At 40.8% G+C, this 72,089-nt stretch overlaps 1 protein-coding gene across 2 annotated transcripts; it reads left to right on the top strand.

Annotated features, from left to right (window-relative positions):
• The first annotated feature begins 15,671 nt into the window (after window positions 1-15,671).
• LOC137290606 (ornithine decarboxylase-like) lies at window positions 15,672-54,901 on the top strand. Of its 2 annotated transcripts, none has more exons than XM_067821660.1 (12): window positions 15,672-15,876; window positions 19,908-20,039; window positions 20,483-20,638; window positions 24,283-24,379; window positions 27,048-27,124; window positions 27,781-27,953; window positions 28,370-28,507; window positions 30,339-30,504; window positions 36,089-36,248; window positions 36,727-36,857; window positions 52,932-53,140; window positions 53,957-54,901. In XM_067821660.1, the coding sequence occupies exons 3-12, from the start codon at window positions 20,537-20,539 to the stop codon at window positions 54,120-54,122; spliced, it is 1,419 nt and encodes a 472-aa protein (XP_067677761.1). In that variant the 5' UTR covers window positions 15,672-15,876; window positions 19,908-20,039; window positions 20,483-20,536; the 3' UTR covers window positions 54,123-54,901. The 2 variants fall into 2 exon arrangements, with proteins under 2 accessions (XP_067677761.1, XP_067677762.1); XM_067821661.1 differs by having other exon boundaries at window positions 15,699-15,876; window positions 24,286-24,379.
• The last annotated feature ends 17,188 nt before the right edge of the window (window positions 54,902-72,089 follow it).

Raw genomic sequence — 72,089 nt, 5'->3', positions numbered from 1 at the left:
GTGAGTTTGAGACTGAAGGGTTTGAAGATTTCGTCTTTCAGCATGTCTTACAACATCGATCCACAACAAGCCTCTCATGAAAGTCATCAAAGAACTGGTGATAGATTGGGGTTACAAATCATATTGCCTCTCAAGGAATGAGTGGAACAACAATAGCATGGCTTTCAACAATAGCAAGGATTACCGCGTTTTGAGGTTTGAGCAGGGACCCATGGCTGATTGGAAAATGTTGATGTTGGACACGATGAAGTGGTTTACACGTCTGGGCCATGCTAGGTGTGCAGGTGCAAACACGTTCCGGTTTCGTGGGTCAAGGGACGACTTGCGACATGCAAAAACAGTTCGTGGCTCATGTCGAGGATGCCATGACCAGAGTGGTGCATTTGCCGAGTGCCATCGGGCGATTCGATGGAGACGTTTGAATAAGCCCTGTCAAAAGTTGACTACATGTTCGGCGTGGGACTGTACATGGCTCCGAGCGACATACGTCTGAGGATGAACAGAGTTGTGGGCCACAACAACAAAATTGTCATCGTGATTGCCTACAAAAGTTGTTAACCCTGACATCAACGCGACTCACCTCCCACCACCGCACACCTGCAAAACAGCCATCAGGGCACCGCTCCCTGACACCCGAAGTAATAGTAGTAGTATGTTGACAACAGCTTAAGCCTCGATATCTCCGCACATGCAGGTGATCAGCCAGCGGCACTTAGATCGTAAATTGGCACCGGTGAGATCAGAATGGAGTTGTGCCTTATTTGGCTAACATTCCTAAGCAGCGACGTACAGCAGTCCGGCCACGGTACAACGAAAGCCCACAGGTTTTCTCCAAGTCACGTGACCATTTACGACAGCATACCAGGCAGCCATGAGATAGGGTGAACCCTAGAGCCTATGATGGTGATGCCTTGCTCTTGGAACATTGATCGGATCCTGTCAGCCAATGTGGTGTTCTCGTTCAGGTTGATGGTTTCACGCATGTGACTAATGTGAGATCGAAAGGCTTCACGGTTCGAAGAAACAGCTTCCAAATGGGTCCTTCTCTCGTCTTCCAGATTACGCATACTTGTTTCAAGGCTTCATCTAGCTCTTGCAGTTCTCTACTGGAAAATTCAAACCCTGGAAAGGGTTTGTCCCAGTTCGTCTGCAATATTTTTTCATGGCCATCTGACGTTTCTTTGACGCGTCGGATCAGATCGTCTCCAGCGTCGAGTCTGGTTCTAACGTTTTACAAATCGCAGAAGGCCTTGGGTGGAAGAAGTTTGGGTCGTGAGCTATCCTAATCTTGGAGGTTTAATTTGTCACGAAGGAATTGTACACCATGCATTACTGCCAGAGACGACAGAGAGAGCGACTTTCTCAAGTGGGCGTTCATGAGATTGATCTTGTGAGATTGAGTGATAATGACGATAATGTGGCACAATCTGTGATAATGACGACAATGTGGCACAGTCTCTGATAATGACGACAATGTGGTACAGACTGTGATAATGACGACAATGTGGTACAGACTGTGATAATGACGACAATGTGGTACGGTCTGTGATAATGAAGACAATGTGGTACAGTCTCTGATAATGATGACAATGTGGTACAGACTGTGATAATGACGACAATGTGGTACAGTCTCTGATAATGACGACAATGTGGCACAGTCTGTGATAATGACGACAATGTGGTACAGTCTGTGATAATGATGACAATGTGGTACAGTCTGTGATAATGACGACAATGTGGTACAGACTGTGATAATGACGACAATGTGGTACAGACTGTGATAATAACAACAATGTGGTACAGTCTGTAATAATGACGACAATGTGGTGCAGACTGTGATCATCAGGACAAGGTTATGCCGACTTTATAATGACCCTGAGGTAGAGGCTACAGCTGGGTCATCAGTATCGAGTCACCCTTATTGTGGACACTCTGTATATACTTTTGTACAAAAGATGTACACGCCTCGTGTTTTCAGAACAAAAGAAACGAAGTGGTTCGACTGTGATTTACAAGTCTGCGTGTTGCCTGCGTCCTTAACACTTTTGGGACATCATGAAAATAATGATTTTGCTGTATCGTATGTGCGGGTTATTCGACAACAGTAGGGAATATTTAAGCAGTTTAGAGCCACTTTGCATGGGTCTAGCTCTCTGACGTTAAATATTCCCGACTGACAACAACATAAAGAGCCACAATTAAAACACTGCATGTGTACTTTCATTTGGACATTGGTTTACAAGCCTTGTACCACGGCGTGAGACACGTGTACGTAGTTGCCTACACAACATGCCGTACGTACTGACAAGGTTGAAATGTCCCTTGAAGATGTCCCAACAATGTCAGTTATACTGGACGGACAACATGCTTTCACATGTTGTTTTTTTTTTTAGTTTAGCTGTTTGTTTGTTGCTCAAAAGCACCAAGCATGGGTATTCGACCTATATGACGCCGCCCAGTGATTGGTATGATTGAAACAAGTATCCAGGACTGACCCACCTCATCGCGTCTTGGGCCCAGGAACACTCACTGGGTAAACTCCAGACAGACAATGATTTAAGCTTATGAAACCTTCACCAGCTGTAGCAGTCACTGTGCCAAACAACCAAGGATTTAAGCTTATAAAACCTGCACCAGCTGGAGTAGTCAATTTAGCAAATTCCCCTTTCATCACCCTGAAATCAAACCAGGTACCGTTGTTCTATTTTTAGTGACGGTGGTTACTGATGGTTACTGATGGTTACAGTGGGTGTTACATATACCCTACTATATCCGTGGACGCCCGCAGTCTTCATTACCACATGCCTTCCAGTCACATAACCGTTCAATACATTTAAGCTGTGATGGACACGGAGAGCTCCTACAGGTATGTTAACTGGTGGGAAGAGTTGCATTACTGTTTCATTTACAGATTATTGTAACCAAAGAAAAACCAAACACGGCATATTCCGCACATGCTGTATGATATATAGAGATTAGTGAAGTCACGATACAGGCTATCTGTGTCCAACGCGTGAGGGAGGAGCGGCCACCTGGACCTTCAAGTCAAAAGATATGATATCCTTTCTAAAGGTGGCACGCGTGGCCTAGTGGTCGAGGACAACGCCGTGCTCTTCCTGACATAACAGCAAGGCCCAACCCAATCACCACTTAAACAGACATGGGGGAACTGCTGGCGTATTACACAGGTGGAATAGCTCAACATTATAATAATGACGTGGCGATAGACAGACGACTGGCGAAGGTGAAGGTTTTATTGATTGAATATTCAATAGAGTAGGCTGTAACAGTCAGTAACATTAGAAAATATTTACACACTGTTCAGAACTATGTAAGAAGACGTAAAAAAAGTTATTCAGAAATATTACAACATAGAGAACACATAGAAAGCAACATATTGTTATTTGTTGGTTTGTTGGTTAATAATGACATTTTTGTGGATACAGTTTGAATTCATACCCCCTCTAGTTTTTGATGTGAAGATGGAGCTTGGTGGAAGGTTTATGTTAGTGGTTAAATGACGCTGCAGCGACGCATCGAGAATGGAAACGCAGTTCCCGTAGATTCCTGTTTTCAAACAAAGTTTCGGTGAAGCTGAGTCATTAAGATGAGTCCAGCCCTGTCTGTACGTGTTTCACTGCATTGTTGTAGGCAGCATGTGGTGAAAGAAGTACATTCACAGTCAGCTTTTTTTCTGCTTCAGTCAGAAGGATGAGCAACAAGAACGTGCCTCAAAGATAGGACTCAGATTCGAACATGCCTCCTTGGCATAACGATCAACCAAGTCCGCTAGCCCACCTCGAGACTACATACATACAAAATACTAACGGCTAAAGCAGAAATACTAAAATTGGTTCTTTCACTGATAAAACATACCTCAACTGAGTGAGTACGAACTTCCCTTATAGCATCAGCTTAGATATGTAGTATCATAGAAAATAATACATTGCACTGCATCATCAACAGGAAGATGTATTTTTGAATATATATGAAGTATTGGGATGTTTGCTACTACATAAACATCAAGTCTTCCCAAACAGATTTGTAACATTATAAAGGATAATATATGAGTGCCCAAGCCCTGCTAGGTTGCCGCCACGAGTGCCTTTAGTGCAGGGGAATTACCAACATTTAAGCACGCATGTCGTCCCAGGCATAGGGTGATATGGGCACGAATATAATAGTCTGTTTATTACAGCCGTCAAATTGAGAAAAATAAAGCCAAGACGTGATTGCAGTGCATGACAAGTGATATTTTGCTGTTGGGCATCGTATGAAAAAAACCCTAAAATGTTTGCCCTCGAAATTCTGGAGATCAGGACTAAATAATCGAAACAAGACCAAAGCCACCAATACTTTTGCTGTGTCCTCTCCTATTCCTTGGACTATCTGATTGGACAAAACAAAACATCCAGAGTCTTGAGCGCCTGACCAGAAGGATCATGTCTGATAACAGAATACCTATGCCTTCGACTCCTTCGCCTGGATGAATTCGGCTGGTCTCAAATGTGAAACTGAGGGCTTTCTTTTTGCTGCTCAGGACATCCCCACTCGAAATCGCCAGAATGTGATTCTCAACCACATTGTTAACATGTAATGTCGATTATGCAATGAATTTACAGAGACTGTCCAACACTTTGTCAGTGGATGCCCTTCCCTTGGTAAAAACAGCATATCTTAAAAGACATGATGGCATGGCTCACTGCTTTCATTATCGTCTCCGCCGTGCCTGTGGCTTTGGCCCGAGGTCCATCCATGGTACGACCCTGAACATGTCCAGGGCGTCCTGGAAAATGATGCTTTTAAACGATTTTAATACTGTTTTCATTTCTTATGGAATTGATGAAACCTTGCTTTGCTATAATATCTGATTTTTTTACGTTGTGGAAATAGTTCAGTTCTTTTATTTAAAAAAACGGATACATGCAGTATTTGATTTGTAAGTTTACATTTATTAACATGAAATTTAGCTCGTAAAATTATGAAGTCAAATATAGCATCACTGTGGAAGGATTCTGAAATACCAAATAACACTAGGTCACAATTGAATATAATTCTGTTAGCATGAGAACATTTGAGCAATAATCCACTGAGAGAGATTCCTCTAATAACACTTTCTCTACATCCCCAAAAAGATGCAGTATTGATTCCTGATCTACCTTACAAGATGTATATGTATTGCTAATAACAACATTCATCTTGATTAATTATGTATAGACTTGTATAATTTTACGAAGTAGCCTGCATTGCATTCATAATGAAAACATTATAAGTTATTCACTAGCCACGACCGGGGCGTGAGTGAGTGAGTGAGTGAGTGAAATTTTACATCGCAACGGCAATATTACAGCTATACTGTGACGAAAACAAAGAAATTAACTTAATATATCTGCCGATTGTAGGAAACATTTAGCCAAACTTTTAAAGAACAAAAACGCTAGGTTTTAAAACTCATGGGTTGGTGTATATTCGATGTTTGTTCATGTTGCCTGAACCCGAAGGGCGTGTGAAACATAGACAAGCATCGAGGGTACATCAACCCATGGACCCCGAGCGACAAATGAACAACGTATTTATCTTACCGAACCGCTTAATGTTAACTGTGAACTGTTTGAAGCATGGGTATGGAATCGTACACTTCAGACCACCTGTGTGAATCAAATGATTCGAATCTTGCACTTTGCTGTTTTCCCCGCAGGGACTGGTGCCGCGATGTAATTCCCCTTTTTAATATTCACAGGGACTACATTTGACCCTATTGTCAAAATTTATTCATTGGAATGCGATAAAAATCTTTTCGTAGTCATAGCTAGATTTTGCAAATGACACAAGAAAAGAGATTTCGAGTTAACGCTCTTCCATCGATTTGCATTCGCAAAACATCGGTAATTTCCGTGCATCATGCGTATTTTCAATGCTATTCGAGATAAAGACGTACTAACACGAAGTACCGAATGCGTTGCAACGGGGAGCATTGAAATGTACCTCACGTGTAAGCGGGGTACATTGAAAATAATACAGGAGCGCTTAGTCAGTCAGAAAACGACATTTATACAAAGTGTTAGTTTGTAAAGACATTTTATTGACTGGGTTAACTGATTAATCCTTTAAATTTTGTTTAAGTTAAATCCTATGGTGGCTGATTCGGGCCATCGCTTTATCGCCCTGTAAAATCAAGGCGACATTGCGACAAAGCGATAGCACGACACGACATTGCGATATTGCGATACGGCCAGAAAACGAAATAGCGAAAACCCGACACGATATAGCGATAACACGACACGAAATGGCGATATCACGACACGAAATGGCGATAACAAGACACGAAATGGCGATAACTAGACACGAAATGGCGATATCACGACACGAAATGGCGATATCACGACACGAAATGGCGATATCACGACACGAAATGGCGATATCACGACACGAAATGGCGATAAAACTGGGCGACATTGCGATATGGCGATAACGCGAAAAGGCGACATTGCGATATAGAGACACGATATGGCGATACAGCGACATTGCGATAAAGCGATACAGCGACATTGCGATATAGAGACACGATATGGCGATACAGCGATATTGCGATAAGGCGACATTGCGATATAGAGACACGATATGGCGATACAGCGATATTGCGATATTGCGATAAAGCGATACAGCGACATTGCGATATAGCGATACAGCGACATTGCGATATGACGATATTGCTCCCTTTCCATTTGTGAAATGTGGAAAAATGGATAAGTTTATTCACTTTTAGAATCTAATATGTGGAGTATGGGATTAAACATCTAGTTAATAAAACATAATTTGCATGATTAATGTTCATGGGTTTCAGTCTATCTCTACTAGTATATCTCAATGTGCTAGGCTCGTTCACAGAACATCATCCTGCCGTCGACTGGTATATACTGGATGAAGAACGTGCTTTACGTGCGCATTCTAGTAATATCTCATGTTTATTTATTTATTTATTTATTTATTTATTTATTTATTTAAAATCAGAACCTTTATCGTATTTCCTTTATATCATTATATATTAATACACTCCTCTTACGTTCCTTGTTTAGATAAATGAATCACTTATTGGTATCAAGCAACATACTTTTATTTGCTGATGATGCCTCCCTTTACATAATCATACGTAACCCCACCGATGCACCGCGAGTATTGAACAGTGATCTTGCTAATCTGTCTGAATGAAGAAATGAATTGCAGGTGTCGTTTAGTCCCCCCAAACCAGTGACTACGTTATTCACTGAAAGGCAATACCTAGAGCGAAAACAGATTTAATGATGGATGACTGTCATAATTCCTGTCTTTGAATACTGTGACTTCATTTGGGACAACTGATCCCAAGAACAAGGATCAGTACTAGAAAGATTACACCTTGATGCTCATCGTACCTTAAGCGAGGCCATCATGGATATCAGTCATGAAACAAATGACGAAGAAACATGTACGCCATCTCTCTTTCAAAGGAGAAAGAATAATAAATTGTTTATTTTTATAAGATGGTACATGTTTAACGCCAGAGTACTTAACAAGATCAGCTCCACAAGAAGTCGGTAAAAATACTCACTATTTCCTTCATAATGCCAAAGATTCTCAAGACAGCCAGAACAAAAACAACTGGACGAGTTTAACACTATAACACTCTCTTCTTCCATTAGTCATACAAGGCTACAATAATCTGGACGAATATGTAAATCGGCAAAGTTATTGTCTAAATTTAAATCATATCTTACTTATTACACTCTCATTTTCAGAGCTATAAATACTTTAATTATTGCCACGCGTTTTTTCCAAATTATCATGTCCAAACTGAGACTGGGTGTAATGTTTTAAACTTACACCATTTCGAAAGACATATAAAAGAAAACAGTTCATACCAATGTGGCTTTTTAACAGAAGATACCCCGTACTTCATTTTTTGCCCTGTATTTCGTCATATCAGACATAATATAACCAGTACTTCTACCGCAATAGATTCTCTTTTGAAGAAATAATCTGTGGCAAAGATAACGTATCCAATATTCATGCAGAATTACTTCTTACATCCATTTGTCATTTCATAATTCAACTCCAAACGTATGGTTAAACAACACATAAACTCGTTTTCTTGGTTTTGAAAATTGCCTCATTGAATTATACATCCTTTTACAATCTCTTAATCGTGTTTAATTCGTTTAAGCTGTTTCCCTTGGGAGAGGCATCAATACAGGCCTTGTTCGATCTGTTTGCCATTCCTTTTTGTGGGTTCTCTGTTGTCTTTCTGATGTCTTTTCTTTTTTTAATAAATACTGTTTAAACCGCATATTTTTAGTTTCGAAAATCTTTATTGGTCATGTGATTGTACTAGCATGAATTTTAAACCATGTGAACTAAAGAAAATAGATTGGTAGGGCACTTGTTCTGGGGATAAACAAACCGAAATGGTGGACCCTGTTGCAGACGCTTTTTCTCGAGTTCCAAACATTAGAGCAAAGCATTCAGAAACATGTTCATTTGATCTCTCCTACAATCACACCTGATTCCTAACTGGCTAGTGGCATTGTTTCAAAAGAAATGAAACAGTAATTTCATGACCTTAAACCATGTGTTCCACTTTCACAATGTATTGCAATACATATCGCAGTACGCCAAAGTATATCACAAAACATCGGTATACGATCATTTTGGTAACACCCAACCCTGCTAATGTCTATTAGGGAAAATCGGTAAATATCTCAAACATTTCTACATTTAGTGTAATATTTTTTGTCCTTATGTATGGAACAATGAGTCGACGTTGTTCCATTATTCTTTAGACATGGTAAGACATAAGAGGTACGTTTTAAATAGTAATAACCACCCCACCATTCAAATACATGGTCAGAAAGCAAGCAAACAAACAAACAAACATGTTTTTAACTGTTTGTTTCCAAATCGTTTACCAGAGGGATCATGCTATAACAACTACAAGACCTACACTTTCTTAATCTATAAATATCTGTAGAGATAGATTGAAACCCATGTGCATTAATCATATACATTGTATTTTGTTAACTAGATGTTTCACCCCAAAAACATTTACATCCCCGTACATGTACCTTTCCAGTAAAATTATATTGCTCTAGCCTCAACAAACCTAAACTAAAGTCAATTCCATCCAATTTTGTATCAAATTGTTTAATCTAATCATGTGTGATATTGTATCTCGGACTGTTCAATTGGGCTGTCTCCTCAAACGCTGCAGGTCATCAGTGAGTCCACAATACTGTATTCGGCATCAAATATATTTTGCTTTAAATTCTTTAAATTCTGAGAGTGACTTACTATACTTACTGAAATTAATTCAGCGTACAATGTAATATTTTCTTATTTATAGATACAAGAATAAAAAGTCTTCTACAACTTTTCTTTATGATCATTTCGTAAAGAAGAAAAAAAAAGGCACGGTATGATGCCAAGTCCTTTCTGGTGAAATCCTATAGAGTACAAAATTAGCATGACCATGGCCTGCACAACTATCACAGTTTGAAATATGTCATCACTCATCGTGCTTTTGGATGAGCTATAGCTTTTTCTGTAAACTGGATGGTTTTACAAATGCGTTTATCTCACATACTCCACCTATCAGATTCTAAAACTGAATCAATGGAAAGGAAGCAATATCGCAATATCGCAATGTCGCTGTATCGCTATGTCGCAATGTCGCTGTATCGCCATATCGTGTCTCTATATCGCAATGTCGCCTTTTCGCGTTATCGCCATATCGCAATGTCGCCCAGTTTTATCGCCATTTCGTGTCGTGATATCGCCATTTCGTGTCGTGATATCGCCATTTCGTGTCGGGTTATCGCCATTTCGTGTCTTGTTATCGCCATTTCGTGTCGTGATATCGCCATTTCGTGTCGTGTTATCGCTATATCGTGTCGGGTTTTCGCTATTTCGTTTTCTGGCGGTATCGCAATATCGCTATATCGTGTCGGCGTATCGCAATGTCGTGTCGTGCTATCGCTTTGTCGCAATGTCGCCTTGATTTTACAGGGCGATAAAGCGATGGCCCGAATCAGCCACCATAAAATCCAGAGTTCGAAGAATTTTAAGCAATCAACTCCAGATGTTATGATTTAAGCAGTGATGGTGACCCTCTGCTGTTGACTGATCGAAAGTTGTTTTTCTGTATAAAGTACAAGCATTTGCTACCTTATCGTTGTAGATGCTACTTTACTAAACGTAGAACTTCTAACCACAGGCTGCTCACTGAAACAGATGATGTAATAGAATCTCCCATACATCATCTGTCTGTCATGAATATTCTATTATACTGTCTGGCACTGAATGCCTTTAGACATCAATTTCATCCCAATATTTCTGTACTCATCCTTATATTGAAAAATAGTTTGTCTAATGAAATGTGATTATTCACCACTTAACTCGCAAATTTATCAGAACTGGACATTGTTCAATGTTTGAATGTGTATCAAAATGATGTATGTTCTCTGTGCCACTTACCCGTGAAGATCCGGGGTAGAAAAGGCCTTCAGCAACCCATGCTTGCCACAAAAGGAGTGAGAGTGTGAGTTTAGTTTTACGCCGCGCTCAGCAATATTCCAGCTATATGGCGGTGGTCTGTAAATAATCGAGTCTGGACCAGACAATCCAGTGATCAACAAAATGAGCATCGATCTGCACAATTGGGAACCGATGACATGAGTCAACCAAGTCAGCGAGCCAGACCACCCGTCCTGATTGCCTCTTACGACAAGCATAGTCACACGCCGGAAAGTGCGAGAAGGTAAGAAGAGAGAAGGAATAAAGCGGGTTAACGAAAGAGCTGACGGAAGAGGAAAATGAGCAGCTGATACAGAAGTCAAACAGAAAGGGGCAGGTAGAAAGAGAAAGGCAGAGCACTAAAAATCCCATGACTCAACATTTTTGTTTAGTGACTCAATACTCCAGCGTTATGACAAGGGTCTGTAAATAATGCTGCCTGAACCAGACATCATCGCTATCGTCCTCCTCCTTCTCCTCCTCCTTCTCGTCGATTTGTGCAAATGGATTATGATGACATGCATGAATCCAGTCAAAACACCTGACCCCAAGATTCCCTCTTACGATAAACATGGGTTGTCGAAGACGAATTCAAGTGACTTCTCCATATTATCTCTATCGCCACCACCATGTTTAATTAGCTTCCAAAGATTTGTTTCGAGGACGGGTGTTCAGGTGTCCTTCGGGTAACTTCTTTGAGTGGCATTTTCGAAGCTGGTGAGTACAATATAGGCTCGCTTCATTGATAAGAACTTTTATTTCGTGAATGCGACGTTTCAAAACAGATTCTTGTTCCGTTGTCAAGCAGTGATTACACTTAGAGGTGACATGAATATGTACTGAAACGCCGCATTCACGAAATAAAAGAGTATCCTAGTAAAATGAAAAATGAAGAAACAAACATCGCCTCGTACACTAAAAGTTTTCGGACGGCAGTTATTTCTGTCTTAAGTGCGTAAATATCTCCCGTGCCGTTTGTGAGATTCGTGTACCGTCTGGCGTCACTGAAAAGGCAATTCAGGGTACTTTTGTATGTGAGCTTACACATGTAACTCTACCACAGGTCATTTCAGTAACATGAGAAATCTCTGTTCCAAAACGGTTATTACCATTCTACATATATTACGACCATGTGTTGATGAATCACCACCAGAAACTGATTAAATCAGGTGTCTGGTATCCTAGCAGATCCTTGGCATCAATCATAAACACCTGCCCGTTCATTTTGGCTGTGTTGTATCGGCTGAAGTCCTGTTTACATATTAATGCACTCAGTGAATATTTAAAAGGTATCAGTTAAAAATTATTGATCAATGGGTATTAAGTGTATAAGGAATGAGTCTATATGAGCACTGTGAAATGACAGACAGACAGACAGACAGACAGACAGGCAGGCAGACAGGCAGGCAGGCATATGCAGATCTCCAAACATGCAGTCAGTGTTGACCTATTTAGTGTTGAATGTGCTTATAAGTTTTAAGCAAGATGAGATGAGATTAGATGCGATATAAGCTTAAGTTATATGTGCCATATCAACATAAACAGTAGCACTTATCTTATTGTTGTAAAACATTCCCTAATTAGTATAAATATAATTAAGCATTAATGCCATTCTCTATGTACTGTCAGTCTGTGAAACAACCCCTAATGAGGGATGAATTGGCCTAGCTTGGAAATGGGATGAAACAGCTCGGGTGAAAATAGTTAGGTTGAAACTAGTTAGGGTGAAACTAGTTAGGTTGAAACTAGTCAGGGTGAAACTAGTTAGGGTGAAACGACCCGGAACTGATGACCATGGTCAGAACTCACGTCTAGCCTCCATTCATGGCTGTGCCAGGAGACACGGTGTTCTTGTCGGTGGTGATTTCTCACATAAAAAAAGCCGGTATTGCTCAACTTTACCCTGGGCCGTCAGGAACCCACATCCCAATCCCATACAGGTTGGGACATCAACGGGCGCTGCAGACACCAGAGAGAACCGGCCTCCAGTACAAAGTTTTCTTGTATTGGAACAAGCCGCCATACCCCAACGTCAAACGTCCGATACAGTCAGTGAGGGTGGATGGGTCGGAGGTTACAGCAGATATCGACACTGTAATAGGTTATTGATACGTATGTGATTTCTTGAGGATTGCATGCCATAATTCTCGCAATGGCCGCACGTGAAATATACCCATAGATATATACACTACATGAGTCGTCTGTGTGATATGCTTTCATCTCTGAATAAAATAGAGGTGTTCTTTCTTTTTGCGCTTAGATTTGCAATTTAATTATTCCTTTGAGAGTCAGTTTATCTACATATCAGGCGGTATTGAGGTTTGGACACGCCCCTTTGCTATGGCTAGCATTAGCATATTGATACTATCAAAGATATGGGGTGCTGCGATATTGTTTTTCATGTGTATAACTGTACATCGCATTATATACAAACAGATTTATCCTGGAGACCATGCAGTTCATCGGAACATGTGGGAAACTCTAATTAAGCTTCCGTTTGTGTTAAACATCACAGGCGAGTTTAGAAATATATTATGGACCAACTGGACAACACTGACGTCAGGCAGACACTTGCACCTAGACGTGTACCCTTACACCGTCTCGTGTCATAGGAATTAATGTTTCGTGTGATATGAATGTTTATTACTCGCCCGAGGAAGATACTTCAGTGTGTATGTTTCGGCATTGCTACCTTCGAAGGCAGACATATCGGAGTTCACATTTTTCACACGATGCCTCAGTTCCAAATAATTTATAACTTTATCACAGTGACGTGACGTCATTAACGTCACGTTCCTTTTATGACGTTGTGTTATACATGCGGCGACATTGAGTAGCCACTCTGTGTTCAAAAGTAGCTTTTGGTTTAGTTTCCTGACGACTTCGGTAATAATTACATATTACATATTATAGACCTTGCTTGACTAGCGGAAAATTGATATGCGAGTCATATTATATGAGTGTATAGAATAAAAGGTACTTTCTATCATTTTATGTTTCTAAAATAATAAACAGAATACTAAATTCGATTCCATGAAATACCATGTTTATTAAACCCGTTAAAGGCTTAGTATCAAACTCACTTTCACTGGTTTGATACCAAATCATTAACTCGTTTTAAAAAATTGGTTTACACGTAAGGCTGTTTAATATCCTCTATGTACGGGCCGAATCAAGGTCTAAATTTCGCAAAACAAAACCAAAAACATTAAATAGTGATGGATGTTGCAAATAGAGAAGAGGGGATTGTTGCAAGTCTTTTCATGCGGCTCAGTCAATGCATGATGTTGTCACTAGTCAATGCATGATGAAGTCATTGGTCAAGTGTACAAACTGAGATTCCGGAAACTAACTGAGAACTAACGAATTCAGTTCCTGTTCTCATAGAAAGCGTGGCTGCACCATACGTGAAGGGTGTGTTCCTGTTCTTCCAGACACAACCTGAGAGAACATAACCTCTGTATGTAAGTATGTCTATAATATGATTAGCGTTTAAACCACGGACGTTATGCATCAACTGATACAAGGGCACAAGAAAATTTTGCTTTTATGTAACTGAAGGAACTGTTGTTAAATCGAAGTGTGCCCATCTAACCATCAGTCATTCTTGCAAATTCCTTCTTAAAAACCATCTCTGTCTGAGACATTTGGTGCAAAAGAAGATGTCAGAATTAAAGTGGGATACCCAAGTCGGCATGATTGAAATTTACAAGTTTATCCAACAAAAGCTGATATATTGGTTTTCAAACATGACATATGTAGGTAGTAATACTTTAAGCAACAGTTCATTTCTGATTTTAGCTTAAATCAAAGATATATATTCCAAATGACATAACCATCTAAAGTGTTACTGGAGTGTTGGATAAGCAGAAGTGCAATTAATTTCTTTGTCGGTAATTTCAACTGAAAACTGATACAATCAATCACTCCCATGGTTTCCCTCGTTTTTCTGGCCATCAATCAGACCAATGTACTGTTAGTGCTGATGAAGAAATCTGCCCGGTTCCCTCTTCAGTCGATTCGACATATATATTAAAACATACACAAACACGCGCGCGCCCGCACACATGCATGTATTTGCAGCTCTAAAAATTCCGTACAGAGAGATATTATGTTAGGTCCAGAAATAAATATCAGAAAATCCGTCTTTTTAATACGACCGTGGAAGGGTTTTCTTATTTAACATAACACAGAAATTATTTTATGCAAATGGAATTACTTACATTGTGATTCTCAAAAAAAGGATTTGCTTGACTTGCTTCCGTTGGAGTCTCAGAAAAAAAAGTTGCTTTTTTCTGACGAAGTATGTGCTTGTTTAGTATTGTACACCGCTATTCTAAGCACTGGTCAACTTTCTGAGACAATCTCATTCCTTGATACACGAGTAATGAAAACATTTAACGCGCTGACCCAACATCAGTGATATATCTATCATCCAGTTGAAGCCCTGTTCTGTTTTTAATATTGAGCATCTCCTGTGGGGTTTAATTCAGGCTCACCTGTCGTTAAATCAACAGTTTAAAAGATAAAACATGTATGTACTAAATGTTAATTACTTCACTCAATTACTTCACTATAATGGGACATCATTACTTCACTCATGGCTATATGTACACCAAGCCTAACAAGGAGTTAATCTGTTCGTGTATTTGTTATAATAGTATCCTATTACGCAATGGAGAGCAGTTTAGACAGCTGATGGCCATGCATAAACCTGCCAAAACATGAATAAGTAGATCTACTTGCTGTTATCATAAAATAGAGCAAGAATTATTTCTTCATTAATAATATATGGTAAGATCCAAAGAAACAGGTTTGTGTGCAAGGAAGGAAACGCCACTGGATGTATTTCGTCACGCTATATTTTTAGACAAGTAATTTCCTCAGCCCATGAAAGATTGCATTACGCATTGTCTCCTTATCGCCATATTTACTCAAATTAAGCAACATCCTTACAGATGTGTAAGCAAAATAGTTCCTGTATCTGTCATTGATATAACGGTGTTCAGGGCATTCTCATGCCGTCTACTAAAAGAATAGAAACACATCTATTTCTGTGATATATTGCCATTCTCGTGAACGCTAAGAGTACCCATAACTGGATTATTTCAATCCTTAGTGTATTCATACGCTTCGCAAGGTATATAAATAACACGTCCGCCATTTGCAACAGTCTCTGACGCATGGCGACGGGATAGCATTGTTAAGTTGTACAGGTCCCGTCTTCTTTTTACACCATTGATGCTTTAATATTTTTCTGACTGATCCCGTAAAGCCGTCAAGATTACGGCCGTAAAAGAAGAAGCAAACGGTCTTGAAGCTTCTGTGCAGGTGAGAAGTATTTCCGAATTAGTTCTACAACAGGGATCGTCCATTCGCAGCCATCCCGTTTTGACATGTGACAACCATGCGTGTTCGTGGTTATATCCACAACAGCTGACTAAGCGTGACTCTTGTTGGGCTTGTTATCCAACGTATCTAACTGATTACTGATGTACTGACGATAGAGGTTGCACAAACATCGCCAGCTTTTAGGACCTATATCAATGTGAATCATGAACGATATGGTAATTCAACACAATTATTCAGAGGAAAGAATTCAACCCTAACAGATCATACATAGTAGAAGCTATAGTGACATGGAGATAGAGGTATTGTGATGGAAGTGATTGTTTCTGCTTCGTCACTAAGAAACATTTACACTCACTACATCATGACGTCCCTTTATTGCCAAATCTTCACGCAGTGATATCTGGTTTCCATCCACCAGGAAGATAGGTCATAAGACGCAATGTAGCCCCTGTGTTTGGGAGTTCTTCTGGTAGAGTGCGAGGGAATTATTTTACGTAGATTTACAAACTTAAGACATCTAGAGGGATGAATGATGGGCACACTCAAAACATGTTTACATGCATTGGACAGACGGCTTGAAGACATTTAGCCAATATTTCTAACTTGAACGTGGCTCTGAACATCAATTTTGGCAGACTTCAGTGCCTTTATCTGGACTGGTAAAGAGATGAGCTCACTCACTTGGACCAACCTTGGCTTGGTCTTCAAACTCGTAGCCTTATCCATGGACTTCTTGACATGGAAAGAGATGACAAAGTAATCAAAACTAGCACTCGGTGGGAAAAATGTCAAAACCAGCACACAATGGGGCAAAAAAGTATCACATTTTCTTCACTTACTTACTTTGTCTGTCCATCAGGTTCTTGCTAGCAACCAGTTATTGCCAAACCTAGCTGTAGCACTTTTGCTGAACTAATACTTAGTTTCTGAATACAACAAACCAACCCCCAAAAATTGAAAAGAAGCCCAAGGGAAACCAGATCCTGAGGAAATCTACACTTGCTTCATTTAAGGCTTTATCATACGTCGTGTTAAAAGAATTAAAGAAGTTGTCATCCATAATAGTGTCTTGTATTTATCATAGCAGCTCTTGAGGGCTTGGCAGTGGGGAAAATAATGTGGTTCTGGGAATGTGTCTGCTCGTGCAGACAGCTTGATTTGTACTTCTGTAGTACTTCACACATGACACATCACAAAAGCAGTAGGCTATGAGAGTTGAAATCAAGTACTTTACATGATATGTGTTACAGATATGAATCTCTTTGAGTGACTAGCCCCAAACAAATACAAATATCTTCGAAAGACTAGACGCAAAAAGGTCGGGAGTATGTCACATGACCGTAAGTGTGTTGGTATCAGATTTAATAAATGATGAGAATTGAATGAAAATCATTCTGGCTTGCTGTGAATCTGACATATTGCATTTCAGTCCATAATTGATATGCTTAAAGGTCACATGCAACCCAAAACTCCAACATAATTAAAACACAGTGATCACTTATTCATGACACATATATTACTGCTTGTAAAAAAACCCCAAATACATGCAAACAAAAATGTAAGTGTACAATTCTTAATGGATAGCAAGTTCTTTTATTGTACATGATGCATCATTTCAGTATGGATTCATATACCATTGTCAAACAAAAGCATATACACTAGATGTTGTTATCCAAAAAGAATGTATATAGAGATGCTGGTATTTGTAAATACATATTCTCTGAATTTGCGCTCGATCCAATCAAAAATCATCTCAGTAGAGATGGTGAACTACTGAGTGGATGGAAACTGTCACTCGTCCAAGTACAAAGCAAGACATGAAACTGACAAGAGTTTGCAGCAGTTTCCGTCAGATCCAGTCATCAGAGAAAAATGGATGTAGTTTGTTTGCAACCCATAGACATAAAAACATGTCATGTGTACAAGTATCACACCTGCCTAATTACATAGTGTGACAGACACAGGATTTGGGTGCACGAGTCATATATCAGTTTATTTTGTTTATGGTGTATAGCCTGATAGGTTCAGTTCAAATTGCATGTGGTCAATGATTGAAGCTGCGTATTGCATATTGTCTTTAGTAAACAGGCAGGCAGACATATAGGTGTCAATAAACCAGACATTGACTTTTCTCTGTGACAGCAGCTGCTTACCACAATCAACAACTTTGTGTAATGAGTAGATAATTTACATGTTTGTGTACACTCTTTATGTAATGAGTAGATAATTTACTTGTGTACACAACCAAGATTAGACGTCTGCTCACGACTCCATACTCCGCGCATGTATACTGTTTCAAGCTCCGCAAAGGGTGGGCTTCGTTTCCGGAGCATAACTAAAAAAGCCAGTTTAATATTTTTCTGCAAAACTTGGTAGATATGTGTGGCAGACCCCAAAGTGGTGCCTTTTGCTATTCACAGGTTTTCATGATTTCTTATTTTCTCTTCTTCCATGGAAACATTTCAGACTTAGTCTCAAAATGGAGATGGGCTTTCTTTTTTTTCTTGGTTTCAATGAACACATTTAGGACTTCGTTTCCTGAGCGACCCAGGGGGATATGTCATCTTCTGATGACTCTTGTTTTTCATATGTATCTGCAATAGCCACCTGGATAGGAAAGTCTGATAAATGACTCGAACGAATTTTTTTCAATGATTGCTAGTTGGTGATCAAGCAATCATCCATTGTGAGATTTCAACGAACTCCCAACACTAGCGGTGATATATGCATTCTCACATCAGTGTATATCTGCATTCTCACATCAGTGTATATCTGCATTCTCACATCAGTTTATATCTGCATTCGTCAACATTTACAATGACTGAATGAGAGCAAATTTTGTTCGGTTAAATTTATTTTTTCTCGCAACAAATTCCAATTATGACATTTCTTCAGTATGTCAAGGTTTGAAACACAATGGTTTTATTACCAAATTTATGTCTCATCAGGAGAATAACATGACAAATTCAGAAATGGCAATAACTGGTCCTATTAGTTGTTGGGAAAGCATAATATACACTATCACGCTTCGTGTTTGCCATTGCCACGCTTCAGAGAAACAAGACTGGCAACTGTTAACAAGCAGGACAACTCGGCGAATAGCTAGTCTATCAAGATCAATTCTTTTTCTTTATGTTAAGAAACAATGGAACAAATTGTTTAAAACCGCTAAAATATCACAATAACTGGTTTCTAGCCAGCATCTTTTCACAGATTAAATTGCTTGTGAATTGAGCACAAAATGACTGTTCATAAATTATGTATATGGTGAGTAATGTGTCTCATATTGCGGTTAGTGTATGAATTGCAGTGAGTTTTTGTGGCAGACAAGTACAGTATGACTGTTTTCAAGTGATGTGGAGAAGGTATGGGACTGTTCTCTCAAATTCAAGTTCCTCTATCTTTGTTTGAATCTAATATTTGGATAAGAGTGTGCTATATGTAAATGATAATACAGCGCATGTGGCTGGTTCATTAATTGTCATGCCACAAATGAAAGTGTTTCTCTTTTTGGCCTATTAAGTTCTTTAGAAGATACTGCTAGTCTCTAATAGTTTAGGGCACACTAAGCTTGTCATCAGATGCATGACAATTCTCTGCTCATTTGGACACATCAGGAAACGTACAACTGTTGGCTTGAATCTTGGTTCACCCTTTTGTTTCTGGTTTTGTCTATGTCATACCCATGCTCATGGCTTTAGGCTGGCAGGTGGTGGAATAGCCTTGTGGCACAAGCGTTAGATTGTGATGCTGACGACCCTGATTTGATTCCCTACACATGGGTACGATGTATGGAGCCCATATCTTGTATCCCCTGCAGTGACATTGCTGGAATATTGCTAAAAGCAGCATAAAACTATACTTTTTTTACTCTGAGACTGTCTTTACTTCAGTCTTTAATCACACAAATTGTTGACATGCCATGTATCTTGATACTGTTGAAAGTGACATTTATCCCAACTGGACACATTCACTTGCACTGTTGTCAACTGTTAATTTGTACTTTGCAGGGAGGCTTGGCTGTCTTCTACACAGAAAGCCCAGAGGGCTTCTGCCGTTCAAAGAAAAAATTTAACTTCAACGCAGAGCCACCGTGGGATCCCAGCTAGTATTTGCTAAAAGCAGGTGTTCCCTCTGGCCAGGTGAGACTCCATACCCTTGTATTATAGTGGTCATTGAGGATGAATACCAGCAACCTCATGTGTCTTTTTTTAAAAATCGACAAAAAATACCACAATGTCTAACAGGGTGCATTATACATGCTGACTTTGGTAGAGAAATTTTAAGGTAGTGTTCTTTCTATACTGGATCAAATTGGGGAAATGTTGATTTTAGTTGTTCCTGTCACAGCTTGGGTACAATGTTCTCATTTCTTGTGACCCTCAAAGCTCTAAACAGCTTCTAAGTTCAACTTGTTTAAAAAATGTGCTCCTTGCCATTTCTGTTATTCATATGAACAAGTTCAGCATAGAACATTTTGCTAGAAATGCTTGTTAACTTTTCATAAGCCTTGACTCTAACTTATAAGAAAAATATTTAGCAAATCCTCTGTCAGTAATATGACATTTTTCTAATACTGTTTCAGATTGTTTGTATACCCTTGAACTGAGACTATCTTTGCGGACTTTTGAGCTAGAAAATGAAGCATTACATTGGAAATGGTTGCACTGTGGAATCGATGCCCTACGAGAAGACTAAGGCCTGCATGGTTGCTGAGAAGGCTGCACTTCTAAACAATGAGGTAGGTCTGTAGGTGATCTCATCTGTGTTTCCATCAAATGTTATCAATTATTTTGATTGTAGATTTTTTGACTGAAATTATTATGATCACTTTGTGATCATCTCTAACACTACTTAGATGCCCGTTGTAGAATATATACTGAGTCAAAAAAGAAACTTCACATACTGTCTTCAGGGCAATATAAAAGAACAAGAGATGGTAAGATGGTTAAAATGTTACTGTATCATTGCTGAGATCTGTGTGATGTACTCAATACACTGACAGTGCCACAATCAGTTCCATTAGGCTACACTGCCCTTCCAAAACATGGTTATACAGAATGTCAAGTCACAAGAATAAAAATTCGAAATTTCTCAGTTCAGTATTGTGTATGGTCGCCCCACACATTCACCACTGCTGAACACCATCTCATCGACTGCCTGATGCTTGTGAACATGTGGTTGGGGATTCTGCCCCATTGCTCTTGCAAGACTGTGCCAAGTTCCTACAAATTCTGAGGTTGGTTCCTTAATACCAGGAAGCCTTCTGCCAAGTTCATCCTAAACATGCTGTATTGGATTAAGGTCAGGGCAGCTCGATGACCAGTCCAAGACGTTGATTCAAGCAATTTTGTGTCAACATCGCGGTATGCGGCCAACCATTATCATGATGGAACTGTAGACCTGGGCCATGAAAGGAACGAGTTCAGGGGTGAGCACCTGGTCACCATACGCAGCAGCTGTGAGGTTTCCATGGATGACCAGAAGTCGGGAACAGTTCCCACAGAAAGCACCCCACATCATGCAACTTCCACCCCCAAATGTGTTGACTTCCTGTACACAACATTTCGCATGCCGTTCACAACGTCGTCTCCAGACTCTATACCTGCAGTCCACAAATCTGAGAGTAAACCTGGATTCACCACAAAAAACAACTAGATTCCAGTCTCTCTGGGTTTGTCAGAGGTGATGTTAGGCCCACAGCTGACTTTGATGTTGATGAAACGCCATCAGTATTAGTTCACAACAATGGACGTTGAGAATGGAAATTGGCAGCCAGCAACCGATTTCGAATGGTCTGTGAGGACAGTCGACCTCTAAGCATCTCAGCCCTGGTTCGTGTAGCCTGCAGAAATCTGTCACGTAGGTGACGTAGGACGATTTGATGGTCTTCTGCTCGTGACGTCACATGTGGACTTCCTGACCTTGGGCGATCAGCAGTAGTGTCAGTTTGTTGTAGACGACCTGGCAATGATATACACATAGTTCTGGTGACGTCAATAACTGATCTTCCTGCTTGCAACATGCCAACAAGCACGTTCATGTTGCATATTTGACAATCGTGGCATTTAAATCATTAAGGCCGAGAACCGCGTATGTGCAGGAAATTAATTAGCTTCTCACAGCGAGACCCGCATATTGGGGGTAATAAAAAGCACCTTTTATTCAGCGAGAGCCACATATTGGGGGTTATGAAAAGCACCTCTCATTCAGCGAGAGACTCCCATATGCATTTCACCTTTTAAATTCGTACTGTACCTATAATTTCGATCAATTTAGCAGTAATAATCAAAGATTAACTTTTCTTACGAGAGAGCTTACTTTCTGTGTTAATCAGAAGAACTATTAATGTGTTTTGATAACAATTGCTTGCAATGTTGGGGGCTTATACAGGCAAATGAACACATGTCTGTGAGAAAGGGGATAATGAGATGTTGTTACAGGAGGTAAGTGTTTGTTAGTCGTCATTGGGAGTGAATACTAAGATACTATGTTTGCACATTGATTGAATTTATGGTGACAAGGTTACAAAACCTTCTTCTAAATTAAAATCATTCATTCATTCTTTGTAATAGTTCATATAATGAATCGTAGACATAAATAGCAATACTTTATTACACCCATATTCGTGTAGATTTGAAATAAACCAAGTTACTAATTTAGGCCTAACTCATTTGCGACTATTGATTTTTAAAGTTGACAATAATACATAATCGAATATGAAGTGATAACTCTTGCATCTACTCATAATATGCACGTATAGTACACATAAACCATACAAAGGTAACTGGGGTATTTTGTTCAAGCTGTTTCATGCTGATTTGAAATGTGAATTTTCATTGCAATTTACTTAAGCATTGTGTAAGAAACGTTTGTATTTGATCTCTGTAATTATCTTATCCTGTGTACTGATCATGTGTATCAGATCCATCGTCAATAAATGGAGGAGAATATATCAGTTACGGAATTGATGCGTATAATCATTCAATCAGACAACACTAAATGAGATATATTAACACCTCTTTCAACCTCCAAATAACAGTCTCTGGCCGAATGCATGTCCAGGTAAAGTTTTGTCCCGTGACAAGGGTAAAACAAACTTATGCGCTGTTACATCATTGGACAACCTGTTTTGTGGAGTCAAGCCCGTTGTCAATCTTCTGAACCTTGTTTGCTTTCAAAACAAATATAAGTATGCCCATCTTCATAATTATTTGGGGAGATTCAACTACAAGTGTATACATCACAATAAATCAGTATTGTGTAACTTTTTTAAATTCAATAATACATGATATTTATGATATTTATTTGTAACAATATGCAGATCATATTGAAATGTTCGGCAAGCTATTATGTTTGATGTACAAGTAATGTGCGCAAAATGTATATGCAAATAAATACTATCTCTACTCAATGGTGGCACGGGGCTCTAGAAGTTGAGCAGTGAAGTGACTCTCGGGCTTAATGAGTTAAAGTACCGTTAGAACCGTGATTTAATAGTATTTTTCAATTCTTGAGGCCAATGCAAACACGTGCAAATGAAGAAAGCTTCGATGCGAAGATCACATGATAGACTACACATGCAAAACCTGATTTGGCACAAACATCATTTGCATGACGAATGGATGAGTTTAAGTGCATTTTGCTAACATTTTCTAGAGTCGAAAGCTAGGGATCCCATTTTGGATACAAAGATGTATCATCAGAGAAAAACTATTCGTTATTTTTAAAAATTACATTTTGTGAGGTTTCTTTTTTTACTCCGTTATCCATGAAAAGGCGGTTTGTTTTTGCAGGAGTCTTGGCAAAAAACATTAGATACATGTAGAAAAGAATCTGATCAAACATGCAGAGAATTAAGAGCTCTGACTTAAGTATTTGTGTTCAAAGCATTTAGGTGGAATGAATGCTTGCATAATGAGAAGGAATGTTAACATTAGCTGGATATCATGACTAATGTATGTTTTGAGTTTTGTCAGATCTTATGTGGAACTGTGGAACACCTGTGTAGTCTGGGTCGTAATTAAGAAACACAGTTCGCAAGTACCAAGAGTTACCTGTCCCAGTCTTAATTTCCTGTTGTTCAAGTTGATGTCAGAACAAGAGAACACCTTATGTCTGTGTGTGCATATCCAGAGGGTATACTTGTTACTGTTTGTACGAGTAATGAAAGTTTGTACTAGTTTGAAGTTTCTATGCATTATCATGACCAGGTCAGTGAACTCCTACCTGTGTTGTAACAATGCAACATTCAAGTTTGTATGGTGTCAGCACAACTACCTTCCAATTTTTTTATACTTGGCTGAGCTATTCTAATGATTAGGAAGGTACGTAAAGTTCCAGAAAAAGATTGAATACTTACCTGTAATACTGTATGTCTTTCAGCAGTGTGAAGATGCCTTCTTCATTGCTGATCTTGGTGACATTGTTGCCAAGTATAAGAAATGGAGAAGACTCTTGCCAAGGGTGGAGCCTTTTTATGGTGAGTACTAAATCCCAACTGTCTTGATCACTTAGTGTGGTTAGGACAGCCCAGTTGTTGAAGTATCCACAGTGCAGTGTATAGCATTACCTCCCTTGGGCACCACAGTTCTAACAAGAAACTAGACAAGGACCTCTTTAACATGTACATGCCATTCACTTTGAGACATTGTACATAAATATCAACTTGGTATGCAGGATGGTGACTGTAGTACTGGCCGAGATAGAAAATACTGGACCGTTACTTTGTATCCCTAAAAATTACACAATTGCACATGGCATTTGTCGAAATAGCCCACCTCAACCTAACTGGGCGTTGCAATAGGATATCCAAAAAAGCATGTTTACTTGTGAATAATGCAAAGCTTATTAAGAATGCAAATTGGTGCTGAAAACAATAGAGCAGGCTGTAGATAACAAGTGGGTCACTCAACCAGGTATGATGACAGTCCCGCGACTCATGAAACATGAAACACGTGCTGGCTACTGATACAAGAGGTCATTTCAGATCTTACTATTTCTTATGTGTGTTGAAAATGTTATGATTGATATCTATCTTTTAAAAGCTTTATGTTGCGATATGTAAAGAGTAAGATACCTGTAGAATAGCTTAAATCAGCCATCATATTAAATGTCTCGAACAAAATAGGTGGCATGACCACCGTAACATTATATTACGAGTGAAACAAATCATAATAGCAAAGCTGATGAGAATGGTAAAAGATCTGAAATTACTTGTCGGTTTACTTGGGATAATAAGTCAGGACAGTTCAAAGAAAATTTGCCATCTGAAAACATTCAGGAATTGCTAGATAATTTTGTTGATTGTGCTTTCACTAGTATAGTTGAGAGTATATCATATATGACAGGTGCAATCTGTTCAGCGGCTTCATGTATGAGACAAAAAGTTGGTCAATCCAAGACACAATTGGAAAGTTTGTTTGACACAGATTGCAAAAAACTAAAATCCAAAAGATGCAGACTTCACAATAAGTTCTGTAAATATAATGACAAGTATTCATTTGATCAATATTGTATCGTGAGAAACCAGAATAATGCACTTTGCACGAAAATACGTCTTGACTATTTTAAAGAAAAATGTTTAACAATAGAAAATACCATATCAAACTCCAAACGTTTCTGGTCCGAACTTGAACATTTAAATAGCCATCAAGTAAGGCAAAACAATATTCAGATAAACGATTGGTTGGCAGAGTTTAGGCATGTTTTTTTGTGGTGTTTATACAGTAGATCATAAAAGTGACCACAATGGTCAAGACAATACCTGAACCAGCAAAAATTCAGAAATTACGGCAGCTGTACTTAATCCACCAATCACTAGAGAAGAGGCGACACCTTGTCTGCCTCTCTGTCCATCTGTAATCATTTTGTTTCCGGTGCATAACTCAAACAACGTTCAGTATTTTTAGACCAAAATTGGTAGATATAACAAACTGAAGCTAAGGTTGTGCCTTTTCCTATTTGCAGATTTTTCGGCACTTGTATTTTTCTTGATTTTGGTGGAAACGTTTTGGACTTAGTCTAATGGGAGGGGTGTTCTTCATTTTTGGAGCATAACTCAAAAACCATTCAATATTTTTCTGCAAAACTTGGTAGATATATCAGTCAGAACCTAAATCAGTGTTCATGAATAGCGTCTGACCCTCTGACAAATCTGGCAGATTCGCAAGTGGTCAGATAGAATTCACCAACCCGCCAGCCCCAGGGTCTGGCTGAATATTTCACAATATCTTTGTGTGAAGTTGTTATTTGCGGCATGTGACACTTGTTTGCTGTTTAGAAATTTTATGTTTGTTATCATATAATGTTAATAATTTCAGTGCCAGTTATAAGAAATGTAATATCTGAATTGTTTTTTTAACTTTATTCTGTGGGTCCTGTGAATTTTCAGTGGGTCAGACAGACATCTGAAACTTAGTGGACCCAATGTCCTGTTACTTTGAAACACCATCATGAACACTGCTAAATTGGTGCCTTTTCATATTTACAGGTGTTTGTGATTTATTATTTTTTTCGGTTTTCATGGAAACATTTCTCAAATGTTCTCAATCTCAAAAGTGAGAGGTGTGTTTCATTTCTGGAGCTCGAAAACTTCTAAATATCTTTCAGCAAAACTTGGTAGATATGTGTGGCAGACCCCAATGTGACTTTTGCTATTTACAGATTTTTGTCATTTTTGTCTTGCCTGGTTTCCGTGGAACTGATTTAGTCTCATAAGGGAAGAATGGGCGGTGTTTCTTGAGCACTTGAAAACCATTTGATATCTTTCAGCAGAACTTGGCAAATATGAGACAGATCTTGTGGTGGTGGTGCCTTTTGCTGTATACTGATATATGGCAATTATATTTTTCATAATTTCCATAAAAACGATTCAGACTTAGTCTAAAATTATCAAGTTACTGTCAGGTGATATGTTCTTTCAAATATATGGGGACCAGGGGGATATGTCATCTTCTGATGACTCTTGTTGAAGGTATAATATATGAGAATTTCAAATGACTGTTTGTAGAAAATAAGCAATGCACACTGAACCGGAGTGACTTTCTTACCAGATTTTCACAGTCAGTTTCAGTCAGATTGAAAGACATCCATTCTTTAGGCACATGTACCATCCATTTTCAGTAAAATCATGATTTCCTTTCTTTCAGCTGTCAAGTGCAATGACGACTATGGTGTTCTTAAACTTCTTGGAGATCTGGGGACATCATTTGACTGTGCCAGCAAGGTGAGTTCCATCAAGAGAACCAATGCTAAATGATATATTTTGGGAAAACATAATAATTTCTCAGATAGAGGAACTAATTGTTGACTTTTGGGCTTTCATAAGTTTAAAGTGGAAAGGAATATAGGACCTGATCTTACATACTCACTGGAAAATGTTTTCAAGTCTTTAGAGTGGTAGTTGAAGGGCAGATTTTATTTTTTACCAAACCCTTTGAGACTATGGACCCTAACATTGTATTTCGTGGGTTGTATTTGTCATTATGGTATCAGGTGATTTGCACATGCTGTGCAACATGTCAAACCAAACTGTATTTTCGGTTTGATGTGAAATATTTATCTGTTAACGACAGGCTTCCTGATAAAGCTTTAATACTCTTTTAACCCAGTACTGTTGTATTGTGTATAGAACATGGATGGCCCAGATTGATTTAACACTTGGGACAACTAATTGGGAATAATTTGTCGGTATCATATGCTCACAGACATGTCCGAAGTGGTAAAGATCAATGACAATTTCAGTATTTTCACCAACAGCCAGATGATACGTTGCTTCGCAAAGCCAATCTATTTGACAGTGCTTCTAGAATCTTGTTCTATATAGTTGAAACAAATTGACACTCTTGTGTCTGTTTCCAATATGGTGAACTTTTATTTTAGATGGAAATTGACAAGGTTCTAAACCTTGGCCTCCCCCCTTCACGCATCATCTACGCCAACCCTTGCAAGCAGACGTCCTTCCTGCGTCATGCTGCCAAACGCAATGTTGACCTCATGACCTTTGACAACGAAGCTGAACTACTCAAGGTCAAAGCTGTCTTCCCTGATGCTAGGTAAGTACTTACAAAGTTTGTCAAATTATTTGTTGGTGCTTGCAGAATCCTTGGTTAGGTACTTGCAGAGTTGGTGGATCCAACGTGTAGACTACAAGGTGGCCATTGAAGTCATGGCCAGTGTTGGTTTGGAATTCATTATCGTCAGAATTCTTTTTTTATTCATTTTACTCTGAATTGTTGTTTTCACCAGTGTGATAAATGTCCAATCTGTCCAATTATTTTCTCCTACATTTTACTTTTAATGCTCTCATGTAAAGGAAAGTCTTGGTTTGCTTGCAGTACTAGCTTTTGTAGCTCAAGACAAAGTCTGTTTAAAGTTGTACTTGCAAATGTCCTCATTTCCCATGATGCATCTCAATAAACAGTATTGTGGTAAGTGTGCTTTGTTTGACTGTCATCATGCTGGTCCACAGACTGGTTCTTCGTATCCTTCCTCCGAGCAATTTCAAGGTACAGTGTGAGTTGGGAATGAAGTTTGGCTGTCATCCATCTAAGTCCAAACAGCTGCTGGAGAAAGCCAAGGAACTGGAACTCAATGTTGTGGGAGTAAGGTAGGTCTGGAAGGAAGGACGGACAACTCATGACATTCAGAGTTTTAACACATTTTGTCTTAACAAATATGAACTAGGTGGATACCCATGCCTTGCTGTGACCTTAGTTTCTAACACTCTGTGGTGTTCTGTTTTATACTGTATTATTGTTTTATGTTGTATAACAGCGATATCAATGTTTAGTAACATGCTAGTTTTAAACATTCTGGTTGTTTTGCTGGCCTTTATCAACACATTTTATTATATCACATTATGTATTTTCAAGGAATGATAATGTAAAGCTGACTTCATCATGAATATGAAGTATAGTATTGAACTGCTAAAAACATAATAAAAACATCAAAAGAAACATGTTATATTGTATTAATAATTTCAGTACCTAAACATACTTGTTGCGGCACAAATTGCTAGATCTAGTACTGGTAGCTCTATGGTCTAGCACTATACAGAAATGCCAGGCACTCCGATTTTGGAGGCGTTGCCCCGTTTTTCAAACACAAAATCCACGCTCCGATTTGTCTGTAAAAAAACGCTGATTTTAGAAAATACAAGTATGTTAATAAATTTAGAATGTTTGAAAGAATTTTAATAAATAACCGTTTGATTATGTTCATTTGAGTTAAGTATTAACACCTAACACTGTCAAAAGGGTCCCAATCCCTTTCTTACGCTCACCCCCAGATTGAGCAAGGCGTGACTCTGCTTTCATATGATTCAGTGTTGGCATCTCAGACTCTATAACTTGCATTATTATGGACCTGTAAAAACTTGCAAATACAAGCAGGATTTTATGGGATGCAGGATTCCTGTGTATTGGACACAGAAATTTTGAAGAAGGCCCCCCAAACTAAAATCCAGTGCGTGTTACAAAAGGTTTCTCAAATAATATGTATGGTTGTCTGTTTCCCATATTCACTTGCTTTCCACTCACTATTGTGATGCAACAACGGAAAATACCTCAGTTTTCGAGGCTTTTAATGAATATCATGAGGCGATTTGGGGTACAATTTCGCTATTCTGAATGTGTTTGGCAAACCATAACCTGTTATATATATGTTATGGAACTTAGTGGACATATCATGCTTGGTTTTGACTTGTGACAAAAATGTTTCATGCATATATTTTAGCGCTGCAATTTGCGTCCGAGGATAAAGTTCAGGGCACAAAAGCCGAGATGTCAAATTACATTACACAATCGCTCAAAAAAGATGGAAATAGAAAGTTATTATGTACGTTTGACACTTTTATGAGTACTGTTGTTGATTTTATTCTTCATTTTATTCACTTTAAGTATTTTCCTGAAACATCGTTACTTTGCTGCTTGACAACTTTGATGTGGACCCATTGCCTAAGCATGTATCCGAGAATTTTTTCGTCAATAACATTGCGAAAAATAGTTTATAATTTTAACACTGTTAATAATATAGTCATTCAAAATTTGATAGGTTTTTACAGACATTGTTAAAAGTGATAGATTTAATTAAAGAATCATAGGCTTGTTAGGTTCTGAAATTTACACATCATTTTGATGCAACTACCGGCCTACAGTGTGTGTTGGACGTCTTGGACATTTTTCCTGCCTGCAGTGTTGAACGGGTTAAGGTATTGTCACTGTGTCAAAATATGCCAAGAGTCCCCAGGACTCAGTTTTGAGGAGCTATGTAAAACCCTATACAAGGCAGTGAATATTCCAGCCTCTGATGTACGTTTCATAATCATCGGTGTTAAAATTTCTCTCATTTGTCTATATATAGACCACTTCTTCATAGATGTGTTAATAGTGAGGATACCAGTGTGTCAATGGGCAAACCGTGATGTTTGGTCATTTCAGCTTCCATGTTGGTAGTGGTGCTGAGGAGGCCGCTGCCTTCGCTGTTGCAGTGGAACAGGCTTATGGCGTCTTCCAGACTGGCTTGGACATGGGATTCCCGTTCACTCTGCTGGATATTGGTGGAGGGTTCCCAGGCCAAGTTACAGCTGCTATATCATTTGAAGAGGTCAGTGGTCGAAGGCTCAGGTTGAGGCCAGTGAACTCTTCTGTATCTCCAGAACTTGCCTGCACTAAACGTTAATGCTTTCCCTTTATACTTTTAATTTCAAATTTCCCACCCTTAGGTTTCATTTTAGCAATCTAATATTTGCCAAGTGGAAAGGGCTATGTAGATAACTTGTTTTACCTAGAAATAGAAGCCATGGCTAGTTTCATTGGATATGAAGGACTCCCTAGGTTTTGAAACTTTGCCTAAAACTCTTAGTAGGAATGGAGCTATCACTTTCATGTAACTATTTGGCCAAAATGCGTACACATTTATCGTAAGAACCGGAACTTGTGTATCAAGAAAAATAGGGGATGTTGAGACATCGTAACGCCATCATGTACATTTAGCTTTCTGGCCACAGTTGGACAGCTAATTTTATCAGTTTTAGAGGGAAACATTGATACACAACATTGTTTTTTAGACCAGGAGTAATCTATCAAGTTTGACACCTTAATGTGACAGATAATCTGTAGTTGTCATTGCAGACTGTTATTTACTGAGGTGAGTCTCTTGCAAGACAAATCATTGATTTACCTGTCTGTGTGAACATCCTTGAAAGTCATGTCCACTGAGCCTTGAACAGTGGCTCTACTATCAAAGTGAATAATGCTAAGAATTGTCAGTGGATCAGATGTCTTCTTACTAAAGTTATTTGCAGACTGCTACTAAACTTTCACCAGTTGCAATGTTTCCTGAATAAAGTGTTGAATATAGCAAGGAAATGACTTTTTGCCAGCTTCCCATATAGACGCATGCAGGAAGTAGAGTTGAAGTAAGAGTGTTCAAACCATGAAATTTAGCTTATCCTGACTCTTGCTAAATTGCTTACTCTCCTTTTCCTGGCGAAGGTAGTGGAACGACTGAAATCCCTTTAAGTTCCCTTCTAAAAGAAGCGGACGTAAAAACACGCTCACCCATGTATTACCTCCTTTTCCCTCCACATGGTCAGGTGACCGCCATGATACTTCACTCTCCCTATCACCTGACGAGAGCGGCTGGAGGCACCAGGAGTCCCGTATACGTATACGGCGATAAGCTTTTCATTCTTTTGGTGTTTCTAACTAAATTTGTGTTATATGCGTTTTTTGACTTGTATATGTTTATTATTATTATGTGAATTTGTGATTTTTGTGCCTTTTTCTGACACATATTTCATCAACTGAGACTTAGTCCCAGTTGAAGAAATTGTGTTTTCAGTGCAGGTTACGGCTGTCGGCAGTTGACAATCATGTACTTTGGCTGGGCCGTAAACCTTTCTGTTCTGCTCATACTCGTTTTAAATTTTGCGTTAAATTGTCTAAAGCCAAATTCATATTATATTTACGGTCGGTTCACAGATGTGCTCAAGATAAGCAACATCGGCTCACATTAGCCATGTCTAATCTAGTGAAATAAAGTCGGGTAACCATTTAATTATTAATGCTCAGATTTATTCCAGCGAGATGCCAGCCATATCTCCGAGGTTGTGTCCAGGGTCATGCGAGTCCCCTCCCAAGACTTAGAAGAAACCATCTGCAGGGCTGTCAAAGGCCAAGGGACCAAAGTCATCGAAGTCGAAGTGTTCATCTGTAAGGTCATCGCAGAATTATCCCTCGTTGATGAAGAACGTCAATTTTTTTACAAGTCTCCATTGATGATACGGAGTGAAGACATCAGTCGCATGTCGACTGCAACCTCGGGCATCGTAAACAACTCTTCAAAACAGTCATCAGTGCATGCACCGCACGCATTTGACGCAGACACTTTCATGCAACATTTCACATCGCAGAGGAAAGATGACGGCACTCGTCAACGATGTCGACTGCGATTCAGCGAGAGCATTCGTCTGGTCCTCCACTCGCGTCTGAGGATGAAGAGGAGGTGCACGCACGCACGCACACACACTCCAGAAGATCCAGGTCCCAGTCATCGGGTCGCAGTACAGAGGAGGATATACCCACACCGAGTGAATGCACTCATACAAGTAGTTATACCTGGGGGAGTGGCATCACATGCTAGCGTGAGTGCATTCGAGAATGGACTCGTCAACGGAGAAGGCCTCCTTCAATCTCCCCTCTTTATAGAGGACGTCGTAGGCAATCCCCCTCCCCGTCGGACTTAGATTCACTGCACTCAACGTAGCTGTTCGACGCAGAGGCCTGCATCCAACATGAGCTTGATTAGGTCATGTTGAAGAAAAACGAAGACTGGTGTCTTCAATTACATCGACTGCTGCTCCAAGATCTACCACGACTGCAACATCACCGCTCCGGGTCGTCAGACAGCTCAGACTTCGTCAGCAGCCTCAGTCATCACAGCAGACACCTCTACGAGTCAGCCGTAACTGCACTCGACGCAGTGATTCGACGCAGATGCCTTCATGCAGCATTGCATGAATCATGTTGAAGAAGATCAAAGACTACAATTTTCAAGTACATTGACTGCTGCGCTGTGTGAGCACTCAACTAGATCTGCACTCACTCCAGAGCACCTACGTTGAAAAAAAAAGGAAGAAGAAAAGAAAAAGAGGACGAAGAAGGAAGACGTGTTAACGTTTCCAGCGATAGTTCTGATTTCTGAGAAGTTATCTACGGCATTCAAACTAGAGACTAGAGAAGTCATGATGATCAAGTCCATGGACACCTTGACAACGGTCCTTTTCATGACCACCAAACAACCCAAAAGAATGCTTGATAACTTGATGTAAATAAAATAAAATATAGTGCCGTTTTAGCTATAACCCAAGGAGACAAGTCAGCATTAAACGAACAAGTCCAAATTCTCCAGAGAACGAGAGATAAGAATTTTAATACTGGAGCGTCCAGGAGGTAAACATTGGAGATCAGGGTTGGAATGACTGGAGTATTTCACCCTCAGCTGTTCCCATACAACCGTCTCCAGTTTCTTCAACAACTCAACTGGAAGAAGCTGGGAATTCTCAATGATGAATACGTTCTGAAGATTCTTCGAGATGACTGCAACATTCCAATGCATTCTACATCTCCGATCACAAGAGATGGCAGTATTATCTTCAATGGAAAACTTTCGACACATCTACCTGGAAGACAGTTTGTTTACATCAGCTTCAAGCAGCGGAAGTTTTTTTCGCGCGCTTTACTCATCTAGACACATGCTCGCCAAACAGTATGGTTACAGACAAGCCTAAAAGCTAGCAAGGGTATCACCATTTGAACAAGATTCCATGATGATCAGTTATCTGCTACACCGGTGACGTCATGTCTACAATCTGATTGGTCTTTGAGAGACAGCGCCCTGTGCAGAATTTGGTGTTACTGTTCCAGTATCAGGAAGTTGTCGGGGACTTTCAATGCTGAAAAGATGTCGATTACACAGTAGATTAACAGTTTACAGCGTCATTTGATTCGTCAGGCAGCATAGAGGTCTTCTAACAGCAGACTCAATGTGGCCTATCACGAGGATTGCAGCAATGAATGACAGCTCCTGATCGGATAGGCAGCCAGCTATAAATAGTCTTCCTGCAAATGTCAACACGCTCATAATAAACAGTATTGACGATGTGGGAACGAAGAATGGCATATCTTCGCGGCATACAAGTTCTTCATGAGAGAAGTCAACTCAGTCTACAGTTGGACTTCACAATCAGGCTACTAACTCAGCTCAGATGGAATGTGAATCTAAATTCCTCGGGATTTCATTCATCACTACATGGAAATACACTGCTGTCCCAGAGAATCAGTGGGTCAAAGTTCAAATTGATGTTAGAACAAGTTCTACTCTCTCCGCTACCATTACGATAATGTCAGTATCTGCTCGGTCTGATCGGGTCTTCTCAGAATATGACCAGAAGACGCCTACAACTATGTCTGTGACAGCAATTCCTGAGTCATGGTTTCATGTCTTGACCGGTTGACCAGACAACTTGAAACCAAGTTGGAAGATCAACAACGTAGATTTAGAGCTCCAGCATGGGATCTAAACATCGTACTCCAACATCTCACAGTTGATGCGTACAAGCCGCTTGATCGGACCTCATTTGAACTGCTAACTCAGAAGTTGTTGTTTTTTACTTGCCTTGGCTACAGCTGCACAAATGTCAGAAATTTGTGTTCTAGACTTCAACCACACAAGCTTTGATGCAAGTCAGCAGACAGCTCATCTGGGTCTACAATGGGATATATTGCAAAAAATCAACCACCATGTCAACAGGATAGACAATTCCACATACCGGCACTATCTTCAATCCCTTGACCCCATGATACTCAAGACTTATCATTATGTCCAGTCAGAACATTGAAGGTGTACATCGCAAGTACCAAGTCTAGAAGGCAAAGTTTCAAGCACCTGTTTATCCCTATATCAACTGAGACACTTACGGAAGTATCCCACAACGCTATCTCGGTGTGGATCAGAGGTGGTATATTGAAAGCTCTTTAAAGCAGCAGGATTGAAAGTCAGAGCCTTGGCCTCTACACTAGTGCTACATAGGAATTGCTAGCTATCAACTATAATGGAGGGCTGCTTTTGGAAGTCAAACAGTGTTTGCCTACCACTACCTACAAGACATAACCTCTGGCATTCATCAGTTATTGGCCGTAATTTACAACAGACAGCAGAAACCAGCGTGGTCTGACCCTCCACCGTTTCTGTCAGATTCTGTAAGCAATTAAGCATGAGTCAGGATGAGGAAAAATATGTAATTTTCTGAATAAAATTGATATTTTATACTTATCCTGACTCGTGACAAAAGCCCTCCCAGCCGCCCCTCACAGACATGCTCAATTCTCGTATTCTCGTGTCGGGCGATTAAAATAGAGAGTGAAGTATCATGGCTGTCACCTGACCATGTGGAGGGAAAGGGAGGTAATACATGGGTGTGTGTGATTTCACGTCTGCTTCTTTTAGAAGGAAACTTCAAGGGATTTCAGGTGTTCCACTGCCTACGACAGGAAGAGGAGAGTAAGCAATTAAGCATGAATCAGGATGAGTATCAACTTTATTCAGAAAATTACATAATTCAGAACCTAGATTTTAGTGCTCTTTTAGTGCTAATACAGTCATAAGGTAATGTTAATGTATGGCACTTATGGCAATCTTAGCGGTAAGAGATCTTCAAAAATCTAGGCCCAGGTCTCAAAAGATGTGCTGGTCTAGAGAGACTACACAAATATTCAGGTGCAGGTTTTTGACATTGTTTTCTGTACCAAGGTGTTACAATTTATATTTACATACAAGGAAATTTCATAAAGAATGATATTCAGAGGTAGAAAAAAAAGGTTAAATAGTTCATGATTTATGTTGATAACTGATATTCTATGTACAAACATTACTTAAACAGAATATATGTGAAATACGGCAATGTAATCAACTTGACAGTAACCAAAAACATATTGAGACAAATATGTTCAAACAATATTAACAATATACTAGACTGTATGTGAATGTAACCACTAGCAAACAATCTTATAATGGTACAGCAAATAATAATGTAATTATGGGCAAGCCATGAGACCTGAACAGGCAGATTACTGTCAATACATTTGATGTTTTCCATGCCACTAGTTTCTTATACTTCATATTGCAGGTTGTGGATGTCCTCAATCCAGCCTTGGACCACTACTTCCCAGCATCCTCTGGTGTGCGAATCATCGCAGAACCAGGCCGATACTTTGTGGCTTCAGCATTCACTCTCACTGCCAACATCATTGCCAAGAGGATGGTTGCTAGAGACAGGTCGAATGATGGTATGTTATGAGTTATGTCCCTTTGTCCACCTGTAACTTGGAGAAATACCTTCACATGAGTTTCACATTCATATCTGATATTCAGTTCAATTATGGTTATGTGAACATTTGAAACCCTCAGTTTCAGTTCAAATTGAACACTATCAGACCTCAAGATAGTGCTTTTTAGCAACTGTTTGCAAGCCTAAGTATTTTCATGAATTGATATGTTGTGAGTTCTGTTGGATAGGTTTAAATCAATTATTTTGATAATTAATTTGAAATTGTCTAATACGTGCCAGTGTACTACAAAATGGGCTGCTGAAGAAATGTAGGGCAAAGGATTCCATATTCTGCTTAAATTGAGGTTCTTGTATTTTTAAAAGGGTGGTAACCAGGCAGTCTTGTGCATTTAGTTATTTGTATATGAAGAGCCTTATGGGTTGATGTGCGTACAGATAAACAGTGGGGACACTGACACGATGCTCCTGTATTTCAGAACACCTCCCTGACCAAGTGGTGACTGGGGACGATGAGCCAGCCTACATGTACTACATCAATGATGGGGTTTATGGCTCTTTCAACTGCTTGCTGTTCGATCATGCCACTGTCACACCATCTGTCTTGCAGGTATGTCTTGTTATTAACCTTTTTTGGTTTGGTTTAGTAGGATAAACATTTGTTCACATGCTTCCATGTATAGGAATCCCTAACTTTGATTACAGCAGTGTGTTCAATACTTGCGTCCTTTAGAGAGCCATGAGTTTGTCAGAATGTTGTGATTGCAGTCGTATCAGAAATACTGGGCAATCCCTTGAAGTTGTTCTGGTTCTAGACGGTCTAGTACACACGAACAAAAGTACCAGGGCTCCACATAATTTTTCAACATGAGTATGTACGCCTTATTTTTTCAATATATGAATACTGGGAAAGGTTAAGAGTACATTTGTAGTATTGAATGGAATATAATGATGTGGAGGTAATCTTGTGTTTCATTTCATATATGCTCCACATTGCTACTCTTGTTTAAATAGGTCAATAAACAATGAAGCAATACTTTCTCAGATAAATACATCCATAAATGATTCTAAGACCATACATCATTGCTGTGGTGCATATCTGATTCTTTTTCTGATTTTTTTCCCTACCTTATCATGCATATTTTTTATCCATACTTATGCCGAAACCACCCTTCTCTGGAGCCCTGAAAGTAGTATCCTAAAGATCTCAAAGGCACATTATGATTTAGAGAAATTTTCCATGCTTACTCCAGCTAGTTACACCGAGGCTGTCTGTATACCGAGGACTTAAGTTGCAGGTGATGCATTGTTCTTGTGTCCATTGATCTTTTTGTGTGAGGGTGTTTATTCATTTGCATTGGCTACCTATTATGACTTGCTCACCTAACACATTGACTGTCCTCATGCGTGTTAACGTGATGTTTCATGAACTGTTGTACCCAGTGTCTTCAGATTTGGTGAGCCTACATTACGTAGACACCAGTTGATTTTGGTTACCGGATCTTATCTTTAAGGTCACACTGACACTATGACCACTTTTCAAACTTATGTAAACATGATATCTCATAAAACATTGGGCTCAGTGTCTTCAACTATATCAACAGCCTACATTGGGTGATTTTGCAGTCACCATTCATTTCAGGCTTTTTTTATGTAACCAAAAAATGTAATGTATGAATTGTTTTATGAATATTAAATTCATTGCCACATTAGTGGCAAACACTTATTCATTTTTGATATTTTGGGAGTAACTCCATTGTTTATTTCATCTCTAATTAATACTCTCTTAACCAGCTGTCAGGTTAATCACTATTCATGTGAATACTAACCTTTAATTACAAATAGTAGAAGGAAAGATATAAATAAAAATGTGTTTAGTGTTGGTCATCTCAAGTTTGGAGTCAAAATGAACAGTGATCCTTGCTAATATTTTCAGGAGTAGTATAGGGAATGACAGTTCTGGACCACTTTCAAGAAAAGTCTCTACAAAGCCTTATTTACTAAATAAGGCTTTGGTTGGGACCTTAGCTCTTGCTACTATTACCCCTACTACAAAAAAGTTGGGTGCCTATGTCATGTTTATATCGACTATTACCGTGTGTTGGTAGGAGGTAACACTGTGCCTATGTCACGTTTACCTCGATGAAACAGTTTAACGTGAACCGCCTACGATATCTTTGGTGTTCATAATAAAGGCTTGCTGGGCTTTTTGTATCCCCTGTTCTATGTACTTTTTTCTCTTGTCCTCGCTGATAGCAGACTTACGAGACTTGGATCGAATATCTTGTTTCATTCCGTTATATTTTTTGAGTTCAGAGAGGATTGAACGAAACTCCTCTTCTGAGATCTTACTATCAGAGAGTGCCATGGAAATACGCTCACTCACTGTGTTCAGCTTTGCTTCGGCCAGAACCCTGATCTCGTTGTGTTTCAATGCCTTACGATGCAGTCTGCGTGATACCAACTTAAGCGCCAACCCTAACACCCCCGCTATCCCAGCTGTTATTTCAAAACCTAGCACTATAGGTGCAGCCACGATGGTGGTTAACAACCCAACACCTGCAGCCCCTAGTCCCATGCTGGTTGCCATAAGGGTAGTGTCAGCCCCGTCCACGATATTGAAAGCTCTATTGTACTTCTTACATAGTGCTTTCCGCGTGTCACGGTCTTGTTCTAGTTGACGTTTCACATCACATAACTGCCTCAAGCGGAACCCATCTACGGTTTCCAGCGTCTTCGCTACTTCCTCTACGACTGGGTACAGACCCATCCTATAATATATGTTATGAAAGATATTTTAATTGGGCTTCAGTTAATAGTCCATAAGTGAATTTGAAGTCTATAAGGTCTATACCACTATTCAGGGTAATAGGTGAGAGGTTAATAGACTTTCCTGTTGTAATAAAAACCCCACTGAGACTTATTAAGCGGTTTATATGACCCGGGGTATCCCGTTGTATAACAATACGACAATGTTGACCTATGTGTTCGTCATACCAGTGTATTGACACCCCGGGTACAATTTGTTGTACTCTTGAGTTGTTTTCAGTGCTTAAATAAAAGAAGACTTCTATGATGAGTGTGGAAGGGGAGTATATATCAAGAATATTTATATTACTCAAACGATTGCTACCCGTGAAGGTCCCGAGGTAGAATAGGCCTTCAGCAACCCATGCTTGCCATAAAAGGTGACTATGCTTGTCGTAAGAGGCGACTAACGGGATCGGGTGGTCAGACTAGCTGACTTGGTTGACACATGTCATCGGTTCCCAATTGCGCAGATTGATGCTCATGTTGTTGATCACTGGATTGTCTGGTCCAGACTCGATTATTTACAGACCATCGCCATATAGCTGGAATATTGCTAAGTGCGACGTAAAACTAAACTCACTCACTCACCCAAACGATTGCTAAATGTTAATTTATTTTTTCCTACAGACATTAACCTATTTCCGGAATTAATAGATATCATGAATCCCCTCTCCGGAATGATGAAATCCCCGATCCAGCTACCGTTGTTACTAATCTTAGAGATCCACTGATTTTCGTCCATTGTGATATAAGGTGAGGTGAGTGTTAAGTTGATCCTCCATTTGGGCTCTTTAAAATCTGATAACGACACCCGTCTGTACACGTTGTCTTTGAAGTGCAGGATATATAAGGCGTCTTCCTCACCAGGCTGATCGAATCCCTCCGTATCTCCTAGGTCGTTAAGCGTAGTGTTGGGATGATGACTGGCCATTATTGTACTATTACGATATAATTTCCAACTGGTTTTTTGATAATAGTTCAGGGGTGAACTTCATACCCATGAAGTGTATGTTGGCAGGCAGGAAGATATTGGTCAGTGATATCGTGTTTTCCACGATCACGTTGACCCCCTGCAGACTGGTGTTGGAGTCGGAACCCACCCGCACGTAAACGTTGCAAACTTGATACTGGTGTCGTTTCCCCCACCCGAGTTTGATCCCCTTCACGATCTGGACATCATTCCCCGATGGTTCCCCTAGGTAGACTTTGATGATCAGTGTTGAGTTTGCCGGTAGACTCTCTAATATAGTGACCACGCCTTCGAATTCAGACACCAACTGCAATTTCACGTTTTGTATGGTCAGTTTACTCGATAGCATGTGGGCTGCCATAGTGTCGAGTGGGCTGACGACTATGCTACGTCTCTGAATTGGGACGTAAGCCACGAGCAGGGTTCCATTGTTTACGACTTTGTTTAGGTGGTTGTCTTTGTTATCCGTGAACACGTAGGGAGAGACGAGTCTAATATTGAGAAACCAGTCGTCGTTATCGGGTAACAACACCCACTTGTCATCTTCGGTGAAGACGAGCATATATGGTTTGTTTTGGACGACGGTAGTGCTCTCAACATCGTCTAAGTCGAACAGTTTACCCCCGAACGATGGGTATATTATCCAGTTATTATCACCGGTGTTGACAAGGGCGTACTTAGTGTTGACTTTTGCTCTTGTGGTATCTATTATATCACTTAGGGCTCCACCGGAGGGGACTTCAACGCGTTTGTAAATGTTGTTTTTCAGTTGAAAGGCGTACGATGTACCATCTACTCCGGGAGCGTCGAAACCGCGCGTGTCTCCGAGGTCGGAGATCCCGATATTGACGCACTTTTTAACTCCGGGCCCTTGTGCGCTGGTCATTTTACATGAAGCGTTAAGCTGAGGTATCCTATATTTACAGGATTATGATTTATATCTAACACCGATATTGTCAGCTCAGGTATGTTGCCCTGGGTTAATCTCTTATACTGCCGTGGTGAAAACGACTCGGTTCTACCGTCGTTGTATTTCTCAGTTTTCACCGGCACTGCTCTCAGTATAGTGGAAGGGTGACCTCCTTGAATGTTATACGTTGTGCTCACCTGATCGAGATGAATGTACAGCTCTCGGTACGGTACTAGGTCGGGTAACTTCGTGCCTGTGATGGTTGTTGTTGGTTTTATCTCGTCAGGAGGTATACCGAGTATCCTCGCTAATGGTCGGCCGAGTCTCAAGGGGTTTCTTCCATTGTTGATTAACACCACTGTACCGTTTGAGTCGTTCATCTTGAGTTCGGCTCCCAGGGGTTTGAAGACCTCGTCGTTTAGAGAGCACATGCTGTAGTAGCCATCAGTTATCTGGCTGCGAGTTCCACTGACGAACAGCTTATTGTTGCTGGCGTTGATGTTAGTCCATTGCGGTAGGTAGGTGATATCGCAGAGTGCGACTTCGAGTTGACCTGACGTGTTATCGATCGCGTGCGTCAGCTGAACGGCCTCACCGCTCGTTATTCCTGGAAGTGTTATGTACATGTTAGAGTATATATGCTCATTATATAATAGTTTTAAAATGTATTCCCCTGGTGTGTTTTACCCTAAACTGGACGTAGATTTCTCCCCCATGAAGATCGTGGTTGCTCCTGAGTTGTATTTCAATGCCCAGCTTTTAGATGTGTTCGATAAGTATAAGCTTTCGGTGACTAACATCAAGGCAGTCCATGCTTGGTTCAACAACCCTATGCAGTTCTGGCAGAATCAATTCAACTTTGCCGTGTGGTGCGCTACAACGGGGTGTGGTGTGACATTGGCCGACACTCGGTGTGGACCGCTGAGTCAGTCTGTGTTCAAGTTCCACGTGTACTACCAGGTCAGACGTATCCTTAAAGAGATCAGCGCCCCCCCTCCCACAGGACAAAGCGTGGGATGCAACAAACAACCCGTACGATAGACGGGCCTACGAACGTATTTGCAATGAATTCGAAATAAACCCGAAGACGGATTGGCGTTTGCCGGGGCCGAACCACGGGTTGGGTATACCTTATGATGGCGCGCGATCAGTGAAAGAAGTCAGTGATGATTTACTGAAACGAGATATACTACGCCAGGACTTTGCTTTGTCAAGTAATGAATGGAGGGATGATCGTATGAACTTTAAAGGTGGTGTTGCTTTCACAGTCCAGAAAGTGGAGCAGTCAACCGCAGACGGGTGGAAAATGTTCATGCTGGACACGTCGAAAGGATTCACTCGTGCCGGGGTAGTCAGGTTGAACGACTCGATTCGAACGTACGTGTGGGCGCTGTTGGGTGCGCAGTCTATGACGCGTTCCAACATCCTCGGTAAGGGAACTGCTTACGACGCTCAGAAACAGTTCGTTTCCAACGTTGAGGATGCTATCAATTCTCCAGTTGATCTCCCGCGGGCCATCGAACGCTACCAAAACGTGTTAGAATACGCCAGATCGAAAGTCAATTACGTGTTCGGCGTGGGGTTGTACATGGCTCCGAGTGATATGCAACTGAGAGTAAAAAAAGTGGTGGGTTATAACAACAAAATAGTCATAGCCACGAAGGATCAAAAGTTGGGTATCAACCCCGATATTAACACCACCTATATCCCACACATCCCACCACGTGAAACGGGTATAGTGGCGCCACCCCCGGAGTCTAAAGTTCAACCAACACCACAGGAGGTGGCCCCCCATATTCATGTGGGGGTACCCCCCACACCCCCCTATCAGCAGCATATTGATAGTAAAACTGCCCTGATGGTTGGTGGGGTAGCTTTGGGACTTATTTGGTTAAAGATTTTTTAGCCGCTACGTACACCAGACCCGCCACGGCGACGATGGCTGCCCACAGGTTTTGACTGAGCCACATGGCAGTTTTAGACAGAGCGCTCAACAACCACGAGACGATGCTACCCAGGATGCCGGGAAGGGCTTCGGCGGCTTTACCAGCCAGTTTAGCTAGGCCTTCCCCGAGTTTTTTTATCCAGTCTTTAACACCCCCACCGCCACTTGGAGTTCCGCCGCCGGCAGGCACCACAGTACCCCCTGTCAGTGACACCACCAGGGTTGATATGATGAAACCAAATGCAGTCAGAATGCTGGCGATGGTGATCCCTTGCTCCCGGAACAATATCCGAATCCTGTCTGCTAACGTGGTGTCTCGGTAGAGGACTTGATTGATGGTTTCCCGCACACGGTTGACCTGGGATCGAAGCTTTTCTTTGTAGCCGGACGCTGTCTCCAACCAGACCTGCCTTTCATCTTCCAAATTACGTATTCGTTCCTCGATGGTGGCTTTCATAGACTCGTCCTCAGTTTCACCGAGTTTTTCCTTTTCACGGGCGATGTGGTCGTCTATCTCACTCACTTTGGCCGTGCTTTTCCAGAGCTGGCCACGAATGGTTTGCATCAACAGGTCCAACCCCTTCAGTTCCCGAAAGGTAATTTCGAGGCCCGGGAAGGGCTTGTTCTCGTAGTCGGCCAACACCTTTTCAATATTATAAGTCATGTTTTGAACCGATGTGGCGTCCCTGATGACTTCCAGATCTTGATTGACCTTCGGGGGAATCTTAGGTCGCGTGCCACCGTACTCTGTGAAACCTAGTTCACAAAACCAGGTCCATGTCGACCGCTCAGTGTTGATAAAGCAAGCGGTTTACTCGTTTTTTGATGCATGAGATCGATCTCCTGGTTATTATATAAAAAACGCAGCTTGCCCTGGTCATCAACGGTAAACTTGGTATAGTCTCGCCACAACGGTTTGATTTTGTCTCTTTTTTCAACTGCTTTGTAATAAGAGTCGACGGTGTCCTTCACGAGTGTGGTCCTTGGTGAGAATGACATCTCCTGCTCGACAGCCGGATTACTGAATGAGGTCTCCTGATCGGCCCCTGTATCATCCATAGTATCATCCCACATCTCCCTCATAGGTATGTCTTCATCCATTATTTAGTATTAAAAATATATTTCGTTTATATATAATAATGTACGGCAGAAAATTAGATCCTTTCAGAAGATTGAGAGAGCCATTAGGAGCCAGAGCCGTGCGTCAGTCGGTGACCATCACCAACAATCCCAGCAAGATAGACCAGAATCAAACTCTGCTGGTTAGATTTCCAAACCTTGGTGAGAATGACCTCATTGTACCAGGCACTGTTCGACTGGCGTTCAATATCACGTTGACCTCCGACAACGACAAACGCGCGCTAGTGCGGAACGTGGGTCGAGCTATCATCAAGAAAACGACCGTCAAGATCAGCGGTAACGAGGTGCTGAGCATCGACGACAGCGACGTGTTTCACTGCTACAGGGATCTCTGGAAAAGCGAGGGAGAACGAGTCAGTGATGTGTACCAGGGTATCAGCAAATCAACCCGGGCGCGCATAGGGTATGTCTTCACGCCAGACCAGCTAGACAAGCTATCGGACGGTGAAAAGGCCATCGCTCGAGCATACGGGAATCGATTCTGCGTGCCGCTCGACTTTGAGTTGCTCACGGGACACGCGCCGTTTTACCAGGCCGCGCTGGGTGATAGGCTCGAATACGAGCTCACGTTTAACGACTATAGCAAAGTAGTGGTTACGTCGAACGGTGATGAGGCCAGTTATGCCATAGACAACATCTCTCTGGAGTTCGACATGGTCACTAGCCCGGAGCTGGCCAGGCAGGTTCGAAGCCAGTACTCTGGGAAGATGGCTATCCTGTACGATCGCGTACTGAGGCATAGATCAATCGTGCGAGATAAGAGCGACACTGTGTGGAATATCAACCTGAACGTGCCGGCGCGATCGATGAAAGGTATCCTGGTCGTCCCCGTGGAGGATTACGAGCCATTCCAGAGGAACAGCGAGAAGTTTTTCAACCCCGAGATTGAAAAGGTGGAAGTGACCATCGAGGGCGTGCCAAACCAGCTGTTCAGCCATGGTATGAGACCACACCAGCAGTGGGATGAGATAAAAAAGCTACCAGTGGGGAATTACATAACAAAGGACCTGGACCTCGGCTCCGTGCAGATCGGTGAATACCTGACCACCAAGTACGCCCTATGGTTGGACATGCGATCCACGGATGATGATAAACTGCACGGTAGTGGGCGCCGTATAGATAACGGCAGCGAAGGGATAACCATCCAGATTACTAAGAAGGCTCAACCCGCTGGTAAGTTGAAATTATATCTGTACGTTATTATGGACGCGCAACTTAATATAGATAATAGGAGATTCGTGCAAGCCATCTACTAGTGGGGGAGACCCCCACACCCCCCTGGGGTACCCACAACTACCCACTGACCCACACTGCGCCATAGTGTGCGGGCAGACTGGCTGTGGGAAGACCGTTTTCATGTTGGATATGTTGGAGGGTTACTACAAGGATGTGTTCGATAACATCGTTATCATGTGCCCTACTCTGAGCATGAATAAAACGTACGCGCGACCTTGGGTGATGACGGACCCGGACGTACACAAAATCGACCCTGGAACACGCCTGCAGGACTGGTTGAAAGCTCTTCACGAGAAATTTAAAGGGGAACCGACGCTGTTCATACTGGACGACTGCAGCGCTAATCGCGAGATAACAAAAAAGAGAGACATGCCATCGTACCTGGCCTTCTCCGGCCGGCATGCAAATCACAGCGTCTGGGTGCTAACGCAGAAGTTCAACTCGGTGTTGAAAGACCTCAGGGAGCAGACGCGATGGGTGGCCTTATTTCACTGCAAGGACAGGGATTCGTTCGAGGAGTGTTTGAGAGAGAACGATGTGATGAGCAAATTAGAACGGGAACGGGTGAAGAAACAGCTCACTGAAACTAAACACGCTAAGCTCGTGCTAAAAACCGACCAACCAGTAGCATATATAGTATGCTAAAGCTAAGCAAAGCTAAGCAAAGCTAAGCATATAGCTATGATATTTGAAGTGTTTGTCGTGTGCAACTTAACCTTCATTTCTCTGTGTTTTGCCTGCATCGGGTATTATATAGTTAAAACTAAATCTTACTTGTTATATTATAAGATGGAGTGTGAGGAATTGCTCGAACAGTTGGGGGTCTCCCCCACGCCGCCGGCAGGCCCCACTGATGACAAGCGAGAGAAACTGGTGGCGTTGGCTGTTGGTGGCAAAGCCAAACATTACTTTGGAGACTACACTCCGGATAAAATTCACAAAATGTCAGCCGAAGAAATCGATAAGCTGTACGCTAGATACGAGTTCCGGCTCGGAGCAGAAATGACAAAGACAATAGGATCGGCTATGACCCAGATATACACCGGTATTGTGTCATACTTCCTTCCCATTCCACCAGAGCGCTGACTTTACCTGTGGGAAGACCTCGAGAAAGACCCTTTTATCGAACACGCCGTGAGCTCAGCTGCGAGCTGTACCACAAATATGGTATGTTGGCTCCAGTGACGGCGGCGATTATCACGGCAAAGCATTGTCAATTTGAGAGAAAGAATAATAATAATAGTATAGATGGATGCTGCACAGGAACCAGTGGAGGTACTGAGGGAGACCCCTCCCGAGGTGAGGGAAACCCCAGTGGTGGTACCCCCCACACCCCCAACAGTGGAGGAGACCCCTTCACAGGAACCAGTGAGGGAAGTGACCCCTTCAGTGGAGGTACCCCCAACAGTAACCAGACAGAAGAATCCTAAGAGAGTAGCTGCCGGTAAAAAACGGTGGTGTAACCAACATAAAGTGGCCAACCCAACCCGACTGTTGTTGGCTGTAGGTGTAACTGCTGCCTTGGCTATCTCGTGGTTATACGTGGGGGTACCCTCCCACAGTGAGCCACCACCCAACAGTGAGCCCCCCACCCCCACGGTAGACCCGCATATCATGTTATAATTTTAATATTTTATATCATATACATAATGTCTGAGGGGAAAACGTTCGTCAACGACGCATACCACGCCACAGTGGTCGCCAGTCTAGCCGTAGGGTACGCTCGGTTGACTAAAATGGTGCTTAAACAACCAACTATCAAGCTAGATTTCAACCTGCAGGATATGGGTATGCTCATAATGAACCTTGGTATGGCGATGGCCACAAAAGACATCCTAGTAAAACAAGGAATAATACCTGATAATATAATGAAATAAATATAGGATGGCCACGATAGCTATGATGGTCGGTGGGGCGTTAGTGAATGCCCTGGCATTTTCCGGGAGTAATTTCCTCTTCTCGAAACTACGAGATGATCACGCGGCTGAAATACAGGAAGAAAGGAAGCGGCACGATCTCGCTACTGAGAAATTACAAAGGGCACAGGCCGAGTACGATAAAAAAACGCCTCCAGAGGATCGATTTTATTAACGAACAACTCACGCGTGAAAACCATGCCGTTCAAACATTCAACGATGTCGATGAAGCAATGAAAGAATACTACCTACTAACTGGTAAACAATTGGAACCGCTCAATAAACCCACACTCGCTCAGTACTACACACCATCCAAGGGGCAAATGAATCGTGAACTGGGCTTCATAGTGTTGGGTATAGCAGCTACTGCGTTGGTTGCGAAGCAATTAAATTAAAATACCTATATAAGTAAACATGAGACCCGCTCCATACCGATGCGAATACATACTTATGGGGAAGACCGACGCCTGTGGTAGGAAATGCAGGAATCAGGGGTTCTGTTGTTTCCATATGGGAAGTCCTAACTACACGTGTTCTGTGTGTGGTATCGGGGTTAAAGGGCACTACTGTCTATGTAAAGCTCACGGAGCGAACGTAGTCAGACATCAACTCATCTACGAGAATAAAAAAGGCTACATAAAAGAACGTAGGCGACTGCTCAAGATAGACTCCAATTAAATGTTACTGTGAACCAATTAGACATTGGTTCTCTTAGGTGTAAACACTATGGCTACTGTACGCGAGCTGAAGCGGGTCGCAAAACAGAGAGGTGTGATCGGGTATTCTCGAATGCGGAAGTCAGCATTGTTGAGATTACTACGTTTAGAAGCCCCTCCTACGGTAACACAATTAAAAGCTCAAGCAAAACAGCTTGGATACACGGGTTATTCAAACCTGGGGAGAGCCGGGTTAACCGCATTGTTATCACATGCCCCCGTAGCAAAACCTCCCACTGTAAAACAACTGAAAGCCGAGGCACACGATTTGGGTTTAGGCGGGTATTCCCGTATGAGAAAACCACAGCTTGTAGAATTATTACGACAGAATAGAGCTATTGACCTACAGTTCGTGCGCACTGAGCGCGCTGTAGGCAACTATTTGAGAGGTTGGCGCATGCACGTTGATAGAAACATAGACATTACAGATATCAAGCCTCTGATAGCTGATAAGGTCAACCAGGAACTAAATAACCTAGGAAGTATCAAGTTTCAGATCACAGTGAAAATGTCGCTCGATAAGCAGGTTGGGAGTACCACTGAGTATGTTCAGCCTTACTTCCGAGGTCAACAAGAGGTCGCCACACATACAGAGACCATTGACGCATCAATCGATACCAGTTTTCAGCAGATACGAGAATACCTAGAACGCTACACACACTTGGGGTCCGGGTGGGCTGTAGATAAAATCGATAATGTCTATCTAGACATAGCTAACTACGTGCCGTTCAGAGGCGGGTCATACCTAGCCTTGCCTCCCTACTATAGGAACAAATATGCCATAGTAAACGTTAAGAATAGAGGAAACGATTGCCTGAGGTTAGCTATCAGGTCAGCCTTATTTCCAGCTGGCACTCATTCAGATAGGCTTTCTAGCTATCCCCAAGACGATGGGCTCAACTGGGATGGTATAGATGAACCCACCCCCATATCCCAGATCACTAAAGTAGAAAAACAGAATAATCTGGCTATAAATGTCTTTGGGCACGAAGGTAACACAACAATAGTACACAGGGTAAGCCCGGTGAAGGATCGCCAAGTTATCAATATATTCATGATCCAACGAGGTGAAAAGTATCACTACACGTGGATAAAACATCTCAGCCGGTTGTTGCACGACCAGTCGAAACACGATGGGGAAAAACACTTTTGTGTACGATGCCTACACGGTTTCAGTCGAGCTGATTTATTAGAATCCCACCGGGATGATTGTCAAGGTGTGGGGAAGACGGCTATACGAGTCGACATGCCTAAGGAAGATAACAAAATCCTAAAATTCAGTAACCACAAGAACCAAATGTCTGTGCCTTATATTATATACGCCGACTTCGAAGCCTTGGTTGTGGGTGGGGATTCCACCAGTGGTGCCGCCGGCGAGGCTCCCTTTACCCACAAGACACAAGAGCATAAAGCCTGTTCGTTTGGATACATTGTCGTCCGTTGTGACGGGGGAAACGAAAGCTCCGGTAGTGTATAGGGGCCCTGACGCGGCTGAAAGGTTTCTAAAGTGTTTGCAGGAGGAAGAAAAAATTATTAGGAATGCATTGTATAGAATCGCTCCCATGCGTCTTGACCCAAGACGACAAGCTAGCTCACGCTAGTAGCACTAACTGTCACGTGTGTGACTCACCACTTAACGGTGATTCGGTGAGAGATCACTGTCACATAACTGGTAAGTATAGAGGCGCCGCTCACAGCGCGTGCAACCTCAAGCTTAAAATCAACCCTAAGACAATAAACATCCCCGTTGTCTTTCACAACTTGAGAGGGTACGACTCACACTTGATCATGCAGGCCATCGCGAAAATCGATGGTAATATAACGTGCATCCCCAACAACATGGAGAGATACATCTCCTTCAGCTTAAACGGACTTAGGTTCATTGACTCGTTTCAGTTCCTCCTGTCGTCACTCGACAGTCTGGTCAAGGCCAACAATACCTTCCCTATCACCGATCGATACACAGACGCCGAGACTAGACCCCTGCTTATGAGGAAGGGTGTGTACCCCTATGAGTACATGGATAGTTGGGCCAAGTTCACCGAGACCAGACTACCCCCTATTGACTGCTTTTATAGCAAGCTGAATGAGGCGTCCGTCTCACGAGATGATTACTCGCACGCGACTAACGTATGGAATAAACTGGGTTGTAAGAACCTGGGTGATTATCACGACCTGTACTTGAGGACAGATGTACTGCTGTTAGCCGACGTGTTTGAGACGTTTAGGCGGACGTGTTTCAAGCAGTATAAACTCGACCCCGCATGGTATTACACCAGCCCAGGTCTGTCGTGGGACGCCTTGCTTAAAAAGACCGGAGTTAATTTGGAATTGCTCACAGATTACGACATGCACCTATTCATTGAGAAAGGCTTGCGAGGTGGGATTTCCATGGCATCCAAACGATACGCGAAAGCAAATAATCAATACGTGAAAGGTTACGATCCTAACAAGCCAACCAATCACATTCTCTACCTCGACGCAAACAACCTGTACGGCTGGGCCATGAGCCAGTATCTACCTACAGGGGGATTCGAATGGGTACCCCACGTTGATGTTATGGGGGTTGCACCAGATTCGAACAAAGGGTATATCCTCGAGGTTGACTTAGAGTATACCAAGGAATTACACACATCACACAACAGCTACCCCCTGGCCCCCGAACGTATGAGGGTTAACCCAGACTGGATGTCTGAGTACCAACATAACTTGTTAGGTGGGCGTGTGACAGACGTTGAAAAACTCGTGCCTAACTTAATGAATAAGACCAAGTACATCGTTCACTATCGCAACCTACAGCTGTACCTGTCGTTGGGTATGAGGCTGACCAAAATACACAGGGTGCTCATGTTCGACCAGAGCCCATGGATGGAGCCCTACATCAGAATGAACACAGACCTACGAAAAAAAGCCACCAGTGATTTTGAGAAAAATCTCTACAAGCTCATGAACAACTCGGTGATTGGTAAGACTATGGAGAACCTGAGGAAACGCGTGACCGTGAAGCTGGTTCGGTCGAGTGAGGAAGACAAGCTCAGGAGATTAATAGCCAATCCGGCATTCAACCGTAGTAAGATATTCACAGACGACCTGGTTGCCCTACACATGAAGAAAAGCCATATAAAATTCAACCGGCCTGTTTACGTGGGGATGAGCATCCTCGATTTATCCAAACACCTGATGTACGACTTTTACTACAACGAGCTCAAGAAACAGTACGGTGACAGGTGTGAAGTGCTGTACACTGACACAGATTCCCTGCTGATGGAGATTCGAACCGAGGACGTGTACGAGGACATGAAAAAACACCTCGATTTATACGACACCAGCGACTACCCTAAGACCCATGCCATACACAGTACGGTAAATAAAAAGGTCCTAGGTAAGATGAAGGACGAGTGTGCTGGCACGCCCATAGCCGAGTACATAGGTTTGAGACCTAAGATGTACTCCATACTGAAAGCCGACAATAGTGAGATCCGGAAGGCTAAGGGGGTTAAGAAGTATGTGGTGAAACAACACATCAAACACGCCAGATTCAAGGAAGCCCTGTTCAAGACCCGTACCTTTAGGCATAAAATGAACACACTTAGAAGTGATGGACATAAGATATACGGACTGACTATAAACAAGACGTCCCTGTCGCCTATGGACACGAAACGTTGGATAGCTATTGATGGGATAAACACATACGCGTATGGACATGAAAAAATTTGAGGCTATTTACTACAGCCCACGTGGGTACTGGAAAGGAGCTAGCGCAGTAGATAAGCTAGCTAAAATAGCGCGAGTACCCCCGGAGGAAGCCAAAGCGTGGCTTGAAAAACAAGCCCTGTGGCAGATCTATTTGCCGGCACCACGCTACGTGCCTAGAAGGAGGTTCGGTATTAACATACCTAATAGCGTTCACCAGGCAGACCTACTGTTCCTACCCCACGACAAGAGGTACAAGTATGCCTTAACCGTAGTGGACGTAGCCAGTCGTTACAAGGAAGCCGAACCCTTGACCACGAAAGATTCGGCCCAGGTAGCCAGAGGATTCGAATGCATATACAAACGCAGCCCTCTGACGTGGCCAACAGAGCTGCAAGTTGACCCCGGACGGGAGTTTATGGGTGCCGTGTCACAACTGCTAGCCAAACACGATACAAAGGTCAGGCGTGGTACGGCCGGAGCCCATCGCAGCCAAGCCATAGTTGAGAGATTTAATAGGACTTTGGCTGAGCGCTTGTTCGGCTATCAGTATGCTAGGGAGATGGCCACCCCTGGAAAACGATCGACTGAATGGGTCACGAGGTTACCCAAGGTGGTGTCGGCAATCAACCATGAAGTCACCCGTCTCACCGGTAAGAAACCGGCAGACGCTATCAAACTAAAATCAATAGTTGCAGAGTCGGCCGCTCCATTGCGTGGGAAGGAGAAACAGATACCAGATAGGGCCCTAGTGAGGTATCTATACCAGCCTGGGGAACACGAGGGTGATAGCCGTAAGCGGGCCACCGATCCTATATGGTCAGTCAAAACTTACAACATAGATAAAGTGGATATGAAAGCCGACGAACCTAACTTGTACTACTTGAGGGATGGGCCGGGTAGGGGGTTTGTAAGAGAAGAATTATTGATCGTACCGTACGGCACAGTGTTACCTCCTACCAACACACGGTAATAGTAGCAAGTAGGCACGCCAACTTTTTTGTAGTAGGGGTAATAGTAGCAAGAGCTAAGGGCCCAACCAAAGCCTTATTTAGTAAATAAGGCTTTGTAGAGACTTTTCTTGAAAGTGGTCCAGAACTGTCATTCCCTATACTACTTCAGGCTTGTTTCACTTTCTTACATGTTTTTTTTTTTTTATTCTGACTGTACCACTTTGTTTTTCATGTCTTAAAAAATAGCAATGAAGTCATTATTTGGTGGTTTTCATGTGATACTGTTGTTTTGGCCTTTCATGAGGTTTCCATACATGTTTTAATGATGTGGTGAACGAACAGAATTTAAGAAACAACAAAAGTGTGAAAAGCCATTGTTCCTCTATTTGTTCAGGATGGCAGCGATATGACCTTTGTGTCAAGTGTGTGGGGACCAACCTGTGATGGCCTCGACTGCATCACAGAAGAGTCTCGACTGCCTGAAATGCAGATAGGGGAGTGGATCTACTTTGAGGATATGGGGGCCTACACTATCTGTGCTTCCTCCACCTTCAACGGGATGCCCAGGCCGAGGATCTTCTATCTCTGTCATGATGTAGTCTGGTGAGGAGAATTTCCAAAAGGAGATGTTCACATGTTTCATAACCCCACTGTAGCACAGCAGTATATCATACATAACCCCACTAGCACAGCAGTATATCATACAAAACCCCATTCAGTAAGAGACCCCTGAAGATCCAGGTTAGAAGTGATCTGCAGCATACAACTAGAACGACTAATGGTATTGAGTGATTTAGACTCGCTGACTTGGTTGCCACATGATCGTATCCCAGTTGTGCAGATCAGTGCTCATGCTGTGGCTCCCAGGATTGTCTGGTCCTGACTTGATAGGATATTGCTGAGCATGGAGTTCAAGAAGAACCAACCAACCATTTAATAAGTTATATGTTAGATTGGGAGTGGCAAAAACATCACCTGGAATGAATTGGAAAAATTGTAATTTTCTATTTATTCTGATGAAGTTCTTGAAACCATATTCAGAAAAGTTTTGATTGTTTTTTGAATGGAAATACATTTGTACGTAAATATGTCCTAGTCCATATTGTTTATGGAAATCATCATCCTTGGTCTGTTCATATGTGTGAGCTGCAGTTCCTGCCTGTTCCATTAACAGGGATATGCCAGGCTGTATTGGGGCAGGAATATTATTTTGTCACATGTTTTGGAGTAAATGAATCCTGCAGGTTTTGTAGACTTGTAAAGAATCATATTTAACTGATCCAATTGTAAGGATGCACTTTGCTAACATCTCATCCTCAAGCTCAATTCTGTGTATACCAGTAGCTTAGCTTCTAAAAGCGCATTTGCAAAAAGTGTTACAGTCGTCTTCTTCATCATAAGCTTGATTTTGGATTTCAGGGCTCAGACCTACTCTAAACAGACCAAGAAGATGGATCAGTCTATCTCCAAGGTGATTCCCTTCATGAAGGCAGGCCATGACCTCTTTGAAACACATGATCAGGTGGAGGAAGTGTTTGGGTCGCCACGACCTGAACTCATCTGTGACCTTGACCCTCTCAACTGAGACGTTTTGCTTGGCATAGTCAGCGGATTGTTAGCTTCATTCCTATTTAGTCAAGATTAGGTGATTTGGCACTTAGATTCAGTATCTTTTATTTGGTTCTATTTCCCACATTTGCTTTCAGTTAAAATAGCTGCTTTGTTTCATCTTTCTCTGTCGCTACCCCAATGATTAGGTGCAGATCAGGGGCCAATTGTGAAATGCTTGTATGCTGATTGTGGCCCAAATGAAATTTGATTTTTGTAACTGGTTTACATTGGAGTATACAAAACCACATTACCAGGGCATCGATGAAACACTTTTTAAAATTGTTTTCTGTAAATTTGTTCAGTTCTCAATTGATACTAAATGTTTTTGTCAATTGTTACAAGGGTTTAGTGTATGCAGTTATCAATTAATTACGCAGGTTTACTTTGTATATGAAAATGACATCAAAATATTGTTGACTTTTTTGTGCAATTTTGTTACCTGTTTGTTCAATTCATTTATTCACCATACAAACAAATTTACAGAAAACATTGTTGCAGATGGTAGGCATATTATGACTATATATCCAATGTGAGTGATTTTCAGACTGTAGTCCTACATGGTAGTACTCAGTGTGACGAGGAACTGTTAAATGTTATAACTAGTCCCAGGTTTTCAGGTCTAGTCTGAATCAGGGGTATACAAACAAAGGGGACACCTGCTACTGTCACCATGGCCAGATGTTTTTTTTTTTGTTTTTTTTTTTCTTTCATATCGGTTACTGTGATGGTGATTGAATAAACTATTTATAGCCAGGCCTGTCTTGTGGTTATTCCTGCAGTGAAGTGGCGCAGGGGATATTGGGGAACAGTTTGCTGATCAATCTGTTTCTCATTGGTGAGACGTTTTTACTCAAACTTTTGGTGAAAGAAAATTGAAATTTTCCTTGGTCAGTTGTACAAACAGTTCATTGTTTTGAAAATGAGTGTCTCAAATTAAATTGTTTTTGCAGGACTATGGGCTTGATCCAAGGTGCATGAAATGAGAGACTAAACTATGGTTTCTGAGAAAGTTGAATGTATATGAAGTTTGCTTGCTTATGGACATACTTATGAAACTGTTCTTACCAAAGAGACCTTCATATGAACAGGTTAGCAGCCTGGTTCTTTGGGTGAGCCTTGCTGGCACTCAAGGAATCAGGCAATAGCTGTTCAATGGGAAAACAAACGTGTGTTGAAAGAAACAATGAATGTGGTAGTTGCACACTTTTTCTTTGGCATGTTCGTCATACTGGAGAAAAGTATACACCGTAATGGCATGGTTACTTTGAGCAGGGATACTCTACAACAGGGATAGGTCACTCGCTTGCTTTCTTTACCATTTGCACTAATTAACGTGTGCCTCATGCTCCAACGCAACTTCAGTTGTGTTTAACAGAACTTCAGCCAGTTTATTGTATTTGTCGGAATTTTACAATAAATAAATGAATGAATTATAGTAAGAATTAAGAGCAAGAGGTATGTGAATGAATGAAAGAAATAATGAAAAAGATTTGAAGTACATACGTGAATGAATGAAAGAATAAATGATACACCGCGGCCTTCCCTCCCAAAACATGTTTAAGAACGCAAAAGCATCGCGAGAATCGTTATCCTTTTAAAAAATCTACTTTGAGACATTTTTGTTTACATTAATAATTAATTCAGATATCTTATTGCATGTGGGGAATGGAATGGAATGGATATTTACAAAATGTTAACTGACACTGTCACGCTGCCCTCAAAAATAAAGTGCAAAACGTTCTGAAACACCTTTCCAGTTTTGTCATAATAATAAGATCAACAAGAAAGAAAGAAGTTATGGAACTATACTTTCAAGTATCAATGGCGCATCAGATCAGATCGGCAATAAGTCATATTTTTCACACACCTCAAATACACCCTAACATTTTGTTTTACATTATAAAAGTATCACTATTACATGGAAACACATTTCACCCGGTAGTATATTCCCCTCGTTTGAATTAGAGGTGTATGTGAAAGATGTTTTTGAGGAAGTAACTAGGAATACTCGAACAACTGCTTGTAATATTTCAATGGCGGATCAGAACGTGAATCGAGAAAAAAAGCCACTGAGCTATAACGTACCGACTTGAAACTTCCCTAAAACTGACACTAATACCAATTATTTGACTTAAACTGAAGTGACAAGATAGTTAACCTATCTTCAGCATGTATGGTTTCAGTTGTTACAACACTCGGCAAACTTAATCAGCTGTTGAAAATAAACCGGGCTCAATCTTAAATACTACGCTCCCACCATATTGGCTACGCTGGTTACGTAACGACCCGAGACATACGTTCAGCGGCTTTTCGAGGAGTCTCTTCTCCCCCTCTATATAGGCTCCCTGCTTTGAGTGAAAGAAAACAAAGTCACACCATATTGATCACTTATAATAATGCATCAAGTGAAATATCCAATGTTTCATAACCCTTTTCCACAGCTTGGACAAAGACACCAGGTCATAATAATGAGGTTTTTGTCATCTTTAATGGCAATAAGTTCATATCACAATTGTGCCTTTTTGGTTAATTTCATTTACATGGAAAGCAACCTGCAATTCAACGTGCATGGGTTGCACGTGCTTTTCAAGACGTGTGAAATGTGTAAATGAGTACACGTCGTTACGCATTGTTTTGTTGCTGTTATCTGGTCAGTTTGATGGTTGAATTTGGTCCTCATTATGAGACGTTTTTTTGACACCTGTTGAAAGAGGTGAAGCTGTAGCGTTCTTGGAAACTGTTCAAACACAGCGAGAGGTGGCTTATCGATTCAATGTGAGTCAAAATATGAGTGCAATTGGTAGACTTCGGCAACGATTTAGAGCTAATGGGACTATGGAATAAGCACGACGTCCAGGTCGTCCCAGAGTCGCCACAGTTCGTCAGGATAGACACTTGGTTAATACTGCGTTTCTTAACAGGTTCCTCAACTTGCAGATCTCCAGACAAAACATTTCAATGTTAACAATGTAAAGAGCACAGTTTTCGAAGATTAAGGGCGTCAGGACTTCAGTGCAGGCGGCCTGCAGTTCGCCCACCATTGACACCACGTCATAGGCAGGTGCATTTGAGATGGGGTAGACGTCATGGGCGGTGGAATCAACGTCAGTGGTCTTCAGTTTTATTCAGTGATCAAAGTCGGTTCAACTTTAGCTTCCATGATGGCAGGCAGACGATTTACCATCGTATTGGAGAAAGAATTACAGATGCAACTGTAGCCACACACAACCGATTTGGCGGGGGTCGGTCATGGTCTGGGCAGGGATTACCTCCACTGGTCGAACACTGCACGTCATTAAAGAGATTTTTGGCTCCTTTTGTGGTACCTTTCTTGCAGGCCATGTATGGTTTCTATGGTGGACCCTCCACACTGCAAGATGACAATGCTGGGCCACACAGGGCAAGACTGGTGACGGAATTCCTTGAGGAGCAGGATTGTATAGCGTCTGGAATGGCGAGCGTGTTCACCAGACCTCAACCCTATTGAGCATGCGTGGGATGAACTGGGTCGTCGTGTTTACAGGCGCCATCCAGCACCAGTGGATCTTGCAGAACTCATGAGAGCTCTTTTGGAGGAATGGGATGCCATTCCACAAGCCTACTTCATGAACTTGATTAGGAGCATGAGGAATAGGTACACATATGTCGTGGAAGCTTGAGGAGGTTACACACGATATTGATGCACTGACTGAGTAATGTTTGTTGTTTTCATTTTTGCGGGGTGGTCTATACAGCTCATGATTGTCGGTACTGAAGGAATTTTTTGTCACTTGTTTTCATGTGGCCCGCTTGCTAACACAATAAACCTTGATATGCGCTGAATTGTTTATAAATATTTGTAAGTGCATCATCTTTCAATGAACTATGTACCATGTGACCCTTCAATAATGACGCTGAGTATGGATGATACACATGAAAAAAGCTCCACATCACTTGCATGTTAGCAGTATCTGTAGTTCTGAGCTGACTGCATGTGTATATTTGCCGTATTTCATTGTCTTTGGGTCATGTTCATCTGCACATTAGAGCTTGAATCTGATGTGTGGTACAGTAACATACATCATTTCCACACAACACCCATGTCTACTGTTTTCCGGGCTGATCACGATGGTGAGTCGTGTTCCCAAGAAACAGAAGATAACCAGAAAACCGAAGGATGTTAGTGATCAACCAGTTGCAAAGAAACCAAAGAAGGAGAAGACTTCAAAGAAGCAGAATATCAAGACAGTAAAGTAAGTATATATTTGTGTTACATGCGACTGTGTTCTACCTATTTAATTTGCAACATCAATTTTTGTTTTATATTCATATCTTTTTCCTTTCTTTTTGTTGGTAGGGTAATGGACAACAATGTTTCGAACTACAACTCAGCTCTACCATCGCTTGATATAGAACCTATTACACCTCCAACTGAAGCTGACTTAGATGTCTCCAGTGAAGTCAACTTGCTAGCGGACGAAGACACCCTCGTAGGTGACTGTCAACCTATTGAATCTACCCAAAACGACTGGTGGCAGGATTGCAATCAGCTCTTGGAAGATATTGAGCAACAAGAGACAAATGCAGTAGAGAATGCTCCTTATGAAGAACACAAACTGACTCCTCTTCAAATGAATTATAGTGTATGCCGTCACAATAATATGTTGCGATATATATGAGTTGCAATAGTGGGCAGGTTCGGTGTCATGTGTGCTGTATGGATCTGATGAACTGTATGTGTTACCATGATCCAGAGGGGATGATGGGTAACATGATATCTGGCTTAAAAGACTTAAAAGACTGATTATAAGACTTTCATGGACATATCCTCACAGTATAAGTTGTTGCATTCCAACAGAAGACATATGACTGAGATGACTGTCATTGGTTCTTATCTTGTTGTGTATGACGATTGCTATGTTCAACTGATGTTATGTGTAGAATGTTCTGTGGTGAAATTGATAAATTCTGTTCGTTTCTTTTTTAGTTGTATAAATCTTGTTCAACACATCCCCTGCCTCAGTTCATTATGAGTTTTCGAAAGAACAGTGATTTAAATAAAGCAGAACAAAGCATTAGAAAAGTAATATTTTAACCCTCAAAAACCAGGCGCTTTCTATGGTCCATCGAAACTGCGTGATGAATTGAAGAAAAACAAGCAACACGATATCAGGTTGAGGAAGGTGAAACGGTTTGTGAATGAGCAAGATGCTTACAGTTTACACAAACCAGTTAGACACAAATTTAAAAGGACGAAAGCAAGTGTTAATGCAATGAATGAAATGTTTGACGCAGATTTAGGAGATATGTCAAGGTATATGAAATGGAATGCCAGTGTCGGATATCTGTTGGTAGTTGTGGACATTTTTTCACTCTATGCTTTTGTCTCGCCTTTAAAGAATAAGAGACCACTTACAGTGGTGAAATCTTTCAAAGAAATACTCAATTCAAGACGACCAAAGAAAGTTCGTACTGATGCAGGATCTGAGTTTCGTGGAGAATTCGAATCATTTTTGAAAAAGGAAACCATCACCTACATCATCACACGTAATGAAAACATTAAAAGCAATTATGTGGAACATTTCAACAGAACTTTAAAGTTGCTCATCACTCGTTATATGACTCACAACAACACCAAAGAATACCTTTCTATATTGCCTGACCTGGTACAGAATTACAATCATACTTTACATTCATCTCTGCCATCATCGCCAGCACAAGTGAATAAAAGCAATGAATTGAAAGTATGGCAACACCTATATGTGAAACGTGAGGAAACACCTCAAGAGTAAATCCAAATATGTAGTGAAGAAATTCAAATATAAGATTGGAGAAACCATTCAGTAAAGAACTTGATTTATGCTGGACTCAAGAATTGTTCAAAATAGCTCATCAATAGCTATCATTTCCGTGTGAAACTGAATCAAAGACTGTTGTTAGAAGGATATTGGGTTGTTTCATTAACAGAGTTGAATTTTGGGAAACTGACCAATGTGGACAAAATCCAAGACCCATATGTAAACATACTGTGCAACTTGTGTGATGGGAGACCACTGCAACACCTTACTTACACCGATATCCATTTGCAAGTTAAGATGGAAGACTATCTTCTCTATGTGCCCCACTATGAAAATTAGAAACATTACTTCAAGAAACTGAGCACAAGTCACCAACAATTCGACAATGGCAAATCATCATCTAAAGTAATACCATCGCATCAGGTTGTTAGAAAAGAAGAAGGACCTTCAATTGAATGGCACATATCATCAGAGACTCAAAGCTCGGTAGAGAAAGCAGATGCTAAAGAGAGACGTCGTAAGTCTTTAAAAAGAGCTGCAGGTGAACAGATCATCACTTCCAAGAGGATTCGTCACACAGACAGCAAAGAATTTGTTGACTAAAGTTTTATGCTAGTTCTTATGTATGCAATATGATGAGCAGTTACGATCATCTGATTCTGATATATGTGGATTGTATTGATTATATTATTTACTCTATAAATTCAAAGCTTTTATGAGTTTAACTTCCATTTCAGCTCAGTTTGATTTGAAAAAATTGACATGGAATGATATGTTCTGGCCAACATAACATATCTGTCATTATTTCAGGTACTGTTACCCTCCGTGTAGGGACTGTACATAATGTGTAATAATGAATGTGTGTGTGTTAAACATTAGACAGAATTATTTATATAAAATAAATAAAATATAACATTAGTTTAGTTGAAATGATGTGTTTCTTGTATGTTCTTCTTTACTTAAGTTGGTATTAGTCTCAGTCAAGTCATTATTGAGAAAAATATTGTGTTGAGAACACTTGTCATCATGGAAGAAACGAAATGTCTCTTATCATTTCACACACCTTCAACCTTCAGCACTGACAGTCCTTGGCGGCTTGAGTTCTTGGGCGGCTTGAGTTCTTGGAAGACTTACTTTGTGGCAAGATTGTTAAAAACTCTAACCAGGATGTATGATACAAAAGCTAACTTGATTGTGTATTGTTATGCTGTGTGGCAAGACATCTATGCTGACTTAGAGAGAAGTGTATACAATATTCAACTTCGAGATACACTGCCTACAGAAGATGAGCTGAAATCCTACTCACAACAATCAGATAAAAAAAATTTGCTTGTGTTGGATGATAAAATGAACGAAATTTGCAAAAGCCAGTTGCTTTTAAATCTTTACACAACTCAGTCACATCATCTTGGAATTTCAGTCATTTCCATACAGCAAAGTGCCTATCCCAAAGGTGAATGCAGCAGAACAATTTCATTAAATACACACTACTTTATACATTTATCAAATCAACGTTGTTTCAATGAATACGAAATTTTAGGATCTCAGATATTTCCTGGTCAAATGAAATATTTCACTGAATCATTCCAAGATGCTGTAGGTAGGAAAAGATATGGCTATTTAGTTAGTGATGTTAGCCCACTTACAATGGAAGATTATGCTCGTTTGATAACTTCAGTATTCAGTGATGAGTCATGTATAGTGTACTTGACTCAATAACACCAAAGTTGAGGCCATACCTTTGATCATTTTTCAACTAGGGTTGGACTTGAAAACATCTACTAACATGGGTGTGTGTGGACATTTTCTTAATGATGAAGTGGTGGCTGACTGCGTTGAAATATCTACCTTTACCAAACAGTTTGGACAAAAGTTTACTGATAGACTGGCTTCGTTCAAGACTTGGCCCATTCAGATGAAGCAGTCACCTAAATCCATGGCTGAAGCAGGATTTATTTACACAGGACAATCTGATAAAGAGTACTGCTTCAAGTGTAAAGTTCGTGCATCACAGTTGATACCAGACGATGATCCCACGAGTGAAGATTTTAGGCTGTCTCCTCATTGTGATTACATTACATTCATTCAAGATAACAAATCAAATTGCAATCAAGATGGAGTTTTATTAATGTTGTTGATTGTTATGTCATATCTTAATATATTTGTTGTTATTCTAAATACTGTTACCCTTTGTGTATGGGTTGTGTATAAAACATAGTGTGTAACCATATGACAAGAAGTATTCATGTGTTTATGTATGTATCAATTATCGTATACACATACAGAAAAGTTTTAAAAAAAGAAATAAAACATTAGTTTAGTTAAAGTCAAGCGTTTGTTTTATGTCTTTCTATAACATTAGTTGCTGAGGGTGTAATTCAATTCATTATTGATAGAAAGAATGAGTTGGGCACACACCCTCTGACACAAGACAAACAAACAAACAAGGAGAGCTTGCATTCAAACTTTATTGAAACCTTTACATGAAGCATATTTATAGATTTCCAAAGACAAAAAATCATTGATTACATGAACATGTACAAGTAGCCATTGTATCATAAAATCTTTCTCTGCGACAAATAAAATGAAAATGTCCAATTTTAAACAACATGTCTGAATGACAAGAACACATCATTTCCTTGTACAAAGTGTCTTATTTGCTATCAGAGATTTTTCTTAATGATGTCACTCCATCAGGTCCCAGCTTTACAAGTCCTCTCACACAGAGTGAAATCTTCTTTTTCCTTTGTCTAACATGACCCCGTTTCTGGCTATGAATGTTTTTCAAAATATGAATCAAGCTGGATCTAGGTTTCGGTTGCGTCTTCCTCCTTCAATGTCATGGATTCAAATGACAAAGAAAATAGCCTGAACACGTATACATTTCATTCTTGCTCACTCTGGTCATTATCACAATCCTCCTGTTCTTCCTGTATAACCATGTCAGATTCAGCATCACTCTCCATGTCCGGCATATCTATACGAGTCATTATCTCTTTTATTTTCGGTTTAAGAAAGAGTTTGATCTTACTTTGGATGATGGTTTGATCTGTAGAGGGATTCATTTCTTCTAGGCTGTCTAGAAGCGTTTGAAACAGAGGTGCCTGTTTAAAGTATTGGGTGTATTCTATAACGCTGTTTAGACTGCTAGTCAATTGATTTTCCCACAGTTGTTTCATCTTTCTGTCAATCCATTCCTCGGTTCGACCATTCTGTTTGTACCTTTTTCATTTGAGATGAATATTGTCATGATACAAGTCATAAACCCACTTCCAGATGTGTTGTAAGCCCACATTTTGCCACTCCTCAGCTTCCATATTGGTGAGCAGTATCTGACCTCGATGACGCTTTGGAACAGGTCCTCCACCCTTTTGAGAGGATGAGTCACTGGCATCTTCTTCTTCTTCTTCTTCATCATCATCATCATCATCATCATCATCATCACTGACATTCTTGATTTCAGACCATTTGGTTCGTTTCCTAATTGTTTTATGGTTATTGACTGGACACCAGGTCTTGATGTGGTTTTGCAGATCTGTTACATTGTCCATCAACACTCCACAGTCAGCACGAGCAATAACCATATGTGAAAGGACCTGTCTCGCTATCCGTGTCTGAATCTGTTTCTGTACAGGGGTAATGATCAGCTCTGCTATGTTCTTCAGTTTTGCTGCTTCTCTGGACAGGTTTATCAAGGGAGGCTCTTGTTTTGCTGGGACTGACAATGATCTGCCTCCTAGGCTGTTTACGTTGACACTGAGCATTTGCTCCCTCATCTGTTTCTTTAATGATGTTCACATGCAGTCGGTCCCTGTCTTTTGTGGTATGTTTTAAATCAATGACAAGCTGACCATATATGGCTTTTCTGTAATCTTTCCATACTTAGACAAAAAATAATCCATATTTTCAGGAAAGATTCAACGAGCAAAAAGTTTAATTTGTTGTTTGTCAATGGGTGAATGAAACAGGATGACATAATGAGCGTTCAGTGCAATGTCTCTGGATTCTCGTCCTCTTGGAAACAGATTTTGAACAAGAAGAAGAATCAGTACATTCTTGTGATGAGAAGTTTGAGCGAACAGTTCAGATATTTTCTTGTCTACTCTTGATTGAGCCAAAACATCGTCCAATACCAAAACATTCCGCAAATTTGCATCAAACTAGTTATCATCAATGATATCATAGGGTAGGTCTTTGACAAAAGTAGTTTTTTGGGGTAGTTGTTCGCTAATAGTTCGATATAAGGGTAGCCATTGCATATAACACCAAACAATACGATCTGGAGGAGGTTCAATCAAACCATCTCGTAGAAGATGATATGTGAACATTGATTTCCCACAAGAGCTTGGTCTAACAACAAAAACATTTGAAGGAATTACAAATTTGAATTCTTTCTCCTGGTGTGAGCATACATTCTTAGGGGGAGGAGGAGGCTGACTGTTCTGATCAGGAGTAGGAGTGTTTATGTTGCCATTAGGAGTAGGCGGAGGAGTAAAGAATTGTGTCGACCTATGAAATTGCTTCAGATGTCTCTGTAGGTTATCGCTTCTTGTAAATGTCTTACCACATTCAAGACAGGTGATCATTTCCATGGTATTCCAACAACAAATGAGCAGGTTTATGAGTCTGAAGCAGTCTTGTATACCCACCAACCATCTTGTTATGTGTCAATTTTGGTTGAGCTCGTTTCAATTTAGTTTTGGCTCATTGCAACACAGCTTGTGTTGTGGAAACATATTTTATCTTCACAGGCTGTATTTTCTGTGTAGGCTTTGTTCCTATCTTGCCTCTCATGTTCCTCTTCTTGTTCTTGTAGATTAAATTGTCTTTTCTTTTCTTCCATGATGCTCTTTTACATGATTTTGCTCTCCTTCTCTGTGATGATAAAGGTCCAAATATATCATCTGTTGAATTTGTCCTCATGGTTCAACCATATGTCCTTTCTCTAAGCAGGAAAGCATAAAACTGACTCTTTGCTAGATACCAGTGAGGTTTTATTATTTCTTTTGACATGTACAGGATTGAGTCTTTGAAGGGCATTTAGAAGTGAAATACATAAGAATGAAGATTTTATGGATATCAACTTCTTTATATGAGAACACAACGTTTTGGAGTTAATGCTTACTCCTTCATCAGGGGACTGGGAAGGGGGTACAGAGCTATATTATGTATGTACAGGTAAAACAATAGCAAAGTAACAGTTGATGAGCATGTTTACATGAGGGTGATGATACAAACACAAGTAGATAAGGATGTACACGGGTAGATTGGCGTACATGATTTACATGAGATCCGGAGACAGAAACCAGCAATCAACCGTGACCAAGGAGTGTACCTACCAAGTGCCTGGGACTTGTTGATAAATTAATCTAATCTATCTGTCTACATTCTATCTATGTAATTCATGTATAGCCAATCTATCCGTGTACATCCTTATCTACTTGTGTTTGTACATCATCACCCTCATGTAAACATGCTCATCAACCCTCATCTAAATCATGTACATCATCCTTAATCCCCAATCATGTGTTATCACCATTGGCTTCCATCCTTATCCCCAATCATGTACATCGTCCTTATCCCCTATCTGTGTTATGTAAACATACCCCATCATCTGTATGTATTACCTTTGGCTTCCATCATTGTTATCATAACTGTCGGCTTCCTATCAGTGCTTATTTATACTGTCTTCCAGCTTTCGTTAATTCATTCCACTTTGTCATTGTTTTACCTGTACATAAATAATATAGCTCTGTACCCCATTCTCAGTCCACTGGAGTAAGCATTAACTCCGAAACGTTGTGTTCTCATATAAAGAAGTTGATATCCATACAATTTTCATTCTTATGTACAGGACTGTTCAAGACCTAAGTTTACTTCAGTCCTCAGAGTATGCATATGTAAGTGTGGAGAAGGTGGATGTTCCCATCAAGAGAGGGAGGGAGTTGGTGTGTCTATTAGGAGGAGAATGAGAAGAAGGAGGGGTGTGGATGTTTCCATGAGGAGGAGGGAATGGAATGTTCTCATCATGAGGAGGAGATGGATGTTTCCCATCAGGAGGACGATTTTTCTGTTAAAGATAGGAAGAACAAAAGGGTTTCTCCTTTTTACATTTTGTTATATCATCTCTCAGATACGGTTGTTTCATTATAATAGTCATGTGAACATTACGTTAACTGGATAAGTTATCATAAGCTTGTATACTTTATGGGAACATTTCAATACCAAGTTGACATTGGTTCACACTGGTTCACACGAGCTGATGAATCTCTCTTTCTCTTGTCATTGTGGGTTTATATATATGAGTGACAAAGCGACCTACATTATATACATTATGAAAGCATGTGATGACAGCATGAGGTGTGAATGCACTTGGCTGTGTTAAATAAGCACGACAAGGAGTGTAAAACAAACTGAATGATTAAAGCTGAATTTACCTCACTGTTCTAGTAAACAATTCTAAGTATGAGTATGCAAGACGAGACATCCTACATTATGACTTGAATTCAACTCACTGTCCTAGTAGTATACTTTGTGTTTGAATTTCATGCACTACTAGGGAGGTAGAACATAACTATACTGTGTATGAAACGCGAAGCGAGATGAGGCGACCTACATTTTATGGTTGGGTAAACATGGTGTTTGAGCGTACATGGGAGAGTTTGTCGCATGTGATGAACAAGCGCGATTAACCCTTTCATCGCATAGTTACGCATCTTGTCTACACGTAAAACTGTTTTGAAGTGAACATGATTAAATGGAGTGTAAAACAACTTGAGTACTTTATTCTTACATAAACCAAAGAAAAACTATAAGAATTTGATGTTGTATAGAAGGAATGTGTATTGTCCAAATGTCGTACATATGGAATGTGAGTTAGCGATTCTGTATGCAGCTGAGCGCACCTGCATGTATGCCTGAAGGAATGTGTATTGTCCAAATGTCGTACATATGGAATGTGAGTTAGCGATTCTGTATGCAGCTGAGCGCACCTGCATGTATGTCTGAAGGAATGTGTATTGTATGAGTTACCGAGCCCTGTGAGCCTGAAATATTTGTTGAGGAATGTCTTTGTTGTGACAAGGAATGCTTTTGTTTGGTTCAGGAATGCTTTTGTTTGGCTATGGATTGCTATTGTGTGGCTTTGACAGATTAATTTCTCCCTACTCAGGTCGTCCACGCGAGTTGTCAGCAAGACAACCAAATTACGAATATGATGAATCGATTCCAGACTGACGGTTTGACAAGTATCAGGGAGCCTATATAGAGAGGGAGAAGGAACTCCTCGAAAAGTCGCTGAACGTATGTCTCGTTTCGTCACGTGACCAGTGCGCCATGAAGAAGTTTATGAGCCATAATTTTTCTTGCTATGAAGCGCAACTGACAAATTTAAACACATTTTACAAAAAATTTGTTCGTAATCGATGTTCAGATGTAAACAATCTCCAGGAGCTTGACTTTTGACACTCCTCTGCAGTGATAATCTTTTCCTAAAAATATAAACTATTGTCCCGACAACACCTCATACCTAAACGCATTCAACACGGGTGGTCAAAGATGGATAAGTATAAAAATGTAACAGTAGGAACTAAAAACAAAACTCACCGAGACGGGTGCTTCTTCCAACGACGCCATGTTTTGCTACGTGAGTTTCCACTCGCGACCGAAAAATCTCCGAAGATGGCCGATCGTGTTTCCAGTATTACCGACATTGTTTATTACCTGCGTTTGTTTACATTTGAGATGCAATTCCTTCAAATTTGCTGTAATTCCTTCAATTACTTAGGGGGGCCTGGGATAGCAACTTCTTGAGTTTATTTTCACGACGTTTCAGGGCTTATCCTAGCCCCTTCATCAGGTTGAGCTGAACTGAACAGTAAGGCTTAACCCCCTGAATGCCGAGATTTTTTTTTCAGGACCACATTTTAGTAAGGTTTGAAAAGTGATCGTTGTGCAAGAATTGCGCTCGCGTAGTCCTGGATCTGCGAACGGCTACAAAATTCCTCACAAATGTAGAACGTTTAATTTCCTATCCGTTGGTATAAATATAACTGCGGCTACCTCAGGGGTTTGAGAAATAGACACATCTAAATGTTGTGCAACCTTTTTTAGCGTGCGTTAATAAACAGTAAATGTCTCCGTTTTTTATCCTTCACCAATAAAACCACTCTGCTACGATTTTCTTTTTAATTTGTCATCTTTACGGAAAGTGTGAGCGAAGAAAATACAGATTGATATCTGAGCGATATAAGAGTATATGAAATGGATTTATGTGCTAATGCATAACGTCATACGCACAAAATAAAAAATGACCTACAACAAATGTCAAAAATCGATTTTCTCCTCTAGATGTCAAACGGAGACAGAGTGTACTGTTCATGCACATATAAAGATAAGGGGACATAACTCCGCTAAGCTTTACATTAGGTCAATGTCACTCAGATCACGTGGAGAGAATTTGGTGTGGATACGAACAGTATAATTTCGTTATGTTTTCTTCACACTGAACCAAACCATTCCAACGCAAAGTTCACCAATGTGAGCGGATACCTTTTGGTAGTTTCACAATTTGTAAGAAAAGATGCAAGTGTACTACATCAAAAAGCAGGTAATAGCGATTTGGATGTCCCTATCCGATACATATTTTAGTTCTTAGATTCCCATATTCTCCTGTTTGTGTAGATGTATTTTGATTAATTTTGCATCATTATGAACGGAGTAACAGGCACATCTTCAAATATAATGATTAACTGAAAAACTGAAAATAATGCGACATTTTAGTTGACGCCATGGCATGATTTGTGCATTTTGTGACGTCGGAAAAAGACGACACTGGTGTGCTGATTAGTATATATCTAACCTAATTTCCACTCAGTCTGTAAAAGGTATCGGCTTCTGTGTCATAATTTAACGCTTTTTAGACAAAACATAAAATGAATGGTTTTACCACTGAAATAGTGTCCTGAATATATCAACAATTACACGGATTTACTACGTATCATATTGTGAGCAACACGCGCACCTGTCTGGCATCAATTTAGCGTCAATGAAAATTTCATATTATTTGACAAAACTGGAAATAACGCTTTGTGATAATTTATAACGCTTTGTGATAATTTTTAACTTTCTGTTTAGATTTTTTAAAAAGGACAGCTGATGTTAACACATGTGTTACTTTTACGATACTTTTACGTTCTTAAACATGTTTTGGGAGGGATGGCCGTGGCGTATCATTTATTCTTTCATTGATTCACGTGTGTACTTTTTTTCTTCATTTCTTTCATGCATTCACTGATAATTCATGCTCTTAATTCTTACTATAAGTCATTCATTCATTGTAAAATTGCGACTGATACAATAAACTGGCTGAAGTTCTGAAGCTGACGTTGCGCTGGGAACGAGTCAAGTCACTGTGTGCGTTGGAGCATGACGAGTTACAAGTAAATTAGTACAAATGGTAAAGAAAGCATGGGTGTGACCTATCCCTGTTGTAGAGTATCCCTGCTGGCATGTCATTATCTATGAGATATTAAGTTTATCAGCTAACATGTACTAATGGGTACATTTACCATTAGTCAACTAAACATTTGTTGCATTTATTTAATTCTGTTTCCTTGACCATGAGACTCGTGGTTAAACTAAATAGACACCCCTGATTCGTAGGGACAGCCCATCATTATCATTAGAGAATGATAATGGACATTCATTATTTTGGAGTCATGACAATATGATATTTCTTTTGTGAATACAAATGCAAGAGTTTTTGCAAAGATTTTATAGCTTTATGTTGTATTGTCATTCATATGATTAGTTAAATAAATAGTAATATTTTCACTGTTAAAATCAGTCATTACAAACTATTAGTAACATGATCATAATATATCTGGGTATTGCCACAAGCACCCGGCTCCAACGAGACAGACATTAACTGTAAAGATGTCCTGCTGTTGTATTACGAGCTTTTTGATAGTCCTGACAGTGACAATATACACTGAGCTTTGGTGCGTGGTCTTTTCAATACCTCGAAACTCCCTATAGTCGCAGAGTCAGCGGCTCTGTTCTTTCCGCTTGATATGGCTGTTGAGGTAGTAACCCTCACATGACTCGTTTTGCGACGCGTGCCACGCGCTATCAATAACATGCTTACAGTGTAGTGTCATATAATATGCTGACAACTATTGAAAAACCTCCGGGTCAGAACTAACCACAATACCTATATAAATTCACATAATCGAGAAACTTTAACAATAGGGATCTTTTGTGAAAGACATTTTCCACTATGTTACTGAAATATTGGCGAGGTGACGTAAACATTTTACCTCACACTCGCTAAATATAATGCTTGTATACTAAAAGCGGCGGGCTTTGCATTCGTCTTAATTCGGTGTGTAGTCATACCCTTTTTATATATACCTCTACTATTTTTAATCCTTGTTCAGAAAACAAAAGTGTGGTGTCATTGATTTACCGCATAGTAGGTCACTAGGTCATCTACTCCCGCTCCCGGTCCGGTCGACTTGCCTCGACTTGTCGGAGGTAGTAGATCCTATGTTAATCGCCGTTGGAAAATGTCCGGCTAGGGGCCACCCAGATTGTATCACCTATTGCAGCACGGCTCCCTTGGGAGCTGCATTCGCCGCCTTACACGCGCATCCTGCACGTCATTGGATAGCGGGACCCTTGCGCGTCACGTAGAATTTTTCCGTTTCTTTTTTGGCAAATTTATAGCCCAGCAATTAAGGTTTCCGTGATTTTAGGCCTTCTGAATTTCTTCCACAGGAGTCTCGGTGGAAGACTTTTCTTCCACCCAGCCTCCGGTGGAAGTCGCTCGCGCCATTGTATTTTGGAAGCCTTTTACTTTGTGATATCTATGCATGTTATACATGGCTGGAAACCCGATCCAACGCTCTCTCCAAAAATGCAAACGTGATTCTAATGGTGCCCCTGGTAACCAGTCCAGATTGAATCTCCGACATGATGGTTTGTGTAATTTTGTTGAACTTCAATTCTTCTATACCACAGTAGTCATCATGCCACCATAGTCCGGTCATGATGTAATGGCAACCACTCTTACGATTCACCTTAGAAAATGCATTTCTATACTGCGTTTGAAAGCCAGTTAAAGCGTGTGTCAGACAGTGTATAAAACGCACACGTTGCGCATTTAGTGGTGGAGCTACATGGGTATTAATGTGCGAAATGCAACAAATACCGCAGGTGATATAGATTGGCGGAATTTACATGAATCTGTTCACCGGCTATACCGGCGTCGTTAATATTTACAACTACAAAGCATTTGCAAGGGGATTCATGTGGGATTCTGGAAATGTGCAACATGCTGGTGTGCAACATTAGACATTCGCTCTACACAGGAATCAATATACGTGACAGAGCTAAAGTTGCAACGAACTGGAATAAAGCCATAGAAGCAACGCCTGTGGTCTTAATATATAAACTTTTACGGTGGTGGAAAGCCCTTGAAAGTGCGGTTCTGCCAAGGTGTAATGTGCATTCGAGTCGCGTCTGAGAGTCAAGCAATGCGCGACATTATGTAAATGCATTTGCGCCAATGGCGGGTAAAGTAGTCGGGGATCCGGCGCTCGTCTCCCGTCAGTGTTACGGCAGCTATAATTTCACGATCCACCATCCAAAATTTAATGTTTAACATGCATCTGAAAGCCCTTGAAAGTGCGGCTCTGCCAAATTATAACAGGCGTTCGAGGAACATGAGATAATCAGGCAATGCGCGTCATTACGTAACTGTTCTTGTGCGACTGGTAGGTAAAAACGGAGATCTGGCGCGTACCTTCCGCCAGCTATTATTTCATTATCCTTCATCCAAAATGAAAGATTTAAAATGCATCGGAAAGCCCTTGAAAGTGCGGTTGTGCCAAGGTGTGACGTATATTCGTGTCACCTCAGACAGTCAAACCATGCGCGTCATTATGCAACTGCTGATGGCGGGTAAAGTCGGGGGTCTGGCGCAGGTCTCCCGTCAGTGTTACGGCACCTATAATTTCACGATCAATCATCCAACATTTAATGTTTCAAACGCACCTAAAAGCCCTTGAAAGTGCGTCTATGCCAGGTTATAATATGCATTCAAGGAACGTCTTTTAATCAAGGAATGCGCGGCATTATGTAACTGTACTTGTGCGTGTGGC

The sequence above is a fragment of the Haliotis asinina genome, chromosome 7 (genome assembly GCF_037392515.1).
Source record: "Haliotis asinina isolate JCU_RB_2024 chromosome 7, JCU_Hal_asi_v2, whole genome shotgun sequence".
In the NCBI taxonomy this organism is placed as follows: Eukaryota; Metazoa; Mollusca; class Gastropoda; order Lepetellida; family Haliotidae; genus Haliotis; species Haliotis asinina.
This window is presented reverse-complemented; position numbering and strand designations above follow the sequence as displayed.

What these genes read in the sequence shown, in the direction of transcription:
- LOC137290606 (XM_067821660.1), top strand. Translation starts at nt 20,537, where the DNA reads ATGAAGCATTACATTGGAAATGGTTGCACTGTGGAATCGATGCCCTAC. An exon ending in CTGCACTTCTAAACAATGAG is followed by an intron (nt 20,639 to 24,282) that starts GTAGGTCTGTAG and finishes TATGTCTTTCAG; the next exon opens with CAGTGTGAAGATGCCTTCTT. An exon ending in CATTTGACTGTGCCAGCAAG is followed by an intron (nt 27,125 to 27,780) that starts GTGAGTTCCATC and finishes CTTTTATTTTAG; the next exon opens with ATGGAAATTGACAAGGTTCT.